Source organism: Lagenorhynchus albirostris, chromosome 15 (genome assembly GCF_949774975.1).
Source record: "Lagenorhynchus albirostris chromosome 15, mLagAlb1.1, whole genome shotgun sequence".
In the NCBI taxonomy this organism is placed as follows: domain Eukaryota; kingdom Metazoa; phylum Chordata; class Mammalia; order Artiodactyla; family Delphinidae; genus Lagenorhynchus; species Lagenorhynchus albirostris.
The window spans coordinates 77,710,092-77,773,663 of NC_083109.1; the positions used below are offsets into that span (position 1 = coordinate 77,710,092).

Below are 63,572 nucleotides of genomic sequence, written 5' to 3' on the forward strand. Positions count from 1 at the left end.
TTTTTTTATTGGAATTGCATTAAATTCATGAGCTAATTGAGAGAAACTAACTAGGAGAAATGACATTTTACAATCTTGAGTCTTCCCGTGGCACGTAAATGTGGTATACTCTAATATTACCATTGGCTTCAGCCATCTGCTTGATGAATTCAGCTCGCTGCTTCCAGGTAAATTCTTCTTTCAGTTTTCTGAGAAAAGGGATCTTCCAACTTTCTAGGGCAGTAGTCTCCAAATTATTTTGATTATGTATCTCTATGGGTAAAATTTGTGAGCATGAAAAAATATATATAAATCATTTGCACATATTATTATACTAATATGTACTTTATGAAATATACAAAGAAATTATTTAAATAATGAGATAAAGATTAAATAAACAATAATTTTTAAACAAACATCTTTTTGTGTTTTTTAAACTCTTTGCTCTCATTAAAAATAGTAGTGGTAGGAAAATATCAGTAGGTAAGATGATTTTTGCAAAAACAATGTGACTACATATGTTTAATTTAAAATAATTTTAAATTATTTTTCATGAAACAGGAATGTGAGGGCTGGCTTTTTAAGCAATATGGGGGTATAATTTATGTAAAATAAATTGCCTTCATCCAAACTATAGTTTGAAAAATTTTGAAAAACGTATTCAGCTGTGTGAGCACCACCACAATTGAGATACAGCATAACTCCTTCCCCACCAAAATCATCCTCATGTCCTTTGCAGTCAACCCCTTTCTCCACCCCAGTACTAGGAAATTGACATGGTTTTTGCCACTATAAAATTGTTTGTCCTTTCTAGAATTATATATATGAACAATAATAAAATATGGGCTCGGATGTGTGTCTTCATTGACTAAGCATGATGAATTTGGAGATTCCACGTACCCGTAATTCGTTCTTTTTTACTGCTGAGTACCATTCCATTATATGGACGTACCACAATTTGTTTATTGATTCACCTGTTGATTGACATTTGGCCTTCTCCCTGCATTCAGATATTATGAATACAGCTGTTAAGAACATTTGTGTACAAGTCTCTGTGTTCACATATATTCCTTTTATCTTGAAAAAAAAGTTCATTGAGAATGTTTACATCTGTGTTCATGAGGGATATTGGCCTGTGCCAATATCTCTTCTTCTTGTGATGTCTTTGTGTGGTTTTGGTATCATGGCAATGCTGTCCCCATAGAATGAGTCAGAATGTATCTCCTTCTCTTCAAGTTTTGGGAAGAGTTTGCGTAAATTTATTTTTACCTTAAATGTTCAGTAGAAATTACCAGTGAAGCCATCTGGGCCTGAAATTTTCTTTATGGGAAGATTTTTAACTAAATTTCCAATTCTTTTATAGATATAGGGCTATTCAAATTATCTATTTCCATTGAGGAAGCTTTGGTAATTTGTGTCTGTCAAAGAATTTGTCCATTTCTCTTAAATTGGCAAATTTAGTGCCAAAAACATGCTCATAATTTTCCCTGATTATCATGTATTTTGCTCGTTTATTTTTGAGTCATTTCAGGCAACAGGATAAATCCAATCCTTGTTACTTTACCTTGGCCAGAAGCCTAAGTCTGGACATTTACACTTAACTCTGAGGTGGAGAGTTACTGGACAATTTTTGTTGTTGTTGTTGTTACGCGGGCCTCTCACTATTGTGGCCTCTCCCGTTGCAGAGCACAGGTTCCGGACGCGCAGGCTCAGCGGCCATGGCTCACGGGCCAAGCTGCTCCGCGACATGTGGGATCTTCCCGGACCGGGGCACGAACCCGTGTCCCCTGCATCGGCAGGCGGACTCTCAACCACTGCGCCACCAGGGAAACCCCATATAGAAGATTTTAAAGCAGATTAGAAAATTGTTTCCAAGTTAAGTTTTCAAGTATGAGAGTTTTGTACTCCCATTGTTTTGGGCAACAAAATTCAATCAATCCTTATTATTCACTAACTCCATACTTGTGAATTCACCTACAATTTATAGGTAAATTTAAAAGCAATACTCACCCTGCTTATTAGCAGACACAGTAGAGTGGCAAAAAAAGTTGTTTTGCCTGCCGTGCACGTTCCCAGCTGAGGTAGAACAAGGTGACACCAGCTCCCCCACTGTAAACAAGTGTCCTTTTCCTGGTCTACTTAATGCTACACTTTCCACATTTTGTGGGTTTTCTTTTTTTTTCTTTTTCTTTTTTGATGATTTTGCTGTTTAAAATGGTCCTCAAACATAGCATTGTCTAGTATTCCCAAGCACAAGGGAGCGATGTGCCTTACCTAGAAAATACTTGTGTTAGCTAAGCTTCCTTCACACACAAGAGTTACAGAGCTGTTGGCCATGAGTTCAACTAATGAATCAACAAAATACATTAAATAAGGTGTCTTTAAACAGACACACACATAAAACAAGGTTATGTATTGATAGTTTTACCAAAATGTGAAGAGGCTGGCAGAAACCTAATCCTGTATTTCTCCTAGGAGCAGTATTCAGTTTTGCTCAGTGTTTGCTAAGAATTTATAGACCATAACTCTTCCGAACAGAAAGAATCAACTATAACATAATGGAAATATTTTCAAACATCTCTTTTAAAAATGATGTCAAAAAAAGCAGGTACCATCTCAACTAACTGCTGGATGGTTATCTTTACCTTGAAATAACATCTTTTTTAGCAGCTTCTGCTAGGAAGCATATCTTTGTGAGCCACTTACAGAAAAAAATGTCAGCGAATCGTGACACTTGTCTTTTTGCAAAAGAAAATGTGTATTAGAACATAACTTCAAGACAGTAAAGAATGAGAACGCTGCCTTCAACTGCGTCTGAATATTCCTTTAAAACGAGAAACAAGGCAGCTATGTTAAATCGGAGCAATGGGTAAAAGGTTTCTATTCCCCTTTTGGCATACATAAAATATGTAACTTTGCTTAAACAAAATTATAGTAATATTCGACTACTTGCTGGAGTGCCATCACCATCTGATGGACAGCTCATGGTTGGGTTGGTTATGTCACTGACCCCCATCAAAAGGTGAGGACACGTTGTTACAGTATTATAACAACTCGTTGGCTTTAAGGCAGATTCACCGGTCACTGGAGTTGTGACCTCACCGCTTTAAAGGTACAAACTGCAATCACACGAAACTATCAAATTAAATAACAGCAAGAAAGTAGTCCACGTTCGGGGGCGGTGTCAGGGGCGAGACCAGACACATGCAGCCACTCATCTAAGACTGAAGATGGACGAGCACTTCTGGCCTTGAACAGAGCGAGACTAAGGGACTTCCAAACAAGCTCACTGTGAAGCTGAACTATTCCACGGCACCGGAAACGGCAACTCCCACTTGGGGCGCTGCGGACACACGAGTCTAGGCTGGCTTCCAGGAAGCCAAAAAAAAAAAAAAAAAAGGAAAAGAAAGAGAAAAAGAAAGGATAGTGGAGAGCAGGGCTTCGGCCGCCGCCCACACGCCGCGCCCTCGCCTCTTCGCGGTTGCGGCCGCCGCCCTCGGCCCCCGGGCCACTCCCACGTGGCTAAGCCCTCGGACCCCGCGGCCGGCCGGGCGCTGCCCGCCGGCGGGGACCTCAGGTGCGTACCCCGCCCCCGCCGCAGCCGCCATTAAGAGCGGGTGCTTTGCTTGGAACTTTCTCGTCCCGCGGGCCTGACGGAGGGGAGGCCTGGGGAGACCGCCCGCCCAGGCGCGCGGGCTGCAAGCAGCCCCTTCGCAGCCAGCCCGACCGGCCGCCGAACCGGCGCCCTGCGGGCAAGGCCCGAGGAGTGGGGGTGGGGCGGGGAAGCCCTGGCGCGGGGGCAACGGTAGCACGCACGGAACGCGCATACCTCTTCCTTCTGATTGGCTGAGCGGAGGCGGTGGGGGCGGGTGCTGCAGACTCTGGGCTCTCTAAGGCCCGATGTACGTGAGGTCACGCTCCAGCTGGCGTATGTGGGGATACCGCGCTGCGTGCGGACGCGCTTGATTGGTTAGTGGGGGGGCGGGTCAGACGCTGTTGCATGGTAACTGCGCCCGGCTCCACGGCGGTGTCCCGACACCGCCCCTCACGTCGCTCACGTTGCCGAGTGGCGCGCGGTGTGGGGTTTGTCGTGGGTGTGGTCACTGGGGCGGCCACCAGTGGCCGATTTGTTGGCAGAAAACCAACCTAGAGGTCAGAAGGCGGTTCTGGTTCTAGACTACAGTCCCTCACGATTATGATTTAGAGATAAAGGAGAAAAAAGGTTTGTAGGGCTATATTCCCCGTGCTTCGAACCCAAGCTTTGCTGTTTAATAACAGCTTTATTGATATAACGCCATGAAATTCACCTTTAAAAGTGTGTAATTCAGTGGTTTTTGTTTATTCACAGAGCTGTGCAACCATCACCAGTAGTTCTAGAACGTTTTCATCACCCCCAAAGAAACCCGATATCGATTAGGCAGTCATTCCCCTTTCCCATCCCCACCCTGGACACCGCCAATGTGCTTTGTATCCCTGTGTCTCTGCCTATTCCAGGTATTTCCTAAGGATAGAATCATCAAAGGGAGTGTTTTGGGTCTGGCTTCTTTCATTCCTTCTTATGGCTGAATAATAATTCATTGTATGGATATACCACATTTTCATCTTCCATCAATTGATGAATGTTTTTGGATTATTTCCACTTTGGGGCCATTATGAATACTGCTGTTGAACATCAGTGTTCAAGTTTTTGTGTGGACATTTGTTTTCAACTCTTGGGTACATACCAAGGAATGGAATGGCTGAGCCAAAAATGCCACCGTTTAGTTTCCTGCTGGTAATCTGAAGTAAGCAGATGTCTAAATACGGGATTGGAAATTGGCAAATTGGATATTGCTCATAGCTGCAGTCGAAGAGTTGAGCAGCCTTGTCTCTCCTTTTCTTCCACCTGGAGAGGAAGGCTTGATCTGTGTGACCGGCCACCTTGCCTTCAGTGGACACAGGGCTTGGCGCCAGGCTACTGCAGGGGATAATGCATTTGGAGCGGGTCAACTTTCTTTCTTCCTTCCTGCTGTTTAGTGCCCCACAGCTCTGGGTCTTTGCCCACACCTGCTGCCTGGAAGATCTCTTCGCAAGCAGAACTTGCTAACATGCTTTCAGTCTCATCCCCCAGGTTGTTGACTCAGAACCATTTCGGGGGGTTCTGGCTTTCATTTTGCCTTCGTTACCTGCTATTCTGTATCTATGCAGGTTTGTTTAACTCGAGACCGCAGGACGTGGATTTTATTCACATAAAAATCACTTTGTTTCCCCCTTGTCTTTCCTGCCAGCAGTGTATATTTTCATATAGCACGTGCTCATTACATTTTTTTAAATTTTAAACATTTGTTTGGCTAAGCTAAAGTTCTTGATTATTTGTTAAGCTTTTTTTTTTTTTTTCCATTTAATTTGGCCGCGCTGCACGGCTTGTGGAATCTTAGTTCCCCGACCAGGGACTGAACCCGTGGAGTCCTAACCACTGGACCCCCAGGGAATTCCCAAGCATTTAATTTTGACTTTTTTTTTCATTTTTTGACATTGAAAATACATATTATGTCTAGTTCTTTTCCATACTCCTTGGTCATTCCAGAAGAGTCCTTGGTTGTCTTGAATTTGTTATTATTCTTTTTTTAGGATATTTTTTTCCCAGCTTGAGATATAATTGACATATAACACTGTATTAGTTTTAGGAGTACAGCATAGTGATTTGACATATGTATGTATTGTGAAATGACTACCACAATAAGTTTAGTCAACATCCATCACATCACATAATTACAATTTTTTTTTCTTGTGGTAAGATCTACTCTCTAAGCAACTTTCAAATATACAGTACAGTATTGTTAACTATAGTCACCGTGCCCCAGGACTAGTTTATTTTATAACTGGGGGTTTGTACCCCTTGACCACTTCAATACATTTCTGTTGAATGTTGAATAGGTACACCTGCATTTGTAGTTTCCACTTACTGTAGGCCTGGGCTGAGTCAGGGAGAAGGTGGCACCTTGGGAACTTGCTAATTAAAATCAAGGCCTCAGGGACCTGAAAAATTAACCTTTGAAAAGGTAAATTTAGAAACAGTTTAAAAAATAAAGCAGGTGTCTATTTCAAGATTTCAGAGGTTTGATAAATGGAGTGGATGACATTCCAAAATTTAAGTGGTGGAAATGAATTCTAGAACAGGGATGGGCAAATTTTTTTTGTAACGGGTCAGATAATAAATATTTCCAGCTCTGAGGACATGTGGTCTCTGTCACATGCAACCCTGCCTTTGCAGGAAAGCAGTCAATGGACAAGATGCAAGCCAGTGAGTGTGGCTTATGTTCCAATAAAACTTTATTTATAAAAATAGGTGGTAGTCTGGTTTTGATGTTTGCTTTTCATTAGTAAAATATAACATTGAAAAGGAGAGAAAGTCCTCAAAGTTTGTTGGGAAAACTATGAGATTTGAGAGTTGTTTCAGTTTACATCTCCAGTTTTAAAAAAGCAAAAAGTTAAGCACTATATAAAATCTGTGATCTAAATGAACAAAGCTGGTGCTTTAGATTTCAGTAGAGAAGTTAATCACCATATAGGCTTTGGGGGTTTGAACTCTGGTACAAGCTCTCATTGTCAAGGATTTTTAACTATTAGAATGCAATGATTTTGTTTCTCAGGGAAATGTCCTCAAGGTGGGAAACCACGTGATTAGCTTATAACCATGGTTCATTAGTTTGGATTTGCTATTGACACATGGTGTGTTCTAAATCATAAAATGTAAAAGACAAAGTTCCTGCCTCCATTTGCTGTTAAGTAAAGGGTGCAAACAAAGCAATAACTATGAAACATACATTTTTAAAATTATTGCTGGTAGCACAGTTGACACCAACCGATAATAGCTTTTTTGAGTTCCACCTAGTTTCATTCTGCCTGTTATTTTATTCTCTGTTAAAGTTTTGGCATCACAGTCCTCTCAGAGATTACTGTGGTGTAATTACAGATTAGGTGCAAGCATAAGAGCCTGGAATATGCCAGTCCCTTAAGTGGGCTCAGATCTCTGGTGGCTCTCAGTGTGAGCATCTCACAACAGTGTGTCTGGTTCTACCGTTTAAAAATGCGTATTTTTCATACATCATGGCCGCTACACTACATCATTGGATGATTAATGGAAGAAACAATGACCCATGTCAACACTGCAGGGAAAACTGGCTCTGCAGGATTTAGCAAGAGGTCACAGAGAGGTCACGATGAATCCACTATTCATGTCATCAACATGAGAGTCACCATACTGTGGCTTTGAGGGTTCCAGTAGCTGCTAGGTGACCAGCCAAGTATGTGATAAGGCTTTAGAGAGACTGCAAAGTATTAAAGTTATGGCTAGACGACGTGAAATCTAAAGACGTATCTATAGATGGCAAAGCTCTAAGAAAAAAGGGAAACCACCACCAAAGAGGGGATGGACTTGTGATAGACAACGCAGAGCCCGCTAGGGGTGGTAGACAGATTTCAGAAGTACTTACCTGAAAAAATGTGTGGTGTCGGCAAAGTTGCATCTGCTGTTAAAGAGCTAGAAAAGCCTGTCCCCTAAACAATGAAAGAAATCATGGAAGAAAAATGTTCTCTCTGGGAAAGATATGTACTGCTTCCTCGGATAATGTTGACCATGCTTGAATTTGCCTTTTGGTATACCTACTTCCATTGTAAGACTCGACTCCGCTGAATGAGACATAGTCTTTTTTTTTTTTTAACAGTGTTTGAATTAGTTAACTCTGAAAGATAATGGTCAAGAATATATTTCTTCATCACAGTTTTAAAAAACAGTAAGGTATTAAAGAGCTTGGTTCCAGGTTTATCTTTAGAACAGTACAAATTTACCCACGTGAGTCCTTTTTTAAAACAAATATTTTCTTTATTTTAGATAAAAATTGAACACATGTTCACTATATTTGAAAGCTTATTTAAAAATCTTTGTGAGATTTCTGTAACTTCCAATGGGAAAATTATTTTAATATTTCAACAAGTAACGCAGCTGACACGTAAAGATAAAGAAAAGAAATTGGAGTGAAACTCTAGCTTTGCCAATATTTTGCATAAATAAAAATTATTTCAAGTTGGACCTTTTAATATGAAGTAATTTAATCAGAATTTTTTTATATATATAAATTTATTTATTTATTTTTGGCTGAGTTGGGTCATCGTTGCTGCGCGCGGGCTTTCTCTAGTTGCGGTGAGCGGGGGCTACTCTTCGTTGTGGTGCGCGGGCTTCTCATTGCGGTGGCTTCTCTTTTTTCGGAGCACGGGCTCTACGTGCGAGGGCTTCAGTAGTTGTGGCACGTGGGCTCAGTAGTTGTGGCTTGCAGGCTCTAGAGCACAGGCTCAGTAGTTGTGGTGCGTGGGCTTAGCTGCTCCGCGGCATGTGGGATCTTCCCGGCCCAGGGCTCAAACCCGTGTCTCCTGCATTGGCAGGCGGATTCTTAACCACTGCGCCACCAGGGAAACCCCCAATTCAGTGGGTTTTTTTTAAATATATGCGTGGAGTTGGGCAGTCATCACCACAGTCAATGTTAGAACATTTTCATCACCCTGAATAGAAACCCTGTACCCTTTAGCTACCCCACCTCCCAGCCCTAAGCAACCACTAATCTACTTTCTGTCTCTATAGATTTCCCTATTCTGGACATTTCATATGCATAGACTCATGTAATATGTGGTTCCCTTGATTTTAAAACGAGGGGGCCCATAGAAGTTCAGAGGTGAAAGGAACCTTCATAGTAAGTGATTGATTTAGTCATAGAGGAGGAACCTGAGGGCCGCTGCCCACTGGGGTCCCGGGACAGGTTGGTGGTCTGGGGAACCCACAACCTGGCTTTCCTGGCCCCTGCTTCTGTGAGTACCAGCCCATCATGCCTCATGCCCTGTAAGCTTGTGTCACCAGCCTAACTTGGTGTGTCCTCTGGTGTTCACTGTTAATGCCACTGTGTGATAGCAGTTTCTTTCTGGCAAAGGGAGCAGGAGAGGATGCAGCCACCGGGTTAGGGGTGCAGGGAATGTTCCATGAACAGCATTGACTAAGGACTATCCAGGGAGGACTTCGCTGGTGATCCAGTGGCTAAGACTCTGTGCTCCCAATGCAGGGGGCCTGGGTTCGATCCCTGGTCAGGGAACTAGATCCCACATGCCACAACTGAAGATTCCGCATGCTGCAACTAAAAAGAGATCCTGCACATGGCAACGAAGATCCCGTGTGCCGCAACTAAGACCTGGCACAGCCAAATAAATAAATAAATTTAAAAAAAAAAAAAAAGACTATTCAGGGAAATGACCTCTTGGGACAGGCAAAGAACAGTTCAGTGAATTTCTGTTGTAATCCAGATACAGCTGTTTCTAGAGAGCAGAAAGCCCCAAATGAAATGCATCCTTCCCCATCAAGCCTGACGGGACTCAGTCCCCTCCAGCGTTCTTACCATCAAAAAGTACTAAGATGCTCTTGAAAAGTTCTGGTAATGAATAGGACCTCTCCTCGCCTGTGGCATCCCCACAGGGCTGTTGGTATGGTGTCCCTCCCATTTCTTAACACACACTGAATGTGATTGACATAACAGATCTACAGCCATTGAAGGTGAGAAGTGCAAACAGCAGTAGGCAGGAAGTTGCCCAGCATCTAGCTTTTCATGGACAAATCAACATGTTTGTAACCTGAGAATACATCTGCTCCTTTTTCTCTGTCTGGGATAATAAAGGGAAAATAAGAACTATGAATGAAAATATTCTGAGCTCCCAAAGAATCAGGATAGGGCATATATAATCTAAGTGCATAGTCTGGTAAGTGGCAAAAATAGCGTGCCTTTGCTGTTTCATACTTTGTGATACCCATTTCTTCGGCCTGCTGTACTAAGTGATGATCATGGAATCAAGATGCTAGAGGAAAGAGTTTCTAAGACTTAACACGTGTCCTTCGTGGTGCTGCTTTTGCTGACTCCAGCTCTGTGGGAATAGAGTCCTTGTTATGACCAACAACATTCACAGACTTCTGTCTGTTCTCAAATATGGGTGTGATAACAAGTGTCAAAGAGTGTCAAAGTCTTGATATTAAGATAATTATTTAAAAGCTTCAAATTGGGACTGCCCTGGCAGTCCAGTGGTTAGGACTCCGTGCTTCCACTGCAGGGGGCAGGGGTTTGATCCCTGGTCGGGGAACTAAGATCCTGCAAGCCTCGCAGCATGCCTAAGTAAATAAATATTTTTAAAAATAAATAAAATTAAATCTTCAAATTGAAGTATATTTCCTCACCTGTTCATGCCCAGGTCTTGCCTGTTAATTTATGTTCCTGGTATGATATCACACTCTCATGTTCTATTTCATAATAGGGAAAGTTATAAAAAAATTTTAAGTCAAACAATTTGCATCCTATGGCTCTGTACATGCTAGTCTACGTTCTTTCTTTCTCAGGAAGACCTCAGCTCTAACTTAAGAGATCCTCAAGGATCCTCAGGTGTCTTCAGAAGATCTAGATAGATGAGTAGTTATATTTTTAGAATTCCTTTTCAGCCTGCTATATCCATCCAGATTGGCTAGGGTAGGCGATGGTTAAAAACACCACCAGATTTTGGTGCGTTCAAGGAGCAAGGATTTATTCCTTGCTTGCCCTAGAGGTCTCTTGTGATTGGCTGTGGGTCTGATCCACAGTTTCCTCAATCTGGAACCCAACCATATGGAACGTGGCAGATCCATTGCAGAGAAAGGAGTGTGGCAGGAACCTCTGCGTGGAAGTGACGTCATTTCCCTGACATCCTTGGCCAAGGCAAGGCACACGGCCACATACCTTCAAGTGGGCAAGGAATTGAACCACGGGCTCTGAAAGAAACGTTTGCGAATATTTCTGAATAGCCTTATAGGACCACCGTACTTCACCCCCGTAGATCTTTAGGCTTCCTCCCACATACATATTTATGTTGATCTGTTTATCTTTTGCTTACAAACATAATTAAGCCAGATATTGCAGGGGCAGGACACGATGACAAGTGCTTACATTGTATGCTCTAGTTCAAAGAACTCTTTTTATGATGTTAGAGAAACTTTTGCAAAGAAACTTTTTAATGCTCACTTGATTTAGAGTCTGGGGAAAATTAGAATGCGCTTTCATGCAGAAGTCCTAGCAGGAAAAGGAAGGAAGGGATTTTCTCTTCCCATCTGTAATACACAAAGCCACTTCTCTCCTTTTCCTGTGTATGTGGACCAGAATGTGGTGCAGACATGGTCGTGCTGAAATCTGACAACACAACACGGGATCAATAAAGAACCTTCCTTACCTTTCTTCCTCCTCGTCTGGGAAATAGTTAACATGCCTCTCTAGCATACCTGAATTTATTTTATGAGAAGGTGATATCTAGGTTTAGTGGAAAATACACTATGGAAAGTTAGCATTGCTCTACAGAGGTCTTAGGCAAAGCACCTACTGTCTCTAAGTGTCGGTTTCTTCACCTTTAAAGGAAGGGTTGAACTAGGTCACCTGTGAGGACCCTCACAGCTCTAAACATGTCGAGCAGGACACTGAATTTCTACCACTCACTTTCCTAATACTTCTCTTTCCTAGGGATCATGGCCCAAGTAGCAATGTCCACCCTGCCCATCACAAATGAGGAGTCCTCGGAGAGCAGGATGGTGGTGACGTTCCTCGTGTCTGCCCTTGAGTCTATGGTGAGATGGCTTTGCAGTTCTATAAAATGTCACGTGGTTGGATCACTGCCGAGCGGAACGGTGAAGCACTTCACCGACACCTTTGATGTTCAGCTTCAGTGTTACATCCTATCTGTGTGCACATATCCTTTTTTATAGGGGATGATGGGCTTGTCAGATAATTAAGAAATTTTTTTCTTACATTATGGATGGAATTGTATAAATGTAATCTCTCTAGATCTGAAAATTTAATGAAGGCCCCTCCGTTACCTTGTTTGAGAATACTTTTTGTTTAAAGTCAAAGGTAAATTAATAATCCAGGGGCTTCCCTGGTGGTGCAGTGGTTGAGAATCCACCTGCCAATGCAGGGGACATGGGTTCAAGCCCTGGTGCAGGAGGATCCCACACGCCACGGAGCAACTAAGCCCGTGCACCACAGCTACTGAGCCCGCGTGCCACAACTACTGAAGCCCGCACGCCTAGAGCCCATGCTCCGCAACAAGAGAAGCCACGACAATGAGAAGCCCGCGCACCACAGTGAAGAGTAGCCCCCGCTCACCACAACGAAGACCCAATGCAGCCAAAAATAAATAAATAAAATAAATTTTTTTTAAAATTAATAATCCATTGATATGCATCTATTTACATCCAAAGTGTAAAACTTACCTTGTGGGTGAAAATTTGAGGGGAGATTTACATAACCTCAAAGCATCTGATCACAACGTATTGATTAAAAAACGGAACATCAGTAACTTTATAAAAGTAGAGAAACCTGACAGCCACCCCCTTAATCAAGTGACCAAGGGGAACATCAGCAGTAATGGGACGGAGGGACCTCCCGAGCTGCCTGGTGGGAGGAACTGAGGAGGGGCAGTGCCGCGTCCTGGCATTCCTGCCTCCAAGGAGGAAGCATAGGACAAACCCACATTTACGGACATCCTACAGAATAACTGGGCTGCACTTCCATGAATGTCAGTCTCACGAAAGACAAAGATGGAGATCTGTCTGTTCCAGATGGAAGGAGACTGGAGAGACAGGACAGCCAATAGAAAGTGCGACCCTGGACTGGATCCTGGACCAGAAAAAAATCTAGAGAGAGATTTACTTTTTCTATAAAGAACATTATTGGGTCCATTGGCAAAATACCAAACACACAGGTAACTCACTCACATACACACACGCATACCTAGACCCATCATATTTAAACTGTAGAAAACCAACTATAAAGAGAAAATTTTAAAGCAACTTAGGGTAAACTGAATAACGGCCCCCAAAGATGTCCTGTCCTCATCCCCAGAGCCTGTGAACGTTACCTTATTTGGCAAAAGAAAGTTTACAGATGTGACTAAGCTAAGGATCTTGAGATGGGAGATTATCCTAGATTATCTGAGGGTAAATAAAAATGTTAAAAAAAAAAAAAAAACCCTGGAATGAATTTTTTTAAAAAGCATCAGACCTATTTGAAGAGAACTAGAAATATCTTACCCCAGAACTGACCACATTCCTTCTTTTGACAAATATTCATGAAGCAGCTCCTATATGTCAAGGTCTTCTAGGTGCTGGGGCCAGAAGACTTGAGAAGACAGATAAGGTCCCCCTCACATAGATTTCATGTTCTACTTGGGGAGACAGACAATAAACAAAGTCTGTGTGTGTGTATCAGTAAATATAATATTATTTTAAAATGAGGGTCGGGGGACTTCCCTTGTGGTCCAGTGGCTAAGACTCTGCACTCCCAATGCAGGGGGCCTGGGTTCGATCCCTGCTCGGGGAACTAGATCCCACACACATGCCGCAACTAAAGATCCCACATGCCGCAACTAAGACCTGCACAGCCAAGTAAATAAATAAATATATTTTTTTAAATAATTAATAAAACAAGGGTCAGAAAACAGAGGTTTAGGGGAGAGAACAGATGGTTAAGGGGCGTGGTCTGGGAGAAGTTCTCTGGGCAGTTGCCCTTTATGCAAAGACCTAGATGAAGTGAGGAAGTGAGTCAGGCCAGTATCTGGGGGCAGAGTGTTCAAAGCACCAAGAACAGCTTGTGCAAAGGCCCCTTGGCAGGAACAAGTTTGGTGTTTTCAAGGAATATCAAGAAGTCCAGTAACACTGGAGCAGAGTGAGGAAAGAAGATGTGGTCAGAGGTCAAGTACAAGAGGCTGCGACTTCCCTTGCAGTCCACTGGTTAAGACGCTGTGCTCCCAATGCCAGGGGTCACGGGCTCAGTCCCCGGTCGGGGTAACTAAGATCCCGCATGTCACACGGTGCAGCCAAAAAAAAAAAAAAAGAGGCAGCTAGTGACCAGATCATATCAAGACTGGGACTGTTTCCCTCAGGTAGTGGGAAGGCATTGGAAGGTTTTGAGCAAAGGAGTGATGGCAGTGGCGGGGGGTGTTTGTGTCAACAGTCGATGACTGTGGAACACGAGTGGAAGTAGGGAGACCAGTTTGCAGGCCATGGTTCACGTGGGAGGTTTTGGTGGCCTGGACTAGGGTGGGAGTGGTGGAGATAAGAAGCGATGGGACCACAAAGATCTGATGAAGGTAGAGTTGCTAGGACTTACCGACGGATTGGATGGGAGCTATGACATTTTCCTGAGAAAATCAAGTTTTGTGTGTGTGTGGTAGGATATGTATATATATATATATATATTATATATATATATATAATATATGTACATGACGTAAAATTTACCATCTTCACCATTTTTAAGTGTACAGTTCAGTGGCATTAAGTACATTCACACTGTTGTGTGACCCTCACCACTGCCCATCTCCAGAACTTTTTCATCTTCTTAAACTGAAACTCTGCCCTCATTAAACAGTTATTCTCACTCACCCCTTCCTCAAGCTTTCAGAAACCGAGGGATGTGTGTGTATGTGTGTGTGTGTGTGTGTGTGTGTGTGTGTGTTTTAATAAAATGTTATCGTACTTAGGAATACGTTTACTATTTACAGAAAAGCTGGAGACTTCCCTGGTGGTCCAGTGGTTAGGACTCTGTGCTTTCACTGCAGGGGGCCCGGGTTCGATCCCTGGTTGGGGAAATAAGATCCCACAAGCCACGTGGCCTGGCCAAAAACATAAATTAGTAAAAGCTGTAAAGATCATACAGAGAGCCCCCACATACTCCTCACCCATAACTTACGTAACTGTGGTACGTTATATGTAACTATGGTACATTTGCCAAAACTAATAGATCAATACCGTACATCACTATTAACCAACTCCAGACTTCACTCGAATTTCATCAGCTTTTCCACTGATGTCCTTTTTCTGCTCCAGGCTCCACCCTGTGATCCCACATGGCATTTAATCATCCTGTCCCGTTAGGCTCCGCTGATCTGTGACAGTTTCTCAATCTCTTTGTGTGTGTGTGTGTGTGTGTGTGGTACGCGGGCCTCTCACTGTTGTGGTCTCTCCTGTTGCGGAGCACAGGCTCCGGACGCGCAGGCTCAGCGGCCATGGCTCACGGGCCCAGCCGCTCCGCGGCATGTGGGATCTTCCCGGACAGGGGCACGAACCCGTGTCCGCTGCATCGGCAGGCGGACTCTCAACCACTGCGCCACCAGGGAAGCCCTCCTCTTATTTTTGATGACTTTGACAGTTCTGCAGAGTTCCGGTCAGGTATTTTATCGAATCTCCTTCCGTTTGGGTTTCTCTGATGTAACCCTCCTGTTTAGACCAGGGTTATGGAGTTTTGGAAAGAAGACCGGAGAGGTGAGATGCCTCATCTTCTCATCACATCGCATCAGGGGTGCGTGGCACCAACGCGTCACTGGTGAGGCTCACCTGGATCACTGGGTCAGGGTGGCACGATGGTATAAAAGAATTTATACCCTTTGAGTCAGGTGTGCCACTGACATGATTCCAGCCCATGGAAATAAACGTGTACGGAAATGTTTACATCCTTGGAATTTTTTTTTTTGAGGTATAATTGACATACAACTCAGATGTTTATTGTAGTGTTATTAGTAACAGGAAAATAACTTCAGTAATGTTATGGTTAACCTATGGCATATACATAGGATAGAATATTATATATTCATTCAAAAATCATGTTTTTCAGGATTATAAATGCTCAGAAATAATGAAAAGTGAATAAAGCAGAATGCCAACCTATATACAGTAGAATGTTTCTAATTTTGTTTTTAAAAATTGTGTGTGCATATTTTAAAATGTGAATAGTGGGTAATTTTAGGTAATGGAATTAGAGGTGATTTCTTTTTCTGTGTACTTTTCTGTATCTGCTAAAATTTTTGTAACAGCATATATCATAATGAGAAAAAAATGCTTTTAAAAAGATATTTTCTACCAATGATGACCTAAGTAAGACTAAAGATTGATAACTTCACCTAATACCAGATTCTATACTTTAGATAAAGAGCTGAATTTTTGGTTCATTTGACACAGAGATAGATTTGCCATGAAGTTAATGGAGCTTAAAAGCTTCTGGGCACCTGCCTTGCACTGGCCACTTCCATGGCCTTGGGGGATCCTAGCAACCCATGCACATATGTTTTTGTAAAATTTGCTGAAGTGAGAACTTTTCACCACATCAGTTAAGGTTGCTGTCTCCTGTTCTGCCTTCCTCTTTCTGTCACAACCCTGTGTTAACTTCCTCTTGCTCCTATAACAAATTACACAAACTTAGAGGCTTTAAACACCACACATTTATCTGACGACGGTTCTGGAGTTCAGAAGGCAGAAAGTGGGTTTTACAGAGCTAAAATCAAGGTGTCAACAGGCTGTGCTCCTTCTGGAGGCTCCCAGGGAGAAACTGTGCCTTGCCCTTCCCAGCTCCTCGGGCTGGAATTCCTTGACCTGTGGTTCCTTCCAGCAAGGGCACCAATGTGCCCTTGGATTCCCCTGTCATCCCCTTCTGCCTCCTTCTTTTTATACTAGGATCCTTGTGGTTTCATTAGGGGACCCCTGTGGCCCCACCCAGATAATCAAGATAATCTCATCTTGGGCTTCCCTGGTGGCGCAGTGGTTAAGAATCCGCCTGCCGATGCAGGGGACACGGGTTCGAGCCCTGGTCCAGGAAGATGCCACATGCCGTGGAGCAACTAAGCCCGTGGGCCACAGCTACTGAGCCCGCGTGCCACAACTACTGAAGCCTGCGTGCCTAGAGCCCATGTTCTGCAACAAGAGAAGCCACTGCAATGAGAAGCCTGCACACAGCAACAAAGACCCAAGGCAGCCAAAAATAAATAAATTAATTAAATTAAATTTTGAAAACCGTTAATTAAAAAAAAAAGACAATCTCATCTCAAGATCCTAACTGTAATCACATCTGCAAAGTCCCTTTTGCCTGTAAGGTAAAATAACAGGCTCTGGGGATTAGGACGTAGACATCTTTAGGGGCCATTATTCTGCCCCCCATAAGCCACTGTGTCAGGTGATGTTTGAGTGGAGATGGGCATTTTGGGAGTCTCAAGAAGGGGAAGCTGGGTTAGAGATTACATTTAGTTTCAGTTTAGTGGTAAGTATTACGTGGCTTGATGTTATTTCTGTGTCTGGGTAAATTATTGCTAGATGTCCTGGTATAGGAATGGTTTCCAGGAATAATCCGATGGTTGACTGTCAACTCTTCCGGTAACTCGACATCAAGGGACAAGACCCGAGGTCATGTTGTGGTGTGAACATGTTCCCAACTCCAAAAGTATGTGGGTAGTAGAGGAGAAACAAGGTTTTAAATGTACAGAGCTAGTCTGTGGAAAATTCTTCCAGTCATTAAATGGGTGTAATTGTCAACAGAGGATTTGTTTTTCATCGATGCGTTGTCAAAACAGAAGTTCCCTCTGGTCAGGAAGATACTCAGTAACATAGCGTATTCAGTTATAAATACACCAAACATTCTTTTAAATTGTTGAAAGGAACTACATAAAGTAGAATTTATCAGAATTCTTGTCTGTAGCACCACGAAGAACAGCAAGTGTGTCTGTGGTATGAATTTTCATGTTTCATTTATCCTTATCATCAATAATAAAAAGGTAATCAATCACGTTGGAGGAAACATTAAATTATCTCTATTCTCTCCATAGAAAATGATATTATGAAATTTTTGTCACAGGAAGAGGCAAAGAGTCTGCAGCCAAAGATGTAGGGGAAAAAGGCATATGAGACAGGCGTGTCAGGTGTCAGGCGGTCAAGATTCTGCGCTCAGTTCCAACATGGGTGTTTTCCCCACACTAACAAGCAATTCTTAGACACCAGCTGGGTGTCCTACCATTCACCTCAATCCTGACACTATTTACCTAGAGAGAGCGTCAGATTCCACAGGTTAAGGGCTCAGTCCTACAAGACTGTCTTCCCTACCCCTCCCCCAACTTCAGATGCCATTGGCAAGCCCGCATCGTCACCTGTGCTTCTGACCAACCCGCTATAGATTGGAGGGTCCCACATGCCCCTCCTCGGGTTCGATTAATTTGCTAGAGCTGCTCACAGAACTCAGAGAGGCATTTGATTTACTAGACTGTTATAAAAGGATCTATATAACTCAAGGACAGAAAGATGGGAGAGATGCACAAGGCAAGGTGTGGGGAAAGGGGAACAGAGCTTCCATGCCCTCTCCAGGTGCACCACTCTCCCTAAATCTCCACTTGTTCATCAATCCTTTTGTCTTTTCCTTCATTACCTAGGGATGATGGATTAAACCACTGGCCATTGATTCAATCTACAGTCCGTCTCCCCTCCCCAGAGGTCGGGGGGGTGGGACTGAAAGTTCCCACCTTCTAATCACCTGGTTGGTTTTCCCAGCAGCCAGCCCCCATCCTTAGGCTGGTCCCAAAGTCACCTCATTAACAAAGCAAAAGACACCTTTATCTCGCTCTTAGAAAATTCCAAGGGTTTTAGGAGCTTTGTGCCAGAAACGGTGGAAGATAACCAAATATATACATTTCTTATTATAAATTACAAACATCATCACAGGTGCTGAATAAAAACATTCTTCTCGCGGTTTTATGATGTTAATGGTATTTGCTTGATAAAATTTGTTTTGTTTTGTTTTTTCTTGGTGGTTTTTCTCATTCTAAAGAAATATTTGTTTTGTACCTAATTTTGTACTTTTTTTCTTAAGGCAGACCTCACAGGCCCCACAAAAATCCAGATCTGCCCTTGCAGATAACATTTTATTCTTTTTTTTCCATTTCAGTGTAAAGAACTGGCCAAGTCCAAGGCAGAAGTGGCCTGCATTGCAATGTATGAAACAGACGTGTTTGTCGTTGGAACAGAGAAAGGACGTGCTTTTATCAATGCCAGAACGGATTTGCAGAAGGATTTTGCAAAATACTGTAGGTGTTAACAATTTTATCCTTTGTATTCATAAATCTTAGAATTTTGGCAGGCAAGACTTATGTATTATTTTCTTCTAAGATGTCATAAGCATTATCCTAAAAATGGTTCTGACACATCCCTTTGACTTAGCAAAACACTGAGTCCAAGAAACATGGTCAATGTATTTTACACTGTATCCTCAGCAGGGCCCTGGTTTTGTAGAATACATTTGAAGAACATAGAGGAAACTGTCTTTCATTCCTAAAATAAAACCAAATGGAACAAAAATACTCTTATTTTACTCCTTCCCAAAGGAAAGGGAGAAACTCCTTCAAGGCCTATTCGGTTTTTCTTTCAGCTAATAGCCATTATACTCCTTTGTCTTTTTTTTTTTTTTTTTTAATGTGGGACTTTCAGAGCCTTCAATGTGCCAATATGTGTTACAAGGAGCATTAGTGAGCATATGTGGTCATCTGTGAGCTAAACTAGTCTAGTGTGTTAAAACCTACATGCTGTATAATGATTATCTCTACCACTGTAGGTCATCTGCCAGGTATTGAATTAGCAATTTTGTATTCCCTGGAACCAAGAAAGGAAAAAAAAAAAAAAGTTTATCAGAGGGTGTGTGTGTGTGTGTGTGTGTGTGTGTGTGTGTGTGTGTGTGTGTGTGTGTGTGTGTGTGTGTGTGTGTGTGTGTGTGTGTGTGTGTGTGTGTGTGTGTGTGTGTGTGTGTGTGTGTAGGGGGATATGGGTATAGATATATAGATGTCTCCAAGGGTTGGCAAAGGACGTATACCTGCTCTGAATTATGTCATAGAGTTTTCTGCATAGGAAGTCCTCTCAGAGTTTTAAATTGTCTGGCACTCTATATATATCCTCTCTATATATGTATACAGTTGACCCTTGAACAACATGGGTTTGAATTGCACAGGTCCATATATATTTGGAATTTTTTCAATAGTAAATACTACAGTACTACAACATCTGTGGTTAGTTGAATCCACAAATGAGGAACCGTGGATATGGAGGAAACGTGGATACTGAAGGCCGCCACTAAATTGTACACAGATTTTCACCAGTACCCCTAACCCTCATGTTGTTCAAGGGCCAAGTGTATACCATTTTACTACAAAACAAACCTATATCTATGAAAGATCATACATATATATATATACAGGAGAGAGGATGATTGATTCAGATTGACTTTTAAGACAAAACTTAGGGTCTCTACTATCAAGAAGATTAAAAAACTGAAGCAATCTTTAAATAAGATGGTGAGTATGTAATTGATGAACAAGAAGGGTATGCTCAGATCAATGTCAACTGCCAACTGGATTTCTAATCGTTGAAATTGAATCACAGATTTTTAAAAAATTTTCACAGTGCATGCTAATTTTTCATATATAAAGTTATTCATATTTCTCTGAATGTGTTTTCTCTCTGTTCTCCTTGATAAATCTTGTAAGGCATTCATCTCTTTTAATTAAATTTCCAATGAGGCAACTTTTGGCTTTGTGATTTTGTCTATTGTTTCTTTGTTTTCTTTGTCATTTATTTCCGCTCTTTATTATTTCCTTATTTAATTGAATTTAATTGTTTTTCTTTACTAGCTTCTTGATTTGGTAGCTTAGGTCATTGAGTTTTTTAAAAAGTATTTAAAGTTATAATTTTTCCTTTAGGTTCTGCTTTAGCTGTAATCCTCAGACTTTGATATGTTGTGTTTTATTATGATTTTGTTCAAAGTATTTTCTAAGAACCCTAGTAATTTCTTTTTGACCCATGGTTGCTGAGAAGCATGTTGCTTAATTTCCTAATATTTGGAAATTTGGGGATTATTGATTTCTAGTTAAATCCCATTGTGGTCCAAAAACATACTCTGTATGATTTTAATCCTTTTGAGTTTATCAAGACCTAATTTATCACTTAGCACATCATTTATGTTGGTGACTAGTCCATGTACCCTTGAAAAGAATTTAGATTCTGCAGTTAACAGACCAATCAGGTCAAGTTGTTAAATGTTATTCAGTTCATCTGTATCATTTCCAATTTTCGCCTATTATTTTATCCATCATTGATAGAGGATTGTTAAAATAGCCAACTGTATTGTATATCTGTTCCTCCTTTTGGTTAGTACATTTTGCTTCACACATGTTGAAGATATGAATATGAACGTTATTAGACATAAATTTAGGATTGTAATGTTTTCCTGCTGCATTGACCCTTGCTTTCCTCACAAAATATTCCTCTTGCTTTCCTTTATCCTCCTGATCTTGAAGTCTCCTTTGTCTTGTATTAATATAGCCTCACCAGCTTTCTTATGACTAATATTTGCATAGCACAGCCTTTTCTATTCATTTACTTTCAGCTCTCTGTACTTTATATTTAAACTATGTCTCTTGTAAACATGCAGTTAGGTCTTTTTTGTAAAAACCAGTCTGAAAATCTGACTCTTACTTGGATTGTTTCATCCATTTACATTTCATGTCATTATTTATATGGTTTAGTTTAAGCCTTCTATGTTGCTGTTTCTTTTCTGTTCATCTCATATGTTCTTTGTTCCTTTGAGACTACTTTCCTGCGTTATTTTATTTCTTATTTATTTTTTTAATAAATTTATTTTATTTATTTATTTATTTTGGCTGCATTGAGTCCTCGTTGCTGCACGCCTGCTTTCTCTGGTTGTGGCCAGCGGGGGCTACTCTTCATCGTGGTACACGGGCTTCTCATTCTGGTGGCTTCTTTTGTTGCGGAGCACGGGCTCTAGGCACGTGGGCTTCAGTAGTTGTGGCATGCGGACTCAGTAGCTGTGGCTCGTGGGCTCTAGAGCACAGGCTCAGTAGTTGTGGCACATGGGCTTAGTTGCTCTGCGGCATGTGGGATCTTCCCGGACCAGGGATCGAACCCATGTACCCTGCACTGGCAGGCGGATTCTTAACCACTGTGCCACCAGGGAAACTCCCTGTGTTATTTTAGATCGAGAATTTTTTTGTATTATATTTTATCTCCTCTATTGACACTTTAGCTCTTTTAGGTTTTTTTTTTTGGTTATTCTTGGGATTATAACATGCCCTCCTAACTTGTCACAGTGAACCTAAAATTACGATTTTTCTACTACACCTACAATGTAAGAACCTTAAACAGTATAATTCTGTTTACTTCTGTCTAGCCCTAATATGTTATAAATCCTGCAATGCCTTATGATGTTTGTTTTAAGCAATCACTTTCCAAAATTTTTTTAAATAATCTTTTATATTTACCTACATATGTACCCTTTCTAATACCCTTTTTTCCTTCTTGTAGCTCTGGATTTCCATCTGGAATTATTTCCCTTCAGCCTGAAGAACTTTCTTTAGCATTTCCTTTAGTGTGGGTCTAATAGTAAGAAACCCTCTCTGATTTTGTTTATCAGAAAATGTATTTACCTTGCCTTCATATTTGTGTGTGTGTGTGTGTGTGTGTGGTTTAAAAAAAACCATAAAATTTACCATTAAACTACATTTATGGGTATGGTAGTTCAGTAGTGTTGAGTATATTCACATTGTTGTGAAACAGATCTCCAGAACTCTTTCATGTTGCAAATCTGAAGCTCTATATCCACTAAATAAACAATTCCCTTTCCCCCACTACCTTGGCCCCTGATAACCACCATTCTCCTTTGTTTCTATGAGTGTGACTATTTCACATACCTCGTCTAAGTGGAATCATAGAGTACTTACACTACTAACGCCTGGATTATTTTACTTTGGGCATGACATCCTGAGGTTTCATCCATGTTATAGCATGCAACAGGACTCAGTCTGCCTGCAAACACCTCTAATGAACTTTTCAGTTCAGTTATCGGATTTTTCAGCCCCAGAGGGCCGTTTGCTATTTTTATAGCTCCTCTTTGTCAATGCCCTCCTTTTGTTCATGTATCATTTAGTTGTCTTTCTATACTCTCTCTTAGTGCATTGAGCATCTTTATTTTAAATTCTTTCTCAGGTAGTTCATAGATCTACATTTCTTTAGAATTGGTGTCTGGAGTTTTATTTTGTTTCTTTGAGTGGGCCTTGTTTCCCTGCTTCTCTGTATGCCTTGTAATTTTTTTTCCCCCTGGGATTTTTTCCTGGACATTTGAAAAGACAACCACCTCTCCCAGGCTTTGCTTACTGGCTCCGTGCGGGGGAAGACCACCCATCAGCCCTGCTGGCTGTTCTAGAACCTCTCAAACCTTTTTGAATCTCTTTCGCCCCCTGGTGTCTCCCACAGAACTGCAGCTCTGAGTTAAGTCAGTGCTCTTGAGTCAGGCAAGATATAAATCAGTTCCTCCAGTAACCCCCAGACAAGCCAGAATGTTGGACACACAGTCCACTCTTGTTTCCACGTCAAGGGAGGAGCCCCGGTCTGGGGGTTCCTTCGCAGCTGCTCTGCACTATGCCACGTAGAGGGAGAAGCATGAATAGGCACAGCAAATGCTGCAAACCTTCCTACCCCTGTGCTAAAATCTCTTCTTGGTTTTCCAGTGGCTGGTCTGCAGAGTTCTCACAGAGGTGTTCTGGTCCGTATATTGTTAATTTGGTGTATCTGTGGAGGAAGGAAGGCCCATTGCTTCCTAGTCTGCCATCTTGCCAACATCATTCTCCTTGCTTTCGTTTCTGAAGATTTTTTTTTTTAAGTATAGTTGATTTACAACATTATGTTAGTTTCAGGTGTACGGCAAAATGATTCAGTTATACATATATTTATATATTCTTTTTGAGATTATTTCCCATTATGGGTTATTACAAGATATTGAATATAGTTCCCTGTGCCATACAGTAGGTCCTTTTTGTTTTTTGAAGACTGCTTTTACTCGATATAGAATCTGGCTTGACAGTTTTTTTCCTCCAGCCCTTTTTTTTCTCTTTTGGCGGCATCGCGTGGCTTGCGGGATCTTAGTTCCCCGACTAGGGATTGAACCTGCGCCTTAAGCAGTGCAAGCATGGAGTCCCAACCACTGGACCGCCAGGGAATTCTCTTCCTCCAGCCCTTTCAAAGTTTCATTCCATTTCCTCCTGGTTGCCACTGTTTTAGATAACAAAGTCAGGTTCGAATTCTTATTTTTGTTCCCCTGAAGGTAATGTATCTTTTTCCCTAGCTCTGTCTCATCTTTGGTTTTCAGCAGTTTGGCCATGAAATGCCTATTTATAGCCTTCTTTGTTTTTACCGTACTTGGTCTGTGGAGCTTACTGAATCTGCATGTTGACGTCTTCATCAATGTTGGACATTTTTGGCCATTCATATCTCTTCAAATATTTATTCTGATTCTCTTCTTAATTTACACAGAGAAGGAAATTTGCTATTTAATGTTTTTTTATTTTTTTAATTATCTTTGGCTGCATTGGGTCTTCGTTGCTGCACGCAGGCTTTCTCTAGTTGCGGTGCGGTGGCTTTTCTTGCCGTGGAGCACAGGCTCTAGGCGCGCAGGCTTCAGTAGTTGCAGCACGTGGGCTCTAGGGTGCGCGGGTTTCAGTGGTTGTGGCTCATGGGCTCTAGAGCGCAGGCTCAGTAGTTGTGGCGCACGGACTTAGTTGCTCCACGGCACGTGGGATCTTCCAGGACCAGGGTTTTAACCCGTGTCCCCTGCATTGGCAGGCGGATTCTTAACTACTGTGCCATCAGGGAAGTCTGGCAGGTGGATTCTTAACCACTGCATCACCAGGGAAGTCCAGAAATTTGCTATTTATTGTCTCACAAGTCATTAAGGCTCTGTTCCTTTCCCCCCACTTTTTCTTTTTGTATTCAAGTTTCAGATTGGATAGTTTCTATTCGCATTTCTTTGAGGGCACTGATTCTTCCTTCAGCCATATCCAGGGTGCTGTTAAGTCCATCTGGTGAAATTTTCATTTCTGATTATTTTCCATTTCTAAAATTGCATTTTCTTTCTTCCTTCTGTGGTTAACATTTTCATTTCTCTGTTGCAATTTCCCTTATATTAATTTGTTGTGTTCACCACCCCTATAAAAAGTCTTTCATGTGTTTATAGCAGTTGTTTTAGTCCTTATCTGGTAATTTCAACATCTGGGTCATTTCTGGTTCTACGTCTATAGATTTTTTTTTCTGTCTTGGTCACGGGTCACATTTTCCTGCTTCTTCACATTCCTACTAATCTTTCATTTTATACTGGTATGCTTGATATGTTGTAAAAACCTGCTAAGTTAAATTGCATTTTGTTCTGGCAGGCAGTTAAGTTACTGACAGGTCACCCTGTCCCCATGCGGATGAGAGTTGCCCTTGGCCCTAGAGCATCCCTCTTGGTCTCAGAAGGCGGCCCCTCCTCCTAAGATGTGCCCCTTAGTTTCACAAGGTGTTAAACAAGCTTCTCGAGCTTGGTGGATCTTGAATACCAACCCCTGTCTTTCTGGCACCACACAGCTGTTTAAATCTCTTCTCAGCAATTTACCTTCCAGATGTTGCTTTTCCTTAAAGCCTCACCCTGTGCTTGCACAGTTTGGAGACGAAGCAAGCATTTGAGGGAAGATGCTATGATGATACTGGGTCTCCTACCTCTGTGGCTCATTTTCTCCAGAATTTCCCTTTCAGTGTTTAACCACAATGGCAGTCTTGATATGTGACATAGATTTCCTCGTTTCACTAAGACTGCTGCTTTTCGGTTAAGCTCTATTTCTCCCTGAGTCCCACAGGAAGTCAGGAGTTCCCATGGGGGAAAAGCCAGGTCAATGTGCATCTCATCCCATATGTGTGCTTCCCCTCTTTCGAGGATAGCATTCCTTCCTGCTTTCACTTGTTCCTGGTTGTTCTTCAGTGCTTTCAAGTAGTTATCTTCTCATTTTGTCCAGAGCTTATCATTCATTGTTCCTGGCAAATACACACTTCTCTGCCATCGCTGGAACAGTAATACTGGGTGTCATTCTTGAACGTGTGATGGTTATTTCTCTAGAAGTTGTCTTGAAAGTTAGGAAAAATTACCATGGAATTGCATCAAAAACACATTTACCTGCCTTCTGAAGTTAGAAACCAACTCCCTGCTGTATAAACATTCACAAATTTAATCCTCAAAACAGAAGGAATTTAGAATCAACCTGGGTTAGGGTTATAGGTGCTTAATATTAAAGCAATATAAAGTAAACCAGGGACTGGCGAGCTTTCTCTGTAACGGGAGTGATAGTAACTGTTTTAGTCTCTGGGTCATTACAGCCTCTGTTGCAGCCACTCACCTTGCTTTTGTAGCACGAAAGTAGAAGCAGGTGGTATGGCGATGAATGCACCTGGTCAATAAAACTTTATTTACAGCACTGAAATGTGAATTTCGTGTTATTTTCTCAGGTCATGAAGTAAGTCCTTTTGAACTTATTTAACCATTTCAAAATATGAAAAACCATTCTTAGCTCACAGGTCATACAAAACACAGGCCGCGGGCAGGATGTGGCCCCAGGCTGTAGTTCACTGACCCCTGGACTAAACCTGCAGGGAGTACTGTCAATTATTCTCTTTACCTCTTATTTTACCTGTGGGCCAAAATTGTTTGAATGACCAAACACACATAGGTTTTCACCTGCTTCCTTCTTTTAGCCTAATTGGTTCTGATATGTGAACATGCCTAGGAATTGCTTTGCAGAATTGTTTACACAGAACTATATATATCCTGTACTTCCTGGATGTCTGAGGGTTTTCAAGTATAATTCTCTGTGCACAATTTTTGCCTTACATTTGACCCTAGAACGTAACTCCATGGTACAAGCCTCTGTGGCCCAAGAAATCACTTTGACGGTTTTCAAGTTACTGCCTCTCTACTCCAAGTCCACCCTTCTTTGTCCTGCCTTGTGATACTGGAACTGGACCCTGTAAACATTTCTCCCTTGGCAGCTAGCCTAGGACCTACCTTGGAGGCTTTTTCAGGAGGTCCCTGGACGAGGAAGACACTTCTCTTCCCGTTTCCAGTGGGCTCGCACCTGCTTGTACCTGTAGCACACGGTGACCAATTGCACTTGGGATTCCCAGGGGCACCCCTGCCGCACACAGCATCCAGTTGGCTCCCCTGCATCCCGGCCAGCTGCCCAGCAAGTCACACAGAAGTCCCAGAAAGTTCCAGAAGGAAGCTTCCCAGAGAAATCTCAGGGGCACCACACCCACCGTTAGTTTCCCAGGGAGTTAGTTCCACCAGTGCCTGAGAGAGAGGCCTCCTAGAAAGTTCTGCTGGCATCACCCCATGGGTGGTTTCCAGAGTTCTGCCACCGCCCCAGGGAACAGCTTCCCTGCAACAGCGAATCTGGCGGCACCCCGGGGGCCACTTGCCAGTGGTTTCCACTAGCACCTCTAGAGGACGGGTCCCTGCTTGCCAGCCCCAGTTTATGGCACCCCTGCAGACTCTGCCTCCTCCCCAGAGAGGCCTGGACCTCAGCCTCGGGGGGACTCTCTTCCAGGATTAGTTTCTCCTTCAGCCCTTGTGGTGGTCGATGCTCCTGCTGCCTGTTACTTTGTGTTGTTTAGAGTTCTCATTACCCCTTAGCAGTTCATCCTTGTTACTACGATTCTGTTTTGGTTCTTTTTGTTTGGCTGCACCAAGTCTTAGTTGTAGCGTGCAGGCTCTTAGTTATGGCTCGTGGGATCTAGGTCCCTCACCAGGGATCGAACCCGGGCCCCTCACATTGGGAGCACAGAGTCTTAACCTTGGGACCACCAGAGAAGTCCCACTAATGATTCTTTTATTAAACTTTCCCTGTTCAAATTAATGTGTGGTTTCTGTGTCCTGACTAACCCTGATGAAAACAAACAGTTTCAAAACTTTTGCAGTAGCAGCTGACAGGGGGGCTGTTCCCGAAACTGCCCAGTGCTGAGGGTCTTCCTACACAGTGACTGTCACTTGCAGACTGGATAGCAAATAATTTTCTTTTTTCTTTTTTTTTTTTTTGGCTTCCCTACTTGGCCTGCGGGATCTTGGTTCTCCAACCAGGGATGGAACCCGAGTCCTCTGCAGTGGAAGCGCAGAGTCCTAACCACTGGACCGGCAGGGAATTCCCAGCAAACAATTTTCTGTTACCATTTCCTCTGAACTACTAATATTTCCTTATATGTTGAATTATTTATTGTTTATCAGTAGATTCATTTCACAGGTGATCACTATGTTATTTTATCCTGTTCATCAGAAATAGCCTGTTCTTTGTTGTGTATTTTTTTTTTTTAATTAAAAGGTCTTGTTTTGGACTTCCCTGGTAGCGCAGTGGTTAAGAATCCGCCTGCCAATGCAGGGGACACGGGTTCAAGCCCTGGTCCGGGAAGATCCCACATGTCCCAGAGCAGCTGGGCCTGTGCGCCACAGCTGCTGAGCCTGCGCTCTGGAGCCCGTGAGCCACAACTACTGAGTCTGCACGCCACAACTACTGAGCCCACGCGCCTAGAGCCTGTGCTCCGCAACAAGAGAAGCCACCACAGTGAGAAGCCCGCGCACTGCAACGAACAGTAGCCCCTGCTCGCTGCAACTAGAGAAAGCCCGCGCGCAGCAACAAAGACCCAACGCAGCCAAAAATAAATAAATAAATTTATTAAAAAAAAAAAAGATCTTGTTTTATGTCTATTCCTTTTTCCTTTCAGTACCAGAAGCATGGACGTTAAGAAAACGCACAGTACAGATACTTGGATACTGACTTTGTACTGATCACTCGTTTACAGGCATTGCCGAAGGGCTGCAGGAGGTGAAACCCCCAGGCCCTGCCAACGGGATGCAGATTGATTCAGGAGAAACGGAAATACTCAGAAAAGCCGTCGAGGACTATTTCTGCTTTTGTTACGGTAAAGCTCACTTTAAGCATTAATTCTCTGAATAGTTCACTACAGAAGATGGTTTTAGAAATCATTTTATCAGCGTGACTATTTAGACCGTCTCTAACATTGGAAAAATCCACATTCACATCAAGGGAAGAGCCAATAAAGTACCAGATCAAGTCTTCTTAAGGAAGACCACTTGGTCTCTTCTGGTCCATTGGAACCTCTGAATTCATCAGCCTTCAGTCTTTGCAGAGCCCCCTCCCCATGGCCATGCAGTTATTAGATGTTCATGGTTGGTTCACGCACCAGCCTCATCCTCATTGGTCTCCCCACCTACCCACATCTTCCCACAGGCATGGAGACAGGGATTTTTTTTTTTAATACCTACACAGTGCTTAAAAAAGCTAGATAACAAGGAAGTCTGCAGGTGTTGTACTTGTGATAGAAGCACCTTAGCATCTTAGGGCCTGGGTCATCATTCCTAGACAGCTGCAAACATCTGTGTGACCTGCAGGTCCCTGTGACCATTTGGATTTTTGGGACTCCTCCAGCACAGGGGATCTTAGGGTCTCAGGCTACACTTCCATATGAGAAATGGAGCTCCAGCACCTCGGGGCTGGTCAGCCAGTGCAGAGACACCGACATATCCCCAGGTGGACTCAGCTTTCTACAGGCAAGTTGGCCCAATCTGTACAGTGTGACACAGGGACAGCTAAGCTTTGGGCAGGGCTCTCATCCTCTTTGGCTGCAGCCTGAGTAACCTCAGGCTGTTCCCTGCAGCCCTGGGTGCACCAGGGTGAGCACCCTGAATTGTGCAACCTCCAAGAGAATGGAGAAAAAGACCTATTATTTTCTTTCTTTTGGAAATAGATTATTTTTAGTTAATTAATTTACTTATTGAAATATAGTTGACTTACAATATTATATTAGTTTCAGGTGTACAACATAGTAATTCAATATTTTTTTAAATACATTTATTTATTTTATTTATTTATTTTTGGCTGTGTTGGGTCTTCGTTGCTGCGCGCTGGCTTTCTCTAGTTACGGCGAGCAGGGGCTACTCTTCGTTGCGGTGCACGGGCTTCTTATTGTGGTGGCTTCTCTTGTTGCGGAGCACGGGCTCTAGGCACGCGGGCTTCAGTAGTTGTGGCACACGGGCTCAGTAGTTGTGGCTCACGGGCTTAGTTGCTCCGCAGCATGTGGGATCTTCCCGGACCAGGGCTCAAACCCATGTCCCTGCATTGGCAGGCGGATTCTTAACCACTGCGCCACCAGGGAAGCCCCTGTGATTCAATATTTTTATAGATTATGCAACCTATTATATTCTCTTATGTGAAGATTTAAAGGAAAACATTTTATACTTTTTCTTTTGGCCTTTTGGTCGGAAATTTTATTAACTTGAGATATAGAGGCATAGGACACTTTAAGCTTTTAATAAATTTCAGAACCAAATATCACCACCTGTGTTTATGACACTAAGTGAAACTGACTATCAGGGATTTATGCTCCTATTATTTAAAGACATTCTGCTGCTTCTTCTAGGCAAAGCCTTGGGGACGACAGCGATGGTGCCTGTTCCTTACGAGAAGATGCTGAGGGACCAGGCAGCCGTAGTGGTGCAGGGGCTCCCAGAAGGGGTCCCCTTTCAACACCCTGAGAACTATGACCTTGCAACCCTGAAGTGGATTTTGGAGAACAAAGCGGGGATTTCATTCCTTATCAACAGGTGATAGGCTCTACCCCCTCCTAACAGCTGATACACTGACTTAATTTCAGTTAGTTAATTCTGTCCCGTTATGTTTAGAAGTTGGTTATTCAGATGTTTAATCTGTCCGTCTTGTGTGTTCATGTCAGGTAACAGTATTGGTTTTCTTGCAGACCCTTCCTGGGTCCCGTGAGTCAGCTTGGTAAGTGACAGCTTCTCATACTTGGTGACTGCCCTTGACTGCTAAACCAGTTCTGCTTCTTAATTAAAATGCAAGTTTGGCACATTCTAAAGCTTGTTTATGCTTTGTCTTTCCTGCCTTGAGGAGGCCACCTCTGATCCCGGGTCCAGGGGTGGTGGGGATGTTTGCAGGGACTACAGCTCAGGGAAACACACATACCCAGCCTAAGAGCAGGGACGCCACCCTCCCATCAGCTCACATGCTGGCGAGCGTCTGCGTCCAGCCCTCGGAGGGCAGGAGATCTACCTTGTCCATGTGCACAGGAGTGTGAGGATGCTGGAGTGACTTCCTGGTCTCTGAGCACCAACCACAGGCCAGGCATTGTGGGATTCAGGAGTGGTCTGGGCTGTGTGACCGTTCCCGTGCTTCTGAGATACATGATCTGTGAGGAGGAAAGAGACTGTTCAGAGAACCAGGGGTGACCCGTGGAGGAAATCCCTGAGAGCCCCCAGAAGGGGTTAGAATTGTGTGGTCAGAAGAGCTTCCTGGAGGAGCTGGCCCCCAAGATAAGCAGGATCTCAATAGCTTGGTTCCCCCAGGAAGCCCATTCCATGTGGTCAGGCAGAAAGTTATGTGCAGGGTGTTTGAGACCGTGTTTGGGAAACCAGGACCCCTCATAAGCTCCTTAACTGATGAAGGGACCAAAAAAGAAAATAGTAAGTTTACCAGGAACATTTAGAGATCCATCTATGCCCACTTCCTTATTTTCTCAGATTATTATTCTGGATCATAGCTGGAAACCTTGGGCCATAGCTGTTCATGAAAGACCAGGTCTAAAGAGGGTGTTACGCTGAGCCTATATAGGTACAGAAGCCAGGTGGCAGGGGTGGGTGGAGGGTCTGTCCACATGGACTACCTTGGGGTATAGAGGGCAATGAGACACTCCTGTGCATGGGCTACTCACAGAGCAGGTATTTCTGGAGCAGTTGTGAGTTCCTGGGGTCCCCCAGTTCACATTAAAGGAGGGACTGGAGGGTGAGGGGTGGCAGGTGACCAGGTAACTGTTGTCCCAGGTGGCTTGTATTGTCATTATAGAAATAACGGTAATCGCTGCTACTAACACTTATTTTGTGATAGGCACTGTTCTAAGCACTTTGCATGTATTAATTAATCCTCACCCAACCACCATTTTGAGACGAGGAAACTGAGGCACGAGGAGGCTTAGTAACCTGCCAGAGGTCGCTCCGGCACAGGTCTGCTCCTTGGCCCCCACTGTGCCCACACAGATGGCCCAGGCCCTGGGGGCTGCTTTGAGTTGGTCTCTCCTCCGCTGCTATTCCATGATGACCTAGAGCCAGGAATTCTGTCCTCTTTGTATTCGCTTTCCCTTTATATGCCTTTGAATGTTGTCATATTTCAAGGTGCAGACAGAGGCTAGCGTGTCTTTTTACTCATGCACAGGTGGGCCTGGGTTGGTAACAGATGCTGAGAGATCAGTGACATCACCAAGTGAAAGGTAAGGGATAAATAAAAAATTAAGTCCCCATCTAACCCAAATGTATTAGTTTTTAGGCTATGGAATGTCTTATTTTGTTACATATTCTTTATTCAAAAGGATGTTTGGGATTATGAGAATATATTCATTGACACCTTTAACTTTCTTAATAATTTGTTACAACATTAAAGTTGAGGTAGCTTTGCATTCAGTTTGATGGGGGGAGGGGAACCTATGATGGTATGGAGAGCTGGGGATTAGATTCAGTGTGTCCAGATGCCTTTGGGCAGTTCTCACCCTGCCCATCTTGACCAGCATTCCCTTCTCCTTTTAGCTGTGCCCCCATCAGTGTGAAGACTGAACCCATGGAAGATTCTGGTATGTACACTGATGCTTGTAGAATCAGGTGTTCAGCAGGTCATTATTTGACTCCTTTCTTTTGTTTTACTTAAAAATGGGACTTTCAGTAAACCAGGAATAGAGGGGAATTTCCTCAACTTGATAAAAAAAAATTTACAAAAAACCTACAGCTAACATCATATTTCATGCTGAGAAACTAGAATCTTTCCCACTAAGATCAGGAGCAAAGCAAGGATGTCCCCTCTCATCACTCCCTTTCAACATCATACCGAAAGTCCCAGCTAATGCAGTAAGACAAGAAAAGGAAATATAAGGTATATGGATTGGGAATGACAAACGAAAACTGTCTTTAATTTGCAGATGATATATTGGTCCATATTTGGGTAGAAAATCCCAAAGAATCAACAAGATAACGGGGATAGGTCACTAATGAACCTCAACGGGGGCCTTATTTGCAGAATAATCATATTTTACTCAAATATCTAGGGAAAAAAAGCCTTCTAATTCAATAAATATTAGGTACTAAGATGTTATTAAGTAGATATATTTGTAGACAAAGTTATTATTTTAATTATATGGAAATTAGAACTTGACTGCTAAATGAGTAAAAAGTCTTGAATACACATTTGGAATATGAATTTGATTTATGAATAAAGCAGTGTTTTTATTTTTGGACATAGCTTATTTTATTGCTTTCTTACACTCTGTCATTTCTAAATGTTCTACAATAGACGTACATTACTATGACAATGTATATTGGGAAAAAAATCCCTCTTTGATGGTGAGAGTAGTTAACCCCCATCCCTGCTCTTCCACGCCTCAAAAAAAAAAAAAAAAGGCATTAGAAGGAAAAATGTTAAAGGTTAAAAATAGAAAAAAAATTTTTTAACTCAAATGTTTAATCAAGGGATGGAAAAGTATTGAAAGCGTTAGAAGTAGAAACGTTAGAAAACCTAAAATAAGTACATAAAACTGAAACTCAAACCTCAAAAAGATAAAGATGAACACAAGCTGACTGTACGGGGTAAAACGAGAAGTTAATAATGTTTAGAAAAGCAACATAGAAATAAGAAATAAACAGTTCCAAATGTAAAGTTAAAGTTAAATCTGAGATAATGTAAAAGAAAAATATTCAATATTAAGAAAAGATGGAGAGAGGAGGCGAAGAGAGATGTTACCTCCAGTGAGATGGAGGTCAGAGCACGAGCTTTGCTGAAGGTGGGAGATGTGGTTTATGCTCAGCTGCCTCCCCAGTCCCTTGGGGCAGGAGTAGCCTGAATCCACCCTTGTCATACCCCAGGGTCACTCCTATCCACAGATAACATGTGCTTGGTAGAAGCTGCACCTTCAACGTCAGCCTGAAAAGAGCGCCTGTCCATTGTAGGTATTCTAGGTCAAACCAACACAAGTCAACAAAAAGGAGCCAGATATTTCAGCCAACAGAATTCAGCTGTGGCGTCTTCATCCCACTTACACGTGACACGCCTTACACGCTTGCCCTTTAATCTTAGCCTTGGATGCGTTTCCAAGCTCAGATACATTCTGCCTGCATGTCTGTTGGTAACAGAGAATTTAAAACCCCCAAGCCACAGTCTCCTCTCAGAAACCGGGAAAACAAATGGGGTGGGAGTGAGGGGTTGTCGGCTCTCCCCGGGGGGCCCTTTCAAGGACCCGCGGCCCTACCGCCTTCCCTTCCGCCCTCACCAGCTATTGGGTGGATGAGCGTTTCCCGCCAGCCTTAAAAAAGGCCTCTTTTGTTGAGGCCTCTCTTTGGAGATGTGATTCCCTATGAACAATCCCTAATAATGTGACTTTCTACCATGGATTTCGTGATATGAACTGCTTCCAGGTGCCTGCAGGCTTCTGTGAGCTGACCATCCATTGGCCTTATTTCCTGTGATGTTTGTGTAGCACTTGCTGCACAGAATGTTTAAATGGTTCTAACTTCTGAATTTCCCCCTCCCCCCTCATTTTGAGGAAAGGCTGAAGCAATTCCGCATTCCGCACCGGCAAACCTGCTTTCAGTTGCCTGCATTGAAAAGAAATTTTTGACAGCCCAGCTGTCACATATTTATCAAATGTTTGTACTTTAAAGTTTTACTATCAATTACAAAAGTTATACATGTTTTAAATAAAAATTCAGTGTAGGAAGTGGTAATAAGTAGTGTAATAAGTAGTAATAAGTAAAATTCCTCTTCACTCCTCCCCTCTCAAAACTCCATCTCTCTTAAATCTCACTGCACCTCAAATTCCATCCCCATTTTAAGGGCAACAGCTCTTTCAGATTCTTTCAGATCACTTACAAACATGTAAAAAGCTTTTTTCTTTTTTATGCACAAGTAGACCTCCATTTGTGAGCTCTCCTTTAATCTTTCCATCAGACTACCTTTCTGTCCCAATTCTGAGCAATTTCCTCAACTTGCTCAAGGGCAGTATCCATTTCACTGCTATGGCCATCGGCCATGTCCATTCTGTTCCTCAGTTTAACAAATTTTTCTTTTTGACAGTCACATTCGTTAATACCCAATCTTACTATCCCTATGCCAACAGAGCTGTTAAAGGTTTTCAGAAGACCTCCTCCCCCAACTTGTAAATTAACACTGAACAGTGAAATCCCAAGCTTGTCACCATTTTTGTTTTTGCTTCTATTAACTTTCACAGTTAAATTATATGTATACTTCAGTATCAGTTATCTATTGCAGTATAAAAGAGCACCCCAGAACTTAGTGGCTTCAAACAATAATTTAGTCTTTCTTACAATTCTGTGTGTTGGCCAGGCCGTCCTTCTGGTCTGGGCTGGCCTCACTCCTGGGGCCGAGGCCTCAGCTGCCAGAGTTGGGCCTACCTCTCCTCTTGGTCTCACATCCTCCAGGCTCATTCACGTGGCAACTCTGCTCCAAAAACAGCAGACGCTGATGCACGAGCACTTTTCAAGCCTCTCCCTGCATCCCACTGGCCAAAGCAAGTCACATGGCCAGGCCCAGATTCAAAAGGTGGAGTAGTTTTCCACTTCTAGAAAACAGGAGTGGGAAAGTTACATTGCAAACAGGTGTATATACTGGGATGGAAGACATTTGTGGCTAATTTTTGCCATCCACTACACCTTTCCCTGATAAAGCCTTTTGGTTTAACCAATGTAGTTTCCCCAGGTTTTGAAATTCATTTTGTTGTAGTAAGTAAATTAAGATTATCTGTGCCAATTTGGGCCCCATTACAGCAGAATATTGGCAATACTTATATTGCATATAAATGCATGTACATATTCATCCATCTTGAAAGGGAAACTTTCCCCAGACTGGGAATTAGACCTCTTTCTCCTTCCCTTCTTTTCCTCCTTCCTTCCATCCATCTCTCCTCCCTTCCTTCTTTGCTTTATGTTGTTTTATTATTATTTTATATTTATATTTTTATATGGATAAACCATTTGTTCCTACTGCATGAGCTACAAGTTCTTTTGCTGATTGCCATGTTGCTGTGTTGATCCAAACAGAACCTGGAAGATATACTAACCAGTCATATCTCTGTTCGTAAGTCTAGCCTAACACATAATTTTATAATTTCCATTGCGTTCAAAGGCATTTCACCGAAAGCAACAGTTATGTCAGTCAAGAAAGAATCAGAAGATCCTAATTACTATGAATATAGTATGCAAGGTAATATCATTTTATAATAATTTTCTTCTTTAGAAGTTATCTGTGATGGAAAATTTTAATTAGCACCCATCTGAAAAACAGGAAAAGAGTCGTAAAGATCCATGTACATTTACCCAGGATCTAATGCACGGCCATTAGGGGAAACAATTTTACAGTCATAAAATAGATTGTATTGAGACTTAGCCCGAATCCACATGATTCTAGGCATCCGTGAATGTAAAGACATTTCAGGCTGCATTTTACTAGAGTTTGTCTGTTAAATATTATTTTGTGTGATCTAAAATATTCCCGCCTTAATTCTCTTCTGTCCAGTGTGTCCCCTAGGTTGCTGAGAAAATAGGAAGTGTTAAAAGAGATGATGAGTTAAGAAATTCAAGTGCCTTTTCTTTTTTTTTTTTAAATTAATTAATTTATTTATTTTTGGCTGCGTTGGGTCTTTGTTGCTGTGCGCGGGCTTTCTCTAGTTGCAGCGAGTGGGGGCTACTCTTCATTGCCGTGCGTGGGCTTCTCATTTCAGTGGCTTCTCTTGTTGTGAAGCACGAGCTCTAGGCACACACACTTCAGTAGTGGTAGCACGCAGGCTCAGTAGTTGTTGCTCACGGGCTCTAGAGCACAGGCTCAGTAGTTGTGGCACATGGGCTTAGTTGCTCCGCGGCATGTGGGATCTTCCCGGACCAGGGCTCAAACCCATGTTCCCTGCATTGGAGGTGGATTCATAACCACTGAGCCACCAGGGAAGTCCATCAAGTGCCTTTTCTTAATAGTTGTTTCATTGACAGCATACAAGTTCAACGGGGAGAAGACAATTGTTACCAAATACACAAACTTTCCAAACATGGCGCAGGTGGGTGCTGTGTGCAGTTAGGTGGCTTGGTTCTCTACCCAAAGACCAAAATCCCGCTGGACCCCAGCGTGATGTCAGTTTGACGATATGGTACCATCATGTCGCTGTGACTGCCGTACGGTGTTCAGATTCTTTCTCCATCTTCCAGCTCCACTGGGAATGGAGACAGAGTGCAGGACGATTTGCAGTCACATCCTCAAACATTATCGGATCGGAAATGTTTCCTACAAAATCTTAACTTTGAAAAATTTTCTGCAGCATTACGTAGCTCTGAAACTTTTGCTAAAAAAATTGTTTCAAAATATCTAAAGGCAGAGACCAGTGGAAGTTCTGTGGTAATTGCTCTGTCCTGGGCCAACCCCACCCCACCCTCGTCCGCCCCCTCCTGGCCTGTCCCTTGTGACTAGTCTCCTTCCCTCTGAGCAGAGGATCTCTTTTCAATCCATCCCACACACCCCACCCCAATCACTTGTTCTCTGAAAACTGGGATCTGTCCACCTCTGTCCCCCACTCACACTGTCTGTGACTCCTTACCACCCGTAAAGTCCCAGTTTCCTTCCACGTTCCTACTGCTCTTTCTGGTCTCCCCTCCTATTTCATCTGCCTCCATCACCCTCCCTGGGCTCTTCAGACACACAGCTCGGTCTGTGATTCCTTGAACGTGCCCTGAATCCGCCTTCCACGGGGCTTTTATATAAGCTGATCCCTCCCTGTGACTCCCTTCCCACCCTGCAGACCGCTGAGGAGTTCCCCTGCTTCTTTCTGGGCACAGTCAGAATCTCAACTCCTGCAGGGAGCTTCCAGCGTTTAGTGTGACCTGCTGTGTTCTATCTATGCTTTTGCCAGGACTCCCTCAGCTAGTGGCAGGAAACACAGCATCTTACTCCTGCCCTGGAGCCCCAAGCCTGGGCTTTCTACATACTGAGCACTCGAATGTGCTTGCTGAGTTGAATGTGACCCTTATGAAGAATCAGTGTAACATTTGTTTCTAAATTACTGTTGTTTTGAACAAACTACTTTTAATTAAATTACGTCTTGGCTCCCAAGAATATATTTTTGAACTTAAATGACCTTGGTGTTGATCAAATCGTGTACAGTCAGGGATAGGATACTTACAGATTCTGCTCCAAAAGGCATCAGTGGAATGAACAAGTTAGATGTACCTGCAATTGATCTATTTTAATTTTTCAGAAAGAAGTACATTATTTGAAGAAAAACATTTACGTTAAATGTGTGAATTTATAATCTTTCTCCTGCTTGGCTTGGAAATGACAGAACTCTTCAAGAGATCTTTGTAGAACAGCTTCCTTCTTGATGCCAAAAAGTTCCAAACTGCCTAACATCGTGGACTCTATTCCATAGCACTGAATGTTTTTGTAACCATTTAGGTTAAATACTCACATGCTGAAGTATTGATGTCTATATCCTTTAAGTAAGGGAGATATTTTTAAATCCAAAAAGACAATCAGTGTGACTTGCTCAGAACGGCGATTGGCCCTCGGGGAGCCCCAGTGAACATGGCCCCACCAGTGCTCGGAAGCTACCCCCACCAGGACCTCACGATCCATCTGCAACACAGATCTCTCGGAAGACCTCCGACACACATTTACACGTGCACACATAACATCTTGGCCCACGGAAGTCCCATAGGTCTTCTACATGTGCAGGGACCCCATCTCCAGGGTCCCCAGAAATGAAGAATGCACAGTACAAGCTGTGCTGAGACATAGTGCACCCAGGCTTCCTTGATGCTGATGGATGTCAGAGCATCAGTACCATTCTGTTTTCTTCCTGGCTGACACTGCATGATATGGGAGAGAAGCCTTCCAGGCCCAAGGGAACATGGATACAAAAGCCCAAGATCAAGGAATTAACAGTCTTTCTCGAACCACACCACTCCGACACTGACTCTTCTGCTTCCCTTTTTCATATTTAAATACCCCGTACATCGATTACATGGAGCCCAGCTGGATAATGCAAAATAATCTTTTCTGAAGGTTAGCAATGAGCACACTTAATCCCATCTGCAACCTAATTGCCCCTTGCTGTGTAACATAATCTGTTCACAGGTTTTTGGATATCTTTGTGGGGGGCAATCAGCCTATCGCAAACAAATCGAGTAACCTAGATGAAATGGACAAACTACTGAAACTGACTAAGGATAAAACACAAAATTTGAATAGTCATATAACAAGAATTTGAATAAGTAATTCAAAAACTTCTTACAAACAAAAGCATAGGACCAGGTGCCTTCACTGGTGAATTCTACCAAGTGTTTAAAGTCCTTCGCGGGACTTCCCTGGTGGCGCAGTGCTTAAGATTCTGCCTGGCAAGGCAGGGGACATGGGTTCGATCCCTGGTCTGGGAAAATCCCACACACCGCGGAGTAAATAAGCCTGTGCACCACAACTACTGAAGCCTGCATGCCTAGAGCCTGTGCTCTGCAACAAGAGAAGCCACCCCAATGAGAAGCCCGGGCACCGCAACAAAGAGTAGACCCTGCTCACCACAACTAGAGAAAGCCCTCACACGGCAATGAAGACCCAACGCAGCCAAAAATAAAATAAATTAATTTAAAAAAATAACAAATAAAAAATAATAAAGTCCCTCACAAACTCTTACAAAAGATAGAGGAGGGAACACTTCTAAACTCATTCTATTAGGCCAGTATCATCCTGATACCAAAACCAGACAAAAACAACACAAGAAAACTACAGAAAAATATCGCTTATTCATAGACGTACAAACTTTTTCAATAAAATGCTAGCAAATGAATCCAGGAACATATAAAAAGGATTATACATCATGACTGTTGGGCTGCACCCCACAGACCTGCAAGCCTTGTAGTTGCCCAGCCTCGAGACCAAAGAAAGCCCAGCGACGGAGACATCAGTGGCTTATTGGACAGGGGGATCTTACACATCTGAAGCAAAGTCCTGGAGCAACACCCCACCGTGCGGCAACCAGTAGGCAGCACGTAACCGCAACCTTCACTGCTTGGAGGAGAAGGAGGCTACCATTTATAGAGGGAATCGACATCAGGTTGGCTCATCAGTTACCAGGAACACAGCGCTGGGGCAGGGGGCAAGCATGTACCAGTTACTAACTAAGCCCTATAATTAGGAGGACTGGGTAGTCATGTGAGTGAAGCAGGGACTTGTCGAGCTGGGCATGTACAGAGAACAGAAGAACAGCCATCTTGAATGGCCTGACCATACAATGATCAAGTGGGATTGATCCTAGGAAGGAAAGATTAGTTCAACATATGAAAATCTATCAGTGGAATAACAACATCATGAATAAAGGACAAGACCCACATGATTATGCCCATAGATGTAGGAAAAAGGCATTTGACAAAATCTAATACCCTTTCGTGATTAAAAAAAAGAAAAAAAAAACACTCAAATTAGGAATCCAAGGGAACTTTCTCAACATAATTAAAAGCATCTACAGAAAACCTACATAGCTCATGTCATACTTAATAAGACGGAAGGCTTTCCCCCTAAGACCAGGAACAAGACACTTGCCACTTCTTTTCAACATTGTACTGGAGGTCCTAGGCAGGGCAATTAGGTAAGATAAAAAAGGCATCCAGATTGGAAAGGAAGATGTAAAACTATTTGTTTGCAGATGACATGATCTTGTATATAGAAAATCCCAAGGAATACACACACAAATTAGAGCTAATAAATAAGTTTAGCAAGGTTGCAGGATACAAGGTCAATATACAAAAATCAATTGTGTATCCATATGTTAGCAATGAACAATCAAAAACTGAAATTTTTAAAAAGTCCATTTACCACAACATCAAAAAGAATGCAATACTTAGGAATAAATTTAACCAAATAAGTGTAAGACTTGGACACTGAAAACTACACAACAGGGACTTCCCTGGTGGTCCAGTGGCTAAGACTCCATGCTCCCAATCCAGGGGGCCCGGGTTCGATCCCTGGTCAGGGAACTAGATCCCACATGCTGCAACTAAGAGTTCGCATGCCACAACTAAAGATCCCGCATGCCGCAACGAAGACCCAGCGCAGCCAAATAAATAAATAAATATTTTTTAAAAAGTGGCTGCACTATTTTATAAAACAAACAAAAACAAAAAACTGCAAAACAGTGTTGAAAGAAATTAAGGAACTAAATAAATGTAAAGACATCCTGTGTTCATGGATTGGAAAACTTTCCTATGATTTATATGGAAATGCAAGGGACCCTGAAGAGCCAAAACAATCTTGAAAAAGAACGAAGTGGGAAGATGTGTACTTCCTGATTTCAAAACCTACTACAAAGCTGTCATTATCAGTATTCCGTGGTACTGGCATGAGGATAGACATATGAATCAATGGAATAGAATGGAGAGTACAGAAATAAACCAATATTTTTATATTCAGTTGATTTTCAACAAGGGTTCCCAAGACTAGTCAATGGGGAAAGAATAGTCTTTTCAAAAAATGGTGCTGGAACAACTGGATATCCACCTGCAAAAAGATCAATTTGGACCTCTACCTCACACAATATTAAAAAAGATGAACTCGGGACTTCCCTGGTGGCTCAGTGGTTGGGAATCCACCTGCCAGTGCAGGGGACATGGGTTCGAGCCCTGGTCCAGGAAGATCCCACATGCTGTGGAGCAACTAAGCCCATGTGCCAAAACTACTGAGCCGGTGCTCTAGAGCCCACAAGCGACAACTACTGAAGCCCAGGAGCCACAACTACTGAGGCACGTGCGCCTAGAGCCTGTGCTCTGCAACAAGAGAGGCCACTGCAATGAGAAGCACACACTCTGTAACAAAGAGTAGCCCCCGCTCGCCGCAACTAGAGAAAGCCCTGCGTGCAGCAACGAGGACCCAATGCAGCCAAAAATAATGAATAAATTTTTTTTAAAAAACTCAAAATGGATCAAAGACCTAAGTATAAGAGCTAAAACTACAGTGCTCTTAGGAGAAACACAGACATATATCTTTGTGATCTTGGATTAAACAATGGTCTCTTAGATATAAAATCTAAAGCACGAGCAGCCGAAGAAGAAAAAAGACAAATTGAACTTTGGCAAAATTAAAAACTCTTGTGCTTCAAGGAATATTATCCAAAAAGTGAAAAGACCACAAACAGAATGAGAGAAAACATGTGCAAATTATATATCTGATCAAGACCTAGCATCCAGAATATATAAGAACTCTTTCAACACAATAATAAAAATACAAACTACCCAATTTAAAAATGGGTGGGGCTTCCCTGGTGGCGCAGTGGTTGAGAGTCCGCCTGCCGATGCAGGGGACACGGGTTCGTGCCCCGGTCTGGGAAGATCCCACATGCCGCGCAGTGGCTGGGCCCATGAGCCATGGCCGCTGAGCCTGCGTGTCCGGAGCCTGTGCTCCACAACGGGAGAGGCCACAGCAGTGAGAGGCCCGCGTACCTCAAAAAAAATAAAAAATAAATAATAAAAAAAAGCAGACAGTAGCAAGTGTTGGTGAAGATGTGGAGAAATTAGAATCCTCGTACATTGCTGCTGGGAATGTAAAATGGTACCGCTCCTTTTCAGAATAGTTTGGCAGTTCCTCAAAATGCTAAATGAGGAGCATATGATCCAGCAGTTCCACTCTTAGATACATATCCAATTCTACATTTTCCCAAGAGAAAATGTATGTCCACACAAAAACGTATACATTATTCTTAATAGCCAAAAGGTGGACACAACCCAAGTATTCATAAGCTGATGAATGGAGAAACAAAATGTGATCTATCCATACAACGGAATATTATTCAGCCATTAAAAATAATGAAGTGCCGATACACACTGTAACATGAATGAACCTTGAACTCACAATGCTGAGTGAAAGAAGCCAGACATAAAAAGGTACATATTGTATGATTCCATTTATATGAAATGTCCAGGACAGACAACTCCATAGAGACAGAAAGTCCATTAGTGGTTACAGAGTCTGAAGAGAGCAGGGAGTGAGGAGTGACCCCCAGTGGGCACAGGGATTCTTTTGGGGGTGATGAAAATGTTCTAGAAATAGTGATGATGGTTGTACTACCTTGTGAATATATGGAAAACCACTGAACTGTACACTTTAAAAGGATGAATTTTATGATATGTGAATTATATCTCAGTTTTTAGAAAGCAAATTCAATGTAAGATTAACCTGTATAATCTGTATAAAATAAAATTTGTGATTAATTTTGACTTTTGACTTGAAAGCACTGATTATCAGATCATTTTGAACACATCTGATACCCATTCAGTACATAGGACTTTTGTTGTCAAAACTCTAGACCAGGAATATTTTTGCTATAACTGTGAATAAATTTACCTGAGAGCCCTTGTCCTCTTGGTAAATCGATACTGGTCATCTTAGCACTCATTTCCTTTTTAAAAAATTATTATTGTGGAAATTCCCTGGCAGTCCAGTGGTTGGGACTCAGTGCTCTCACTGGCGAGGCCCCGCATTCGATCCCTGGTCAGGGAATGAAGATCCCGCAACCCATACGGTGCAGCCAAAAAAAAAAAAAAAATTATTATTGTGGTAGAATATACGTAACATAAAATTTGCAATTTTAACCATTTTTAAATGCACAGGTCAGTGACAAGTACATTCACAGTGTTGTGTGACCATTACTACCATCCATCTCCAGAACTTTTTCATCATCACAAACAGAAACTGTCCCCACTAAGCACTAACTCCCCATTCCCTTCCTGTCAGCCCCTGGCAACCCCCATTCTACTTTCTGTCTCTATGAATTTGCCTATTCTTGGCGCCTCATATAACTGGAATCAGACAGTATTTATCCTTTTGTGACTGGATTATTTCACTAGGTGTAATGTCTTCAAGTTTCTTCCATGTTGTAGCAGGTGTCAGAATTTCATTGCCATTCACTATTTGTAATTTTGCCTTTTTTCTTTATGGAATGGCTATGAATCCATATCTCTAACCCAAATTTGATGATGAAATTTGTGCTCCAAAGCAGGTCCTTCAAAAAATTCCTCATTTGAAGTATTTCAAAGGTCTGTTCCTCCACGCCCACTTTCCAGAGCATGTCAGTATTTTAAGTTAATCTACACTGAATTTACTGTGTGTGATATTTAGTTCTGGGTTGGTTTTTTTTTTTTTTTTTTTTTTACTTTTTGGAATGGAAGAGGAGGAAAAGAATGTAATCTTGATCTTACTTAGGCTTGAACCTAACACGAGGCAATTTGTTTTTGTTTTTTTAAATTACTTACCTCAACTTCTGTTTGGTAAAGTCATGTAATGAGATTCAACATGGGTGCGTGACTTGCTTTTATATGTAAGTGATTTGATCTTTGTCACATTCGTGACTGTGTGTTACACAGCCTGACCAGTTTGATGATGCAACGTTGAAGTTACATGGTTTTCTAGAAATGAACCAAAGATGGCCTCTGTATATTGGCCCCCAGGTGGTTTATTTTTTCACAGCAGGATGAGACCTGTCACCTCAAAATCCTGCCAGCCCCCAATTCCAGGTGCCTGTATATGTGATATGCTGAGAAGGACACACCGCCATCTAGGCAGTGTTCTGGCTGAGAATGCAAGACCTGAGTCTTAACCATGAGGAAACATCAGACAGACTCAAAATGGGGAACATTCTAGTGGGGAGGGGAAGAGGGGGAAGGAGGGGGCTCAAATCTTCAGAAATGGAATGCCATAAAAAACGAAGACAGACTATGGAACCATTCAAGGTTAAAGGAGACGTGGCAGCTAAAAACAAGACCTGACCCCCCAAACCGGATCCCCTACTGAAAGGGAAAGGCTATAATGAACATTTGGGCAACTGACAAAGTTGGAATACGAACGGTAGAATAAATAAAATTGTGTCACATGTTAAATTCTGTGAGTTTATACTGTGATCATATAAGAGAATATCCCTATTCTAAGGAAATAGTCACGGAAGTGTTCAGAGATAAAGGTCCATAATGTATGTACCTTTCCCTCAAATGCTTCAGGAAAAAAAAGTGTGTGTATATACATCTATCTCTCTATATAGATTGGGGGTGGGGGGAGGGAGAGACAAAGATTACCAACAGGGTAAATTGTTAACATCATGTTATCTGAGTAAAGGGTAGATGGATCTTCTTTGTACTATTTTATTTTTGCAACTTTTCTGTGTTTAAAACTATTTCCAAATATAAAGGTTTTTTTTAAGAGAAGACATTTATGAGACAATTGAGGAAATTTGAACAATGCCTAGCTATGAGATGATGATAAAGAATAATTGTTCATTTGGAGGGGTCATCGCAATATCATGGTAATGTTAAAGGAAGAGACTTTACTTATGTACCTGCCTGTAGTTATGCAATATTTGCACACTGAATTCTGGGATTTACTTTAAACTACCAGTGCTGGGTGGGGTGGGCACGGATAAAACGGGATGACGTGAGTTGATGACTGTTGGCGCTGAGGGACGGGCACATGGCTTCATGATGCCATCTCTCTGCTTTTCTGTATTTGAAATTTTTCCAAAGCACAGATAAAAACAAAGGAAAAAATGTAAAGAAAGGATCGTTTGTATGAATTTGATATTAGGGAGTCGAAGTATTGCATGTATATTCCTGTGGGGGTCTTGAATTATTTGCATTGTTCTTAAATGATTTCTTTTTTAAAATTTGTATTTCTGCCTTGTTTGCTTTCCTTTCAGAGAGCCATCATTCTTCTGCCAGCACTGAAGTAATAGAAATGGAATTACCAGTGGAAGGTTAGAAAAATAAGGCATTTTCTCTCTCTCTCTCTTTTTTTTTTTTTTAGTTTACAGTATTTTGAAGAAAATATACCCCTTTTTTTTTTTTTGCGGTACGCGGGCCTCTCCCTGTTGTGGCGTCTCCCATTGCGGAGCACGGGCTCCGGATGTGCAGGCTCAGCGGCCATGGCTCACGGGCCCAGCCGCTCCGCGGCATGTGGGATCTTCCCGGACAGGGGCACGAACCCGTGTCCCCTGCATCGGCAGGCGGACTCTCAACCACTGCACCACCAGGGAAGCCAAGAATATACTCTTTTAAACACACATTTGAAAATACAGAAGACAACATGCCTTCTTAAAGAACTGGCCGAGTCCTCATCCTAAGATGTCATATTAAGAACTCTGTCACTCTCTTACTCTTTTGATTTGTAAATGATTCTACTTTAAGTGCCTGGATATAGAGGTTAAGTGGTAAGAAAACTTTGCACTGATGCCCTTTGTTACTTTATTTCATTTTGTCTTCTTGATGGGCTTGCCAAAATCTTTTGAGCAAAGTTGAATAGAATTTTAGGAAATTCTTGAATTAGAGGTAAAACTTGATATATACTTCCCTCCATTTGTATATAAACCCTGAGCATCATATTTAAGGCCTAAACTCTTAAAGTGGTTTATGTAAGATAAAATTAATAAAGGAGATTTCCTCTGCAAACATAGAAGTATGAATGTCTTTGTCAGTTTACAGGCAAATTGATCTTGTTTTTAGGGGTTGTACATCTGTCTCAGTACCAAAATGATTTGTGTTTTTCTTTTACATCAAAAACTTTCTCCAAGGAGCCGAGTTGCAGTCATTTTTGATAGCTTTCCTGATTTAGGGAGTCTGGGGTTTTTTGTTGTAGAGGATGGTTCTTCTAGTCTCTGACCTAGAAGAATTTTGGTAGATTTTGCCAGAGAACATACTATGATCGAGTCCAGTCTTAGAATTGTTCATTCACTCATAAAATTAAATTCAAATTCATTTTGAACTTCATTGCTTTAGAACCAAGAAGACAAGCGGACTCTGTCATTATTTAACTCCTGTTTATTTTTCTAAATTACGTCTTTTCATTGTGGTTAAAAAAAAACACATAACATACAATTTACCATCTTAACCACTGTGAAGTGTGCAGTTTGGTAGTGCTGAGTATATTTACATTGTTGGGAAGAAGATCTCCAGAACTTTTCATCTTGCAAATCTATCCGTATTAAACAACAACTCCGCCATTTTCCCTTCTGGCAACCCCTATTCTACTTTCTGTCTCTATGAATTTGACTACTTTGGTATCTCATATAAGTGGAATCATACGGTATTTGTCTTTTTGTGACTAGCTTATTTCACTGAGCATAATGTTCTCAGGATTCATCCATGTTGTAGCGTGTGTCAGGATTCTTCCATTAATTTTTTGTTTCTTTTCTTTAACTCAATCTCTGACCTTCTCTGGATGTGAAGGAGGACAATTATTTTGAATTGAGTTTAAATCTGTTCCTCCCTTATGTCATTTTACTCTCCTTTGTAAAAGCCTGTTAAGGTATTGTTTGGTCATTTTTTAAATGGATGGATAGTACAATATTTGGAAAGAAGAAGACCTGTGTAGGGGTCAGTTGTAGAACGGGTGCTGAATTAGAATCAGAAAGTTTTCATGGGATGTTGGCCCTCGAAATAGTTCATATCTAAACAGATTTTTTTATTATCACGATATTGTGGGAAGCCCATTTACAATAGAGCTGAATTTGTTTGATTTTTAAAACCTTTTTATTTTATGTCAGTCCTTTTATTTTTATTATTATTTATTTATTTATCTGGGGCAGGATGGGGCCACACTGCACAGCCTGTGGGATCTCAGTTCCCCAACCAGAGATTATACCCTAGGCCACGGCAGTGAGAGCCCAGAATTCTAACCACGAGGCTACCAGGGAACTCCCTAAAACCTTTTTATTTTAAAATAATTATAGATTCACAAGAAGCTGCAAGAATAGTACAGAGCAGTCCAATGTACCTTCACCTGTTTTTCCCTAAAGGTTACATCCTACGTAACGATGGTACAATATCAAAACAGTTTGCATTCTAGTCTTTTGCTAACAATTAATGTAAGATTTGACAAATCTTTCTAAAATGAGCTAGAGTTAGGCGAGGTAAACTAGCCAGGCTTTTGTCTATATGTAGACCTTAATGTATATGTCATAATTCTTATCCACCAGAAAACTCAATTAGGTACTTTAGGTGCCACATATAAGTGAAATCATATGATATTTGCTTTTTTGTGATTGGCGTATTTCACTGAGCATGTATATGTCATGTACATTACATGCGTCCATGTAATAATAGACCACGAATCACCTGGGGGCTGCTGGCAGGATAAGAAAGGAGCAAATGGCTTTTTTTGAATCCTAGTAATTCCCGATGACAACCACAAAACACTAGGACCACACGTATTCCATTAGCTCAAATAGAAGCATATTCTGTGTCCATTACTGCGAGTAACTTCATATTATTTGATAATATCTGAAAGTTTCTAATCTCCTCTTATCCCTTTTAAGATTATCCTTTATTACCCTATTATCCTTTTTAAAATTAAAATTACCTTTATGTTTATACCTCTATGTTTAGTAAATATAAAATGTACTTAAAATGCCAGGATAAGCGACTTTTTGGGTATAGGAGCAGTAAAATGTTGGAACATGAGAATACATAAACAATGAATGTCATTTTAGAAATCTTTTTTTTCAAGATTCTACTCAGCTTGCCCCTTCAGAAATGAGTGAGGACCCTGAAGCTGAGGTGAAAATTGAAGGTTGGTTGCCAAAAACCTCACCACATTCACACGGCTAAGTACGGTTTTCATTTTTTCTGAAAGGGAAAAGATTGAACTGAATGTGTGTGTACCTATGACCAGAGCAGCCCATATTCCCATCAGGTACCCAGTGCTCTAGGCTTGTCAGACAACAGAATTAGGCTGTGCAAATTAGCCCTGGCCAGAGTAGGGTCAAACTGTGCTTGGTCCAATGAGGAAAGAATGAAGCCAGAAGGAGGGGAATGAAGCGGGGAGGAGGAAACTGAAAGGGAGAGGGGAGAGGGGGAGGATGAAGGGGGAGGGGGAAATGAAGGGGGCAGGGAGGGAAGAATGAAGGCAGGGAGAATGAAGGGGGGAGAGGGGAAGAACGATGGTGTGTCTCCTTGTGTCCCTTTGAGGTCTTGCTCTTCAGATGCAGAATCTCAAACACCCAAATGGTTGATCTTTCACAGAACACAGGGATTGAACTTCGAGTCCCTCAGAAAGGACTAGACAGGCTCATTTACATTCGCCATTTAAGGGAGCATCGTGTGTATATTTGACCAGAAATCGTGATAACGTCAACTGTGCTTTTACTATTCAACCCCATCTGAGCCTTTCCCTGACTGTCTGTTACCTCATTTCTCATAGGACATCTGCTTCCTAAGTGTCCTCTTGGACACATTCTATGTCTTCTTTCCTACCCCCCACCTGTAAGCCGAGAATAACAACAAAGGAAACATTTTTTCCTTTTTTTTTTTTTTGGCTGAGTGCCATGCAGGATCTTAGTTCCCTGACTAGGGATCCAACCCATGCCCCCTGCACTGGGAGCTTAAAGTCTTAACCACTGGACGGCCAGGGAAGTCCCAGGAAATATATTTTTAAACACCCTTCTTTTTAAATCAAATTAGACTGAAGTATCAGGGGCTATGAACTAAATAAAAGCCATGGTGCCCTTTCTCCTTTGACATCGACATTAAACTACAGAGACTCAAACATCAATTATTGCCAAGCCAGCTAAGTGTTCTCTGGAGTTTTAAAAATTTAGCCTGGCCTTCTTTTTTTTTGGCCATGCCTCCTGGCATGCACAATCTTAATTCCCCAACCAGGGATTGAACCCAGGCCCTGGCAATGAAAGCGCCAAGTCCTAGTCACTAGACCACCAGGGAATTCCCTAGTCTGGTCTTCTGATCAAAGTGGCAATTTGATAGTTTTAGAGGAGAAGTAGCCTAATGTTCTATAAGTTCTAAATTTCAATTTCTGTTTAAGGAAACACCAATTCATCCAATATTACAAATTCTGCAGCAGGTGTTGAAGATCTTAACATCGTTCAGGTGACGATTCCAGGTATGGAATTCTATCTGACTTTATCATAATTTAGATTATGTTTTTCATTTTGTTATATTTTAACCACTTTGTGACATGTGTTAGTCTCTTGGAGCTATTTTTTTGCTAAGTTCACCCTGTCAACTAAGGAAAGACAATTCAGGAATATAAAATATGCTTCCAATTGCCGCACACTGAATATCTTGCTATATTGTGCATTGTTTATCAGATATATTGCTTCTCACAGCCCTGCCCTGGTGCATTACCTGGAAAATACCCCTTAGGGCAGCCAACTCCAAGCACTGGCTACCATTGGATTGGAACTGGCCACAGAGGTGAAATGTATTTGCTGCCCATCAATTTATCTTCTTTTCTGAACAGGTGTATATAAAACATATCTGGAGAGATACAAAAGAATCTAATAGCATAGATTCCTCCAAAGAAGGAAACTTGAGAGCTAAGATAGGGATAGAAGGGAGACATTTCATGATGTACTGTTTTATATCACCTGAATTTTGAACCACATAATCACTTTTCATTATTCAAAATTAAATAGAATAAAAATTTCAAGTATTAAAAAATTTTCCCCCCTAATCCTAGTACATACATCTTATTCATTTTACTTGCTGTATTGCACTGGCTAGGATCTCTATTATAATGTTGAAGAGTAGGGGTGAAAGTGGACATCCTTATCTTGCATGATATTGAAAATGTTCTCTAAAGTAGTATGTCTTATATTTACATAGTCATAATTTGGAAAATTCTCTGTCATCTATAATGCCTTAAATTTACAAATTTACAAAATGCTTAATTATTGCTAAAACTAAACTGAATGATAAGCCAGGTAAAGTGCTTTCACATGTGCTAACAGGTGTTTCCTCCAACAGATTTTCAGGGGAGCAAATACATGAATAAACCTGGTTTGCTTGTTTTTTTAATTTTTTTAGATAATGAGAAGGAAAGATTATCAAGCATTGAAAAAATAAAACAACTAAGAGAACAAGTCAATGACCTCTTTAGCCGAAAATTTGGTACGTTTTTATATTGTTACATAACCAAATTTTATACATTTGAAATATTTCCTTTGAATTGATTACTTTATCTAAGAAATTGATCTTTCTGTGAAGGAGATGTGATCAAAATTAGTGTGTATTTTTACTGAAGAAGAACTTTTACATGGAAACACTAATTTCATAATAATAATAGCTATCTTTTGGCCAATAGGCACATGAAAAGATGCTCAACATTGCTAATTATTAGAGAAATGCAAATCAAAACCACAGTGAGGTACCACCTCACACCAGTCAGAATAGCCATCATTAAAAAGTCTACAAATAATAAATGCTGGAGAGGGTGTGGAGAAAAGGGAACCTTCCTACAGTGTTGGTGGGAATATAAGTTGGTGCAGCCACTATGGAGGACAGTATGGGGGTTCCTTAGAAAACTAAAAATAGAACTACCATATGATCGTGCAATCCCACTCCTGGGCAAATATCCAGACAAAACTATAATTCAAAAAGATACATGCACCCCTATGTATCCTATCATAGCAGCGCTATTCACAATAGCCAAGACATGGAAACAACCTAGATGTCCATCGACAGATGAATGGATAAAGAAGATGTGGCATATATATATATATATATATATATATATATATATATATAATGGAATACTACTCAGCCATAAAAAAGAATGAAATAATGCCATTTGCAGCAATATGGATGCTAGAGATTATCATACTAAGTGAAGTAAGTCAGAAAGAGAAAGACAAATACTATATGATATCACTTATGTGGAATCTAAAATATGACACAAATGAACCTATCTACGAAACAGAAACAAAATTACGGACATAGAGAACAGACTGCTGGTTGCCAAGGGGGAGGGGGTTGGGGGAGTGATGGAGTGGGAGTTTGGAGTTAGCAGATGTAAGCTTTTATATATAGAATGGATAAACAACGTCCTACTGTATAGCATAGAGAATTATATTCAATATCCTATGATAAACCATAATGGAAAAGAATATTAAAAAAAGAATGTAGGGCTTCCCTGGTGGTGCAGTGGTTGAGAGTCCGCCTGCCGATGCAGGGGACACGGGTTCGTGCCCCAGTCCGGGAAGATCCCATATGCCGTGGAGCAGCTAGGCCAGTGAACCATGGCCACTGAGCCTGCGCGTCCGGAGCCTGTGCTCTGCAACAGGAGAGGCCACAACAGTGAGAGGCCCGCGTACCACAAAAAAAATAAAAATAAAAAATAAAATAAATAAAAAAAGAATGTATATATATGCATAACTGAATCACTTTGCTGTACAGCAGAAATTAACACGACATTGTAAATCAACTATACTTCAATTAAAAAAATGTTTAAATAGCTATCTTTATCAAATCATTATGTTGTACACCTAAAACTAATACAATGTTATGTCAATTATATCTCAATTAAAAATAAATTTAAAATATTTTTTAAATAATTATAATAGCTCTCTTTCACTTACTGAATTTTTACCATAGCTGAGTATTGTTTTTAGTGTTTGACTTGTGATTCATCATTTAATCCTCACGAAACCCTTTTCAGGTAGATACTATGAAAATGCCTATTTCATGGGGAGAGAAACAGTCTGCTACACTACCTGTTACCAATTTCAAAATCAATAAAATTATTCATACACCCTAGCATGGCTGGAAAATAAAGTAATGGCTGATCACCAATGTTGTTACTTGATGCGATTAATTTTAAAATCTTGACATTAAAGATAAAGCATGGTTTGGGAAAAGCAAGTGACACACAACTGGTTTTACACTCTTTGTGTCATCACAGGTGAAGCAATTGGAGTGGATTTCCCTGTTAAAGTTCCCTACAGGAAGATCACCTTCAACCCTGGCTGTGTGGTCATCGATGGCATGCCCCCGGGGGTGGTATTCAAAGCCCCTGGCTACCTGGAAATCAGCTCCATGAGAAGGATCTTGGATGCCGCAGAATTTATCAAATTCACAGTCATCAGGTACGTGAGAGTCCCCTGCCTGGTCAGGAGAATGAGCTGCTGATCGTAGCTTGCTCGAGGTGGAGAAGCTGGGGGGCACAGGGATTCTAACCCCAGGACGTGGGCTGTGGGCCCCTGCAGTCAAGTGCTATGTCCTGCTGCCCGTCACACTCAGTTCATCGTATTCTGCTTCTGGGAGCTGTGTGTCCTTGCTCCCTTTTCTTGGTGATCGTGGGCAGCCTGTTTTAGTTTAGCCTCGCACTGACACTCACAAAAGTTTGTCAAATAGAACTAAATGGACAAGAGAGGAAGAGTGACCTCTGTTGCACTCACCAATGTCTCTTTCTCTTCAGACCACTTCCCGGCCTTGAACTCAGCAATGGTGAGTATCCTGGGGGAGAGAAGATGGTCCTAGCCCCTGCTGTGCCACGTGCGCTGTCTCAGTGGACACTCACCACCAGAAAGAGCAAAGCATGCCGCTCTTTATGTGCATTTTGTTTTCCTGCTTCTTTTAAAGCCCTCTAATTCTGTGACTCGAGTTCCAGGCACTTTTTTCTCATATAACAATTCGATGGCGCTTGCTGTGTGTGATAACATACCACATTCTTATTCAAGAGTCCTTTATGGGGGCGGCTCGTATCATAATACTGAACTACTATACTACTCTACCTTATTTGGTAAATAGTACCTGCCTGGCCACCCCTGACCTCCCCACAGTTCAGAACCAACAGGACCTGGCACAGCAGGGCTCCCAGAACCCACTCCAGTTGACTTCTGTTCTGATTGGGCAATGTCCCAGCCACTCTACTTGTTAAATATTTTTAATGTCTCCCCTAAAGTCCTTGCAAGCAAGTCAAAATCCTATTGGATATTAAAGCAGAAGGCGTAACCAACAAGGACCTCCTGTATAGCACAGGGAACTATACTCATCTTGCAATAACCTATAATGGAAAAGAATCTAAAAAAGAATATATATATTTATATATATATGCATATGTATATATAACTGAATCACTTTGCTGTACACCTGAAACTAACACAACATTGTAAATAAGTATATTTCAATAAAATTCTAAAAAAGTAAAGTACCTATAGAAAGAAAAAAAAGCATAACATGTAACAGTGTTCCCAAGAGTCATCTAGGGAACCTCCTCATTTAAATTTGGAAACTAAAGTGTTCTTTTAAAATCCACAATTATTATTCCTAAACTCCTCTGGTTGTTAAATAGCTTTTTACGTTTTTAATAGCTTTATTGTGGCATAAATTTACATACCGTAAAATTCACTTGTGCAAACTGTACACAATTCAGTGATTTTTAGTATATTTACAGAGTTGTGCAACTATCACCACAATCTAATATTAGAACATTTCCATCCCCCCACCTGAAAGATTCCTCCTACCCATTTCTGGTCATTTCCCATTCCCACCCCCAGCCCCAGGCAGCCATTAAATTGACTGCTTGTCTCTGCCTACATTTTCTTAAAGTGAATTTTTATACCTATGTTCTTTCAAAGTAAAGCTCACCTGCATCGTGGCCCATTTCTTTACATTGAAAACAAGTAAGTTCTGTGAGGGTCTGTGGCTATCACCGGTGTCTTTTGGGACTCACAGCAGTTAAATCATACGTCTTCTGTGCTCATTCCCTTCTCTGTTATTTCAAACTTCTCTTGAAAATCAAATGAAAAAATATATGTTAAAATGCAGATACACTTTCAAATCATTCTCATTTAAACCAGATGGGCAAGCATAGCCACTTGCTGAACCTCACCAAAGTTGTCTTTCTTTTGGCTTATCTACCTTTTAATTTTATCTATTTATTTATTTATTCATTCATTTATTTATTTATTTATGGCTGCATCGGGTCTGTGTTACTGCGCACGGGCTTTCTCTAGTTGCAGCGAGCGGGGGCTACTCTTTGTTGCGGTGTGGTGGCTTCTCTTGTTGCGGAGCACGGGCTCTAGGTGCGCAGGCTTCAGTAGTTGTGGCACGCGGGCTCAGTAGTTGTGGCTCACGGGCTCTAGAGCGCAGGCTCAGTAGTTGTGGCGCACGGGCTTAGTTGCTCCATGGCATGTGCGATCTTCCTGGACCAGGACTCGAACCCGTGTTCCCTGCATTGGCAGGCGGATTCTTAACCATTGAGCCACCAGGGAAGCCCCTTGCCTCATCTACCTTTTAAAAAAGGGAATTAGTGGCCAACATTGAAAAACCGGGGACTTTTTCATAGAAGTCCATTTCCAGGTTTTCTTTAGCAATCTGAAGATCTGGGCAGGCCAGGGCCATGCTCCCTCTGGCAGTAGTTCGCTTGCCCCGAGTGTCCCCTGTCCTCACCCCACACCTCTGCAGGGCTGGGGTGCTCTCCAGTTAACCACGCCCCACCCCGCCACCTTATCCCTTGCATTTGTCATCATGCTCTTGCTGGTGTTAGACTAACAGTCGATTTAAGAGAAAACTGAACTGTTTCTTGTCTCCATGTTTCTATCAAAAGTGGGAAAAAGAAAGATAGACCAAGAGGGCCGTGTATTTCAAGAAAAGTGGGAGAGAGCATATTTCTTCGTGGAGGTGCAGAATATCCCTACGTGTTTAATATGCAAACAGAGCATGTCTGTGTCCAAAGAATACAACCTGAGACGCCATTATCAAACCAACCACAGCAAGCACTATGACCAGTACACAGAGAAGATGCGCGACGAGAAGCTCCAGGAGCTGAAGAAAGGGCTCAGAAAGTATCTCTTAGGGTCATCAGACATCGTGTGTCCCGAGCAAAAACGAGTGTTTGCAAATGTGAGTCCAAAGGAAAACCCTGCCGTCCAGCCCATAGAAGACGTGGCTGGGAACTTATGGGAGAAATTACGTGAAAAAATCAGATCATTTGTGGCCTATTCTATTGCCATCGATGAGATCACAGATATAAATAACACCACCCAGTTGGCCATATTCATCCGCGGCGTTGATGAGAATTTTGATGTATCGGAAGAACTTTTGGATACGGTGCCCATGACGGGGACAAAATCTGGAAATGAGATCTTTTTGCGTGTTGAGAAAAGTCTTAAAAAGTTTAATATCGACTGGTCGAAATTAGTCAGTGTGGCCTCAACTGGCACTCCTGCAATGGTAGATGCCAACGACGGGCTGGTCACAAAACTCAAGTCCAAGGTGGCGATGGCTTGCAAGGGCTCAGATCTGAAGTCCGTTTGTTGCATTATTCACCCGGAATCGCTCTGTGCTCAAAAGTTAAAGATGGACCACATCATGAGCGTGGTAGTTAATGCCGTGAACTGGATCTGCTCCCGCGGACTGAACCACAGCGAGTTCACGACTTTGCTCTATGAGCTGGACAGCCAATACGGCAGCCTTCTGTACTACACGGAGATTAAGTGGCTCAGCCGCGGGCTGGTGCTGAAGAGGTTCTTTGACTCGTTGGAAGAAATTGACTCCTTCATGTCTTCCAGAGGCAAGCCCCTGCCTCAGCTGAGCTCTCAAGATTGGATCAAAGACTTGGCCTTCCTGGTGGACATGACTATGCATCTGAACACGTTGAATATCTCTCTCCAAGGGCATTCCCAAATCGTGACACAGATGTATGACTTGATTCGGGCGTTCTTGGCTAAACTGTGCCTCTGGGAGACTCATTTGGCCAGGAATAACCTGGCTCACTTTCCCACCCTGAAGTCGGTTTCCAGAAACGAAAGCGATGGGCTGAACTACATTCCCAAAATCGTGGAGCTAAAGACGGAATTCCAGAAAAGGCTGTCTGATTTCAAAGTCTACGAAAGTGAACTGACCCTGTTCAGCTCCCCTTTCTCCATGAAGATCGAGAGCGTCCAGGAAGCGCTCCAGATGGAGGTAATTGATCTGCAGTGCAACACGGTCCTGAAAACCAAATACGACAAGGTGGGAATACCAGAATTCTATAAATACCTCTGGAGCAGCTATCCCAAGTACAAAACCCACTGTGCCAAGATTCTCTCCATGTTCGGGAGTACCTACATTTGTGAACAGCTCTTTTCCATTATGAAACTGAGTAAAACTGAGTACTGCTCCCAGTTGAAGGACTCCCAGTGGGATTCTGTACTCCACATCGCGACGTGATGAAACACACTCCCGCAGGATCCCGTGGGCTGGAAGCCTAGAATCCTCTAGGCCCGAGGGGTTGCAAGATGAGAAAATGAGTTATTAAATATATCTGGTTTTCTGTTTTTTCCCACTTTGACTCAGAAATGTCATTTGCAGTTATCATACTTGTTTGTATGACATTTTATGTTTCCCCATAGCCCAGTAAAAATCAAGAAAGTTTTATTGTATTTCTAGTAGTTGACTCTTCTTATGCCTGGCCTGTTTCATTCACTCACTAGCTTGACCCTTGTGGGCATTGGGGCTGCATCCCAAAGTTTAAATCAGTCCACAGAGAAATGGAGAGACAGATGCATATATGCACTGGGGGTCTATGTGCACACACATCTATCTCCCCGCCATTGGCATGGAATTCCGTGTGACCTCACGTGTTTCCAAGCTGAAGGAGAATCAGTTAGAGACGTGTTCGCATACTGTGGTGTCTCTGCCTTAGCTGTCCCTGCCTCCACATGAACCTGGAAATGTAGGACTTAAAATGGAAAATCCCAAAACAAATAACGTAGGTTTTCAAAGCCTAAGTTGAGGTTTGGGGGCTGTCTTTTTTTTTATGTTATCCTTTATTTTGAAATCATTTCAAATGTATAGAAAAGTTGCAGAAATGAAAAGAGCCTGAAGAACACTTAATGCCCTTTTGCCAGATTCTCATATTATTAATATTTTACCCCATTTTATCATTCGTTTGCTTTCTCTCCCCCTCTCTGTCTCCCGTGTGTGTGTATAACATTGCCTGTGTGTATAAATGACTGTATGATTATCTGTAATAATGTATATAAACTTATGTGCATAGTTTCTTTCCGAACCATTTGAGGGAAAGTTGCTTACCTCATTTATCCCTAAATACTTTAGGGAGTATTTGCTAAGAAGAGGGTTTCTATAGCCATGATTTAGTTACCAACTCCAGTAAATTGAACACTGATGCAATACTTTTGTCTGGTTTACCATTCATATTCCAGTTTTGTCAGTTGACCAAATAATGTCCTTTCCTTTATAGAATTTTTCCTCTGGAGGGTTGTCACTTAAAAACATATAGATGCACCTGAAACTAACATGACACTGTAAATTAACTATACTTCAATTGCAAAAAAAAATCACACAAGGTCACAAAAATTTTATCAACTCAAAAAAAAGCATATAGATACAGACACAGGTATAGACATAAACTTAGAGATATCTGTGTTCTTAATATCTATTAGTTGCTGGAATTAGTGACCCAAAATTGTGAATACTTTCCAGATTTGGAGGAATTAATCTGATTAGGGTACAAAAAGGTTGAAGATCCTACCTGATGACCCATTCAGGAAGCAGTGGAGGAAAAGGCATTTATAGAAATGAAGGGAAGCTGCCGGGGAGAGAGACCAACCTCTAGGTGGTCACCTGGGCAGCGGACCCAGCCCCAGCTGGGGCCTGGATGTATGTCCTCAGACACAGGAATGACCCAACCTGGGCAGTTCCTGACCTTGGGAGGTAGACTGCAGGTCCAGCTGGGTCTGGCTGGCTCAGAGGCTCACTTCCTGGGAAGTGAATGAAGGATGAACTGGTTCACAGCGGAAGTCAGGGGAGGCCAGCTTCTGGTGTACCTGAGCAGATGTTGACTCTGAACACGAGAGGCGTGGTCCTGCAAACCCTGCGGGGAAAGACCAGCCCCCACGTTTTTAGACAGGCAACTGGGGCTCAGAGTGATTAAATGGCCTGCCTGAGGCCACGCAGCCAGGAGAGGATTCAGACCCAGGTTCATGTGACTCCAAGGTCCATGTTCTTCTTCCTTTTCTAAGCAGCCACCATGCTTACGTGGAGACCTGGCAGGCATCTGTCATAGAGCCCCCGCTCATCATTGTCACGTGTGGCTCCCGGGTGGTTAGCCCATCGGGTAACAGGGAGGTGACCTCAGCGTTCAGTCTGGGCTGCCTTCTGTTGGCTGGACCATTCATGGGGCTGTTCTGCTTTGATTCAACTCCCGGGGTTCCCAGGTTCCTTCTCTGCCTGTAGTGTGTGCTGGGCCAAGTGGCTTGACCAGCATGGTCACCCATATGACTGAGCCAAGACTGGGAGAAACCCATTTCCTCTTATCTCTAAGTGACCAGCTTTGTCCAGCCTCATATGCTGCTTCCCACACAGGAAGAGAAGCTCTCCATGCTACCCATGGCCTTCGAGACAAGCTGCATCTTTTATGAGATTTGCAGCTCCTGTTTGCATCGTGGTATCTTTGCATTTGGGGACAGACCCACCAGCAAAGACTTGGAGGCCATGGGCTAGCAGCAGTGCTGGGGTGGGTGGTGAATAATCGCTTTCTGGTACAACCTCCTAACTGGGCAGGCTCTCAGTGAATAATCAGAGGCGCCCCTCCCTATAGCTAAATTATAATTCTTTGCGTGTGTGATAAACTATTGTCCTTCACTGAATATTCACAGCTCTATTAGCCAAGACCCCCACTATGTCTCAGGGAGTGAAAACTGGGTAGACGTCTAAATTTCTGTGCCCTTTCTGTGCCTTAGCAATGGCCCCAGGATGGCTATTTTCAACTGAATCTGGAATGAGAGATCAATTATACTCTCCTGTTTATATTTGCCAGTTAAAAAAAAAGGTTTATTCAATTTATATAAACTAAAATAAAGAAATAAGTAAATAACAATTCACCCATTTCTTCCACCCCCACCCACCCTCCACTTATTGCAACCACCAATCTGTTTAATGTATCTAAGAGCTTGGTTGTTTTTTGTTTCTTTCTTTGTCTTTTAGACTCCACATATAAGAGAGATAATACAGTATTTGTCTTTCTCTGTCTGACTTATTTCACTTAGCATAATGCCCTCAAAGTCCATCCATTTTGTTGCAAGTGGCAAGATTTTATTATTTTTTATGGCTGAATAATATTCCATTGTGTATTTATGCCACAATTTCTTTATCTGGTCATCCATTGATGGTCGCTTAAGTTGTTTCCATATCTTGGCTATCGTAAATGATGCTGCAATGAACATCAAGGTGCAGTTATCTTTAGTGTTTTCATTTTCTTCTCATAATACCCAGATTCTAATGGAATAACTGGATCATATGATAGTTCTATTTTTAATTTTTTTGAGGAAACTTCATACTGTTTTCCATAGTGGCTGAGCCAATTTACATTCCCACTAACGGTGCACAAGTCTTCCCTTTTCTCCACATCCTTGCCAACACTTGTTATTTTTTTGTCTTTTTGATAATAGCCATTCTAACAGGTATGAGGTGCTGTGTCATTGTGGTTTTTATTTGTATTTCCCTGAATGAATGATGTTCAGCATCTTTTCATGTACCTGTTGGCCATCTGTATGTCTTCCTTGGAGAAATGTCCATTCAGATCTTCTGTCCATTTTTTAATTGCATTGTTTGTTTTTGATATTGAGTTATATGAGTTCTTCATATATTTTGGATATTAACCCCTTATCAAATATATGATTTGCAGTTATTTTCTCTCATTCTATAGGCTGCCTTTTCATTTTGTTTATTGTTTATTTTGCTGTGCAGGAGCCTTTAGTTTGATGTAGTCCCACTTGTTTATTTTTGCATTTGTTGCTTTTGCCTTTGGTGCAGATTCAAAAACTCATCGCCAAGACCTATACTAGTAGTTTACTGTCTATGTTGTCTTCTAGGAGCTTTATGTTTTCAGGTATTACACTTAAGTTGGTCATCAGTTTTTGTGTATTGTGTAAGATAGTGGTCCGGTTTCATTCCTTTGCATGTGGCTGTCCAATTTTCCCAGACAGTATTTACTGAAGACTGTTCTGTCCCCATTACATATTCTTGGCTCCTTTGTTGTAAATTAACTGACCATATATGCATGAGTTTATTTCTGGGTTCTCTACTCTGTTCCATTGATCTATGCACCTGTTTTAATGCCAATACCATACTGTTTTAATTACTATAGCCTTGTAACATAGTTTGAAATTGGGGTGTGTGATGCCTCAAGCTTTGTTCTTTTTTTCTCAAGATTGCTTTGGCCATTTGGGGTCTTTTTGGTTCCATACAAATTTTAGGATTGTTTGTACTATTTCTGTGAAATTTCTGTGAAAAATAACATTCAATTTTGATAGGGATTGCATTGAATCTATATATTGCTTTGGGTAGTATGGATATTTTAACAAAATTAATTTTTACAATCCATGAGCACAGAATATCTTTCTATTTTTTGAGTCTTCAATTTCTTTCATTAATGTCTCATAGTTTTCAATATACAGGTCTTTCACCTCCTTGGTTAAATTTATTCCTAGGTGTTTTATTCTTTTTGATTCAATTGTTAATGGGATTGTCTTCTGATAGTTTCTCACTCTGATAGTTCATTATAAGCATAAAGGAATGCAGCAGATGTTTGTGTTGATTTTGTATCCTCCAACTTTACTAAAGTTGTTTATTAGTACTAAGAGTTTTTAATGGAGTCTTTAGGGTTTTCTACATATATCATGTCATCTGCAAATAGTGACAGTTTTACTTCTTCCTTTCTAATTTGGATGTCTTTTATTTCGTCGTTTTTTTTCCCTGATTGCTCTGGCTAAGACTTCCAATACTATGTTGAATAAAATTGGTGAGAGTGTGCAACCTTGTCTTGTTCCTGGTCTTAGAGGAAAAGCTTTTAGCTTTTCACCATTGAGTGTGATGTTAGTTATGAACTTGTCATATGTGGCCTTTACTATGTTGAGGTATGTTCCCTCTATACCTGCTTTGAGTGTTTTCATTCTAAATGAATTTTGTCACATGCTTCTTCTGCATCTATTGAAATGATCATATGATTCTTATCCTTTGTTCTGTTAATGTGGTGTATCATTGACTGATTTGTGAACATTGAACCCTCACTGCATGCCTGGAATAAATCCTACTTGATCATGGTGTGTTATCCTTTTAAGGTATTGTTGAATTCTATTTGCTAATACTTTTTTGAAGATTTTTGCATCTATGGTAATCAGGGATACTGGCCTGCAATTTTCTTTTTTTGTGGCATCCTTGTCTGGTTTTGGTATCAGGGTAATGCTGGCCTCATAAAATATGAAAGAGTTTCCCTCATATTTTTTGGAAGAGTTTGAGAAGAATATTTGGTAGAATTCACCAGTGAAGTCATCTGGTCCTGGACTTTTGTTTTGGGGGACTTTTTTATTGCTGATTCAGTCTCCTTGCTAATAATTGGTCCATTCAGATTTGTTTCATCACAGTCTTTGTAGGTTGTATGTTTCTAGCAATTTATCCATTTTTTTCTTGGTTGTCCAATTTATCCATTTCTTCTAGTTTGGCATATAATTGTTCACAGTAGTCATTTATTTATTTATTTATTTTGATTTTTCAAGAATAGTAAACTTAAAAAATAATAAATTTATTTATTTTGGCTGTGTTTGGTCTTCGTTGCTGCATGTTGCTGGGCTTTCTCTAGTTGCGGCGAGGGGGGGCTACTCTTCGTTACAGTACACAGGCTTCTCATTGCGGTGGTTTCTCCTGTTGCACGGCATGGGCTCTAGGCGCGCAGGCTTCAGTAGTTGCAGCGTGTGGGCTCAGTAGCTGTGGCTCGTGGGCTTAGTTGCTCCGTGGCATGTGGGATCTTCCCAGACCAGGGCTCGAACCCATGTCCCCTGCATTGGCAGGCGGATTCTTAACCACTACGCCACCAGGGACGTCCCCACAGTAGTCATTTATGATCCTTTGTATTTCTTTGGTATCAGTTGTAACATCTCCTCATTTATTTCTGATTTTGAGTCCTCTCTCTTTTTTTCTTGCTGAGTCCAGCTAAAAGTTTGTCAGTTTTGTTTATCTTTTCTAAGAACCGGCTCTTAGTTTCACTGATCTTTTCTATTCTTTTCAGTCTTTATTTCATTTATTTCTGCTCTAATTTTTGTTCCTTCCTTCCTTCTACCAACTTTGGGCTTCATTAGTTCTTCTTTTTCTAGTTCCTTGGGGTGTTGAGTTAGGTTGTTTGAGACTTTTCTTGTTTCTTGAGGTAAGCATTTATTGCTATGAACTTCCCTCTTAGAACTGTGTTTACTACATCTCATAAATTTTGGTATGTTACATTTCCATTTTCTCAAGGTAGGTATTTTGTTGTTGCTGTTGTTTCTCTTTTTGATTTCTTCTTTGACCCACTGGTTGTTCATAACTTGTTTAATCTCCACATGTTTGTGAGTCTTCCACTTTTCTTCATGTAATTAATTTCTAGTTTCATACCATCGTGGCTAGAAAAAATATGCTTGATATAACTTCAGTCCTCTTAAATTTGTTAAAATCTGTTTTATGGCCTAACATATGATTTATCTTGGAAAATCCTTATTGATTTTCTGTCTGGATGACCTATCCATTGATGTAAATGAGGTATTAAAGTCCCCTACTATTATTGTATTGCTGTCTATTCCTCCCTTTAGGTCTGTAAATATTTGCTTTATATATGTTAGTGCTCCTATGTTGGGTGCATAAATATTTACAAATGTTATACCCTCTTATTGGATTGACCCCTTTATTGTTATGTAGTGCCAATGTCTCTTATTACAGTCTTTGTTCTATCTAAGTATAGCTACTCCAGCTGTCTTTCGGTTTCCATTTGCATGAAGTATCTTTTTCCATCCCTTCACTTTCACTTTGTGTTATGTCCCTACATCTAAGGTGTGTCTCCCTATACCTAAATTACATTATTTTTGGTAATCAGGGTGCACACACAAGGTCACCTAGGGCCCTGGCTCACCTCCCCTCCCAACTATGTACTGTGTCTACTCTTCTTCAGAACTCTTCTGCAGTGAGGCCAGAGTTCAAGCA

At 41.7% G+C, this 63,572-nt stretch overlaps 1 protein-coding gene and 1 long non-coding RNA gene across 3 annotated transcripts; one reads left to right on the forward strand and one right to left on the reverse strand.

Moving 5' to 3' along the window:
* The first annotated feature begins 3,132 nt into the window (after positions 1-3,132).
* Positions 3,133-56,986, forward strand: LOC132505406 (general transcription factor II-I repeat domain-containing protein 2). 2 transcript variants are annotated; one of them, XM_060123466.1, is made up of 16 exons: positions 3,133-3,556; positions 11,529-11,632; positions 18,765-18,903; positions 28,535-28,654; positions 30,173-30,356; positions 30,509-30,537; positions 31,978-32,032; positions 32,346-32,389; positions 35,947-36,024; positions 45,530-45,586; positions 48,334-48,396; positions 49,645-49,722; positions 50,649-50,732; positions 52,522-52,705; positions 53,038-53,066; positions 55,171-56,986. In XM_060123466.1, exons 2-16 carry the CDS (start codon positions 11,534-11,536, stop codon positions 56,772-56,774), a joined length of 2,847 nt encoding a protein of 948 aa, XP_059979449.1. In that variant the 5' UTR covers positions 3,133-3,556; positions 11,529-11,533; the 3' UTR covers positions 56,775-56,986. The 2 variants fall into 2 exon arrangements, with proteins under 2 accessions (XP_059979449.1, XP_059979450.1); XM_060123467.1 differs by lacking the exon at positions 50,649-50,732.
* LOC132505408 (uncharacterized) lies at positions 29,637-35,284 on the reverse strand. The gene is made up of 3 exons (XR_009535397.1): positions 35,217-35,284; positions 30,823-30,958; positions 29,637-29,913 (listed from the first exon to the last, which is right to left on the reverse strand). It is a non-coding gene; the product is annotated as an uncharacterized LOC132505408 (long non-coding RNA).
* Positions 56,987-63,572: the final 6,586 nt, after the last annotated feature.

Excerpts from the sequence above, each read along its gene's own strand:
- LOC132505406 (XM_060123466.1), top strand. The coding sequence starts at position 11,534 with ATGGCCCAAGTAGCAATGTCCACCCTGCCCATCACAAATGAGGAGTCC. Across the intron at positions 30,357-30,508 it reads ATTTCATTCCTTATCAACAG|ACCCTTCCTGGGTCCCGTGA; the intron begins GTGATAGGCTCT and ends GTTTTCTTGCAG. Across the intron at positions 45,587-48,333 it reads AATGGAATTACCAGTGGAAG|ATTCTACTCAGCTTGCCCCT; the intron begins GTTAGAAAAATA and ends TTTTTTTTCAAG.